This window comes from Diceros bicornis, chromosome 32 (assembly GCF_020826845.1).
Source record: "Diceros bicornis minor isolate mBicDic1 chromosome 32, mDicBic1.mat.cur, whole genome shotgun sequence".
Lineage (NCBI taxonomy): Eukaryota > Metazoa > Chordata > Mammalia > Perissodactyla > Rhinocerotidae > Diceros > Diceros bicornis.
Window position 1 is genome coordinate 33,003,094 of NC_080771.1, and position 71,263 is coordinate 33,074,356.

General features: G+C 49.8%; 1 protein-coding gene across 1 annotated transcript; it reads left to right on the forward strand.

Annotated features, from left to right (window-relative positions):
- Nucleotides 1-32,684: 32,684 nt before the first annotated feature.
- Nucleotides 32,685-49,227, forward strand: MLYCD (malonyl-CoA decarboxylase). The gene is made up of 5 exons (XM_058528364.1): nucleotides 32,685-33,221; nucleotides 41,300-41,412; nucleotides 42,398-42,554; nucleotides 45,471-45,620; nucleotides 47,992-49,227. Exons 1-5 carry the CDS (start codon nucleotides 32,685-32,687, stop codon nucleotides 48,523-48,525), a joined length of 1,491 nt encoding a protein of 496 aa, XP_058384347.1. The 3' UTR covers nucleotides 48,526-49,227.
- Nucleotides 49,228-71,263: the final 22,036 nt, after the last annotated feature.

Below are 71,263 nucleotides of genomic sequence, written 5' to 3' on the forward strand. Positions count from 1 at the left end.
TTATTCAGGGATAGGAAATCGATAACAGGCCAATTATCAATAGAACACATTACTAATCAGAACAAAAGAATTACACAAGGGCTCTAGGAGAATGATTGCTGTGTTCCTTAGAGCAATGGCCATACAATTCCAGCTTTCAATTCCCTCTAACACATTCACCAAGATTTATGGGGCTTTTGTAATATCTAATTGGGATTATAACAAGACCCTTGCTTTCACGCTCTGGAATGTTTTAATCGTTCATCAAATCTAGACGAAAAGGAAAGAAGACATAAAATCACACCCAATCTTAGAAATTATCGGGAAGGGACCTCAGAGTAACTGAAGGCCTACCTTCTATTACATATAAATTATCTCCCTTAATCCTCACATATTGTTATCTCCACCTCACAAGTGGTGGAACTGAGGCTCAGAAAGGTGAACTAAGTTGACCAGTGTCACTCAGCTAAACAGTGGTGGAATGGAGATTCAAAAGGACAGCTGGTTAGCAAGGCCACCCCTTCCACTGGGCTTTATCTCAGGTTCTCTCAAAGCCACGGTATTTTGGTGGCGTCAATGAGATGCCCATAGAGTGGGAGGGGAGGGTATGGGGATTCAGCCACAGTAATAGTATTAGCATGATTTGCAAGTCAAGAGTAACTGCCTCTCTGGAGGGACCACTCCCTCCCTGCATCTGGACCCAATACCTTTTTTCATGTAACCAATGGGTTGCATTTGTTTTATGGCCATCACATCCCATTGCTGGTCTGGAGGTACCTAAACCCCCAGGGAGTTTTCATACAAACTTCTCTTAAGCTAGATCTCTGTCCTATATTGTGGGGATTGGGAAAGACTAGTTCTTAGCATTCGCCCTCATTTGATTTACTCTAGGGGTTCTCCAACCATCCTTTCAACCTGTTAAGATTTTTCAAATCTTAATTCTATCATCCAGTGTAAGAGCCATCTTTTTGTTCTCATCTCCAAATCTGAAAAATACGTCTTCTATTTCATCCGAGATGGGCAGAGAGACGAGCGCACACATGAGAATGAATTGTCAGGAGCACCTTCCACGCGATGCACCAACACTCAGCCAAGAAGTGCGAAGTCCCGCCAAAGTTCTAGCACTCCTTCCAGCACATTCTAACCAGTTGTGGGGCAAAGCTCCCCTCAATCTAAATATCAAAGACCCTCCCTACAGCCCACGTTATAATTCTGGACGGGAAGCCCCATGAAGGCAGGGACCCGTGTCAGGTTTTGCTCCCCCCGGGTCCCCAACACCCAGCCTGAGCAAGTACACACACAAATAAGTGCTGGATCAATGAAAAGATGAAGGGATGACACCACGCTGTCACCCTCCAGTCTCCACCCACGCTGTGCGTCCCAGCAGCTTAGTCTCTTTGGATGTAGCCAATTCTGTTGGGTTTCTAGAGTGGTGGCTCTTGAGTGGGGGAGTTGGGGGTGCTCTGGAAGTTTCCGGTTGTCACAATGCCTGGCATGGACAGTGGCCTTCAGAGGGATGCTAGACATCCTGCAATGCATGGGACGGTCAATCAAGAAAAGGTCCCTGTTCTTCAGGAACTTCTGTTGTCTCAGTGGGCATTCATGGAGGTGGACACATCTGCTTACGAGTTAACACAGCCATCTTTCACTCAGTTTAAAATACATAGAATATACTAGTTTACATTCTTATTGGATGAGTACAAAGGTGAGCAATAAAGATGCAGCTGAGGCCTTCAAGGAACTTTCCGTCTGGTTAAGGAACTGAATGTGTAATGAGAGTGCATAAGAGGAACTCTGACCTCTCCCAGTGGAGAGGAAGTGCTGATGGAACAAAGAAGGATGAATAGGAGTTACCCAGGTGAGGGGGAAAGACAGAGTGAGCCAGGCAGAGGACACAGCATGTGTAAATGCCCTGTGGCAAGTAGGACAAGACATTTAAGAGAGGTCACTATTTTTTTTCCATTCTGCCTTATATCCTTACTAATTTCTTTTCATGTCTGACCCTCACATTGGATTGGAAGTCTCTTAAGGCTGAGATCACGTCTTACCCATCACTCTATCATCCCAGCACCTTCCAAGTAACCAAAGCCCAGTACACACGCAGAAAATGTTAGTTTCATTGATGCGAAGTCAGGAGATGCTATAAAGACCAGTCTATACTTTGGGAGAGGGGCAGCAATCGAGGTTCCTGGTCCCCTCCCATAACCTACCTCTTCTTCAGTTTGGTGAATCATCTCCTTCCTTTGGGCCTCAGTTTCCTCTTCTATAAAATGCAAGCGTTAGGTCAGCTGGTGGGAAGGCCCTTCCCGAAATGGCAAATAGACCCTCATTGCCTAGAGTTTTCTGAAACTCGCAAATCTGTGCCCTGATGTGAGCAACCACAACTTTTAATGACACTGGTTTTAATACAAAGTAGATGACTGGACATCAGACACAGCACTCTATTTTGAAGTGGCCCTGACCATTTGAGAGACAGAGAGAGGAGCTATAACCAGCTGCTATGGCCACTCTGTTCATGGTTAGCTTTGGGGCTTCAGAGGAGAAGGAGAGGGTCTTCATCCTCTGTCTGTTATTCCCTCTATGGAAACTGAAGGGCTTTCTCAGACTCAGAAAAAATTGCTCAAGGATCAGGAAATTGTTCTAGGGGTTCATTGTGCCACCCCACAGGCTTTCAGATGCTCACCATGACAGACCTAGTCATAACGAGAATCCTTTCTGGAGATCTCTGCATTAATTACCATCACTGAGAGACATTATATTTACATAATAGCTTCCCAGGTTTTGCGGTTTCCCAGTCAAGCTAACAAATTTGTAGCTATTAAGGAACACAAATTGCTCTGGTATGTTTTAAATTCTGCAGATGGAAAACTTTGTCTGTTTAGAGAGGTGGCTAGAACCCAGAGCAATTAGTGTCTAATAATTCGTTAATGTTGGAGATGCACAAAGATATGGTTTAAAATGTCTGCCTTAATGTCTTAAGTGAAAAAAGAAAGGCATTGAAGAAACCATAATCAGGTTAGGCATATTAATATAATAGCGCGTTTTTGCAAAATGTAAAAGGCTCCTGTTATGCCTGTAAAAGGGGCAACTGAAGCTGCGTCCTTATTTTCACTGCTTAGTTGCCCTGTCCTGGATACTAATGAGCAGCTGATTACCATTTAATTGTGGATGGATAGGGTTGGGAAGGCTGGCCGGATTGGGAGGGAGGAGTCAAGGGTTGAAAGATAGTAGCTGGGGATGCTCCTGGGGAAGACTGATCATCAGGCCACCCACCCCGTGCCCCGGTCCTAGTGACGTCATCACACTCCGTGGTCTGAGCTCGGGGATGTAATTTTACCGAAATATCGAGAGAACTCACACTAACTCGCTTCAGAGAGGCTGGTGTGGTGATGGATAACCATTTACTGTTTTCTGCCCAAACCCTTCTCCTCCTCTAGAAAGAGCAGCTCCCCCTTCATAGAGAGCATCGCTTCTCCACTGAGCCCACTGTCAGCCTCACGTGGAGGCTCCTGCAACCGGATTCTAATGCAGCCCCTGTGAGGCCGCCAGGGATTCCTGACAAGTTCCCGTCGATGCCGCTGCTGTTCCAGGGACCACACTTTGAGGACCAGTGATGTGGGGGATTGCTTCCCTGAGACCTAAGATGGGCTTTCCCACTGATGGTTCTCCAGTCTAAATAAAAGACGCCACCTCTCCCTTGCTCATGGAAGAATGCGAGTCCGGGAGCTGGGTCCACGGACGGAGCTGCGATGAGAGTGAAGGCAGTGTGCAGCGAGGGCAGGCAGGGAGAGAGGGAGGATTGGGGTTCCAATCCCAGAGGTTTGACAACATCAGCTAATGAGGGGCCTAACTAGCTTACGTTGGATTTCTGTCACCTGTAATCAAGAAAATTCGGACCACTACCAGGATGCCAATTTATGAATGGACACTGAGGCTGTACCTGACGTGGTGGTGTGGGCAGTGTGGTCTCGCCCTGTGCGAGGCGGTGGGACAGTGAAGTGGAAGGGGTGAGCGAGCAGGAGTGGCTGCCGGATGAAACCCAGGGTGCACAGCTACAGGGAACTTCAGGTGAGAATGATGTTTTAGGATTAGTATGTTCCGAATATTGCGTGAGACATACTTATCCTAAAGAAACCTGTTGTTCATCTGAAATTCAGATTCAATTACTCTTCTTGGATCTTTATTTACTCAATCTGGCAAGCTGAGCACAGGGGCGGGGCAGACCTGGGTTTGCCTCTCAGCTCCATCACGGAGCGGGTGACGCGGGCAGTACCGTACCTGACTTCCAGGCTCCTGGGCAAGCTGGTCTGGGCAGTGGAGGCACTGGCTGTGACTGGAGGCCGGGAGGACGGGAGAAGCCAGAGTGTTCCTGGACCCATCTCCAGCACTGGCTGCCTTCTCCAGGGTCCCAGCTTCCCCTGGACAGCCCGCATGGATCCAGCCCTGCAAAGGCCCGTGTCCTGACTTGCACACCCAGGTCAGTTTGTCTCTCTAGGACTCCCTGCCACTGAAGTGCACTTTTGCACTTTTGGGGCCTGGCCTGTCTCACTCAGCATGATGCTTTTGAGAGTCATCCATGTCGTGTTTATCAGGAGTTCATTCCTTTTTTTTGAGATATAATTGACCTATAACATTGTGTAATTTTAAGATGTACAACGTATTGATTTAATACTTACATATTGCAAAATGATCACCACCTTAGAGTTAGGTGCACCTGCACCACGTCACATAATTACCACTTCTTTTTTTTGTGATGAGAACATTTAAGATCTACTTTCTCAGCAACTTTCAGTATATAATACAGTATTATTAACTATAAACACCATGCTGTACATTAGATCTCCAGAACTTATTCATCTTATAGCTAGAAGTTTGTACTCTTTGACCAACATCTCCCCTTTTCCCCTACCCCCTAGACCCTGGTACCCACCATTCTAGGCTCTGTGTCTATGAGTTTGGCTTTTTTAGATTCCACATATAAGTGATATCATATAGTATTTTTCTTTCTTCATCTGACTTATTTCACTTGCATAATGCCCTCGAGGTCCGTCCGTGTTGTCCCAAAGGGCAGGATTTCCTTCTTTCTCATGCTGAGTAGTGTTCCATTTTATGTATATATACACACCACACCTTCTTTGTCCATTCATCTGTAGATTGACACTTAGGGTTCCGTGTATTGGCTGTTGTGACTAACGCTGCAGTGAACATGGGGGTGCAGATATCTCTTCAAGATCCTGATTTCATTTCCTTTGGTTGTATATCAAGAAGTGGGATTGCTGGATTATACGGTAGTTCTATTTTTAACTTTTGGGAGAAGCTCCATACTGTTTTCCATAGTGGCTGCACCAATTTACATTCCCACCAACAGTGCACAAGTGTTCCCTTTTCTCCACTTCCTTGCCAACATTTATTATCTCTTGTCTTTTTGATAATATATAATTCTAACAGGCGTGAGGTGATATCTCATTGTGGTTTTGATTTTCATTTCCCTGATGATTAGTGATGTTGAGCACCTTTTCATGTACCTGTTGGCCATTCATATGTCTTCTTTGGAAAAATGTCTTTTCAGTTCCTCTGCCCATTTTTTAATTGGGTTGTTTGTTTAGTGGTTCATTCCTTTTAATTGCTGAGGGGTATTCCATTGTCTGAATGTACCACTTTTTTTTTCCCTAAATTCATTCTCCTGTTGATAGACATTCAGGTTGTTTCCGTGTGGGACTATTATGAATAAAGCTATGGAGAACATTGTGTACACGTCTTTGTGTAAACACATGTTTTCCTTTCTCTTTAGTAAAAATCTAGGAATGGAATTGTTTGGTTGTAGGGTAGGTGAATATTTAGTTTTAAAAGAAGCTTCCAGACCTTTTTCTAAAGAGTTTTGCCATGAAACCATACATGAGGGTTGAATTTCTGATAGGATGACACAAGTCCTCTGATTATGATGCTACAAATCAGAATGTCTGAGATCCTTTCAAGTCTGGGCTCTGTGCGTCTCTTGTAACACCTGCATCACCATCTCCTGACACAAAATCCTGCCGGTAATTAGGTACACACAAGGTTGCTGAGTTGGCAAATCCTCTCTTTTTCTGAACATCTGTAAAGATCAGAAATAAGAGGCCAGTACTCTCACCACAGCGTTCTATTTTTTCAGCTTTATTAAGGTATAATTGACAATTAGAAATTGTGTACATGTAAGGTACACAATTTGATGTTTTGATATCATATACATTGTGAAATGATCACCACAATCAACGTAATTAACGTATCCATCACCTCACGTACTCACCATTTTCTTTCTTTGTGTGTGTGGTGAGAACGCAAGATCTGCCTTCTTTGCAGATTTCCAACATGCAATCCAGTGTTGTTAACTATTGATGTATTGAATTAGCATAGTTTGAGAGGTGGGCAGGAAGCTGGTGAACTCCTGGTTGGTGCTGTCAGCTTGAGCTCAGCGAGTCGACTGTGAGAAGGACCTTTCCATCCAGGCTGTCTGGAAGCCTGCCCAGCAGAGACAACCCAAGAGAAAGCCTGAGATGATGCAGTCACTCTGCTGTGTGCTTTCACTGGGGACCTTTATCAACAGGAAAACAGCCTTCAAGGCAAAGAACAGGGTGTAGTGGTTCCTCAGTTTTCTTTAGTTTGAAAATGGCTGTGAACATCCCAAATAGCCATAAGCAAAAAAGGGGGCATTTTGGGGTTCACACAAAAGGTTAGGCAAGGCTGAAGGAGGAATCAACCTACACCATCAGGCCTCCTGTGTTTAGGCAGACTGTCTTCCTGGTGGTCCAGGCTTACATCCTCATGTTTAGCAACTGCAGTGGAAAGGGAGATTCTCTTTCCTAATATTTCAACAAAACCCCAGAATTGAGTCTCATTGGCCTGGCCTGGGTCATGCCCATCTGTGAGCCAATCAGGGCAAAGTGGATGGAAGAGGCTGGTTGGCTGGGCCTGGCTCATGTGCTCACCTCTGGATCACCTGGGCTGGTGTCAGTTGTACAAAAATGCCATGTGCTGAGAGTAAAAGGGGGTGATTACTCCAAATCAAATCAAGTTGCCGATGAGGGAAGGAGGAGTGGACGTTGGGTCAGCACAGCACACCCCTCTCTCAGCCTACCTGATGGTACCCCAGGAGATATTAGCTCACGAGAATCAAGGCTGTCATGATTAACAAGACCTTGAAAAACTACACGTTCAGGACATGAAGACAAACCCCCACAATTTTTTTTCAGTAATATATAAAATCAGACAATACTCAGTCTAGTACTTTATAAAATTTTACTGGATATAACAATAAATATACAAAAGTCTCTTTTGAGATTTCTTAGTAAAAGGCAAAAGAGACATATGCCATTGGGGAAATGCTTGTTCTTTCTGCTGCAGGAAAAATGGGTAAGATAATATATAGAAAAACGGAAAAAGTGAAATTCATCTCTTTGTCAGCATTGTCATTGGAAAAGGCATAGAAACACTGAAGATTTGAACAAACTAGAATTAGAAGGAAGTATCTTGGGTGGGACGTTTTTCTATACAACTGGATGAGAGCACAGTTTTTAAAAAAAAAACATGTCATAGCAAATGGTATTTGCTAGATTTTGTTTCAATAAAGAAATACACAAAAGACCACTTTTGTGGGCCATTAAATGAAAGATGTACTAGGGAATACATATTCTCAATAGTATATTACCTCTTTAATAAGAATGTTTTATGGAAAACCCGTGTAAGTATGACTAGTGATGGCATAGAAGAGTTCAGACCTCCGTGTGTGTGTGTACATAGTAATTTAATATACAATAAAGGTAGCACTGAAGCCAGGTACCTGGGGGTTACTGTAAATATCCCATAAGAACATGGTTATCCTTCGACCTTGTTCCCAACACTGCTACCAATGAAAAGAAATTACGACCCACGAAAATCCTAAATAAATAACCTCAATCCCCAGTAGATGTATTTGTTGAGCCCAAATGCCTGCTTCCCAGCCCATGCAGAATTATAGCTTGCTAATATGCTGTTTTCTTGTGTAACCAGAGGGGCGACTCAATGGTCACAAGGATTTATGAGCTTGTTTTGCAGAAGAAAAAGAATGCCTTTAAGGAAGTTACGACCACCAGATGACCCGACCCCAGCTGCCAAGGACGCCACGAAGTGTAGTTGCTCAAGGTCTTATCTGAAGTGAAAGAAACACAGACTTCCCCTTTGTTTCCCTGAAACTCTACCTCCCAAGCCACTCAGTCCTGTAAGACCCCCTACTTTCTTCTTCTGTTAAGGCGGATCTGAGAGAACCTGCTCTCCCACCTCTCGTTTTGGCCAATTCAGATAAAACTTTCTCTATCTCCAAGCACCAGTGTCTCAGTGATTGGTTTATAGTGCGTATCAGGCATGGACCTAAGATAAAAGGTTCAGTATCAGCACCACAAATTAGTGGATAAAAGGTAATAGATGGTAATAGGAAAAGTAACTCACTAAGACAAGACCCCCATGTTACAACGTATATAAAAGTGGCCTCCAGTGAATTAAAGAGTTAAAAGTGAAAGATGAAACTATAAAGCTAATAGGAGAAACTTTGTAAAAAACATCTTTGTGAGCCAGAACAGAGGAATAAATTCCCAAAACACATTTCAAAGCATAAGCCATAAGGCAAAAAATCAATGAATTTGACTACATGAAAATTAGGGGTTTTTCAAAAATGAAGGATACCATGAATAAAGTTAATAAAAAGGGGACAGAATGGGAGATGACATTAACAATGTCTAAAACAGACAAAGGCTTAATATCTAGCCCAGCATTTTCACTAGAAATATAATGCAAGCCACTTATGTAATTTTAAATTTTCTAGTGGCCACATTTAAAAACATAAAAATAAAACAAGTTAATTTTGGTAATATATTTTATTTAACCTGATATATCCAGAATATTATCATTTCAATGTGCAATTAATATAAAAAAATTACTAATGAGAATTTTGATTTCTCTTTTTCATACTGAGCCTTCAAAATTCTAAGTGTATTTAACACTATTCAGCACATCTCAATTTGGACCAGCCACGTTTCAAGCACTCAGTAGCCACATGTGGTTAGTAGCCACCATACTGGATGGCAGAATTATAGACTATTCACAGAATTCCTTAAAATGAATAAGAACAAGAGAGTAATCCCAATAGGAAAATGGGCAAAAGACATCAACGGACAACTTATAAAAGAGAAAACCCCAAAAAGCTCACATGCATCTGAAAAGATGCTCAGATTCATTAGTAACCACGAAAATTGAAACAATGAGATAGCATTTTACACCTATTAGAATGACAACAAGTAGAAAACTGAATAATGCCAAGTGTCGGCAAGGATGTGAGTAGGTGGGACCCTCCTGTCCCGTGGGCAGGAGAATGGAATGAGAATGGAATGCCATAGCTCTTCTGGGGAGGAGAAAACCAGCACTAGTCAAATAGAAGCAGCGCACATGCCCAGGAGCCCAGCAATGCTGTTCTCAGGTATATATTTCAAAGAAGGGCTCAGACAGATTCATAAAGGGACAAGGGTGTCCAATGTATTCTTTCTTGTGGCAGCAAAGGGTCAGACAAGCTGGATGTCCATCCCTGGGAGAGAAAGAAAGAAAATGCAGGGTTGCATACTATGGCAAAGAGTTTAAAGGACCAGTTTAGATGCACACCCAGCAATGTGAGTAGATTTAAAACAGACGCTCAGTGGAAAAAGTAGTGAGATATAACGCAATCCCATTTACATACATTAAAAATACATCACACAAAACAACAATATATATCTTGCAAGGACACATACCCCAAAAACCCCTCATTAAATAGCTGAGAAGAGTTGCTTGGCGGACTAGAGAAATGGGAATGACCTACGGGGATGCAAGAGAGTAAACTTTTTTTTTAATGAGAGATCTTGTGTGGACCAATGATGATGGTGTCTAATGAACTGAAGAGTATGCTTAACCCAGTCACCTCTACCCAAGGTCAAAAAAAGAGAAGAAGAGGAGGAGGAGGAAAAATAAGAGGCGAGGGAAAGAGAGGAAAAGAAATTGGAGGCGTCAGAAGCGCCCGGGCATCAATGCCACTGGATGCCACTGGTGCAGTTAACTCTGCGAAATCCAGAGCTCATAGGAGATGGGAAGAAACCTCACAGACATGTTGGGTACCTCATGGCAGAGGCCATAGAAGAGTCATTGAATTTAAAGATATTACACTTTTTTAAAATAAAACGACAAATGTTTAAATTTGCTGACATTTTCCATAATGACAAGTAGCTCTGAGGAATATATAACCCAGCAAATAATTTCAAAAGAATAAACGTATCAATCTGTCGTATAAAGATTCCATTTATAAAACAAATGAGAAGGAAATTGCTTCTCTTGAGAAACTCCTGCTATGGAGAAGGCATTTGGGGGAAGTTTTTCATTATTATGTCAATTTTTCCCCCCCAAAAAACACCACTTTTAAATGTATCATCTATAAAACTGCTCATAGCTGCAGGCCTAAAATCTTGCAAATAAACCATTCTATTTACAAAATCTCTCAAATAAAAAATTTTAGTAGGAGACGTTTTAATAGAAGTTTAGTAGCAAAACTTTTAGTAGGTTTTGAATCCACTTGTTAAAAGTATCAAAAGAAGTACATTCCAATTAGTTTGCAAGAACATCAAGATCAGGAAATGTGGAAATTTACTAGCCAGATGTCAACAAAAATCTCTGCATAATTGGTGGTTGGGATTGAAAAATGAGTGTCATTAGCTTCTTGCACATAGAGCCACAAATCTTTGTGAGGAATATGTTTCAGTTATGATAGTCTTTCAAACCAAGCGTTAAAACCTACTGAAATTTAGAATCAGATCCTTAAATTGTGGTATCACAAAGTGTTAGAGTTTAAAATATAATAAAGCATATTCAATCCTCCATTCTGAATAAAAATATTAATATTATAGTACAAATAATTTTAATGATAACCAAAAGGGTTTTGTACTGTTCTGTTAATACATTTAAACTCAAAAATGTATTTTAAAGTACTTCTTATGTTCTCTTTATTTATCCTTTTTAATTTTTATGTTTTTGTATGCTTTATAATATACATGATACATCTCTGTGCAGTGCAAACTTTTTTTACTGGTGGGTATTATGATCAAAAATGTTTGGAGACTATATCAGTTTCCTATGGCTGCTGTAACAAATTACCATAACCTTAGTGGTTTACAACAATACAAAGTTACTGTTGTACAATTCTAGAGGTCAGAAGTCCAAAATGGTCTCACTGGGCTAAAATCAAGGTGTCAGCAGGGCTGTGTTCCTTCTAGAGGCTCCAGGGGAGAATCACTTCCTGGCCTTTTCCAGCTTCTAGAGGTGCCTGCATCCCTTGGCTCCTGACCCATTGTCACATCACCTTCTCTGCCTCTGACCTTCCCACTTCCCTTTTACAACGACCTTGTGATGACATTGGACCCACCCAGATAATCCAGGATCATCTCCCATCTCAAGGTCCTTAACCACATCTGCAGAGTCCCTTTTTCTATGTAAGGAGACATATCCACAGATTCTGGGGATTAGCGTGTGGACATCTGTAGGGGCATCATACTGCTTGCTACAAAGACCTTGAGCAGAAACTATAAGATTGACCCAAGGAAGAAAGAAATTGTGATGGTCAGGGTCAGATTGCGTGTGAAAACTCCCCAGCAGGTGAGCCTCCACCAGCTTACTTTGAAGGGCACTGGACTTCATCTTCAGCTAATGCACGTGGTATTTCTTCTGTCACATTTCAGTCCTTTTGGCTAAAAGTAATAACCCTCCTCTTGTTTAGGTAACAAGAGGTTGGGATGATTACTTCTTTTGATTTCTACTGAGTCAGCTAGACTGAGGTTCAGACCTTGATTCAGGCCCTTCCTCCCTCTCTGAATGATCTGGGCAATTTTCCTAGCCCCTCTGATCCTGAGCTACCCTCCCCAGGGCAGGACTAAAGGCTACAATGTATAAATTGCTCCCACAAGGCAGCTGCTGAAGAAATGTTAGTTTCTCTCCCTCTTCAAGTTAGACTTTCCATCCTTGCAATTTTGCATGCAGGGAACAAGCCTCATCCTTAAAGATGCAGAAACATGAGAGTAAATTGAGTTCAATCCAAGAGTGAACGCCACTTTGCAATGATTTCTCGTTTCATCCAGGTATTAAGAAACATACAGCTTCATTCATGGCTTCCTCAAAACAGTGCCAAGCATGACAATGAAAGTCAACCAACTTAGAATGAAACGTACACTTGACATGGCAATGGGTGTCAAAATAATTTCCGTAAAAAGAAAGGTCCAACTAATTTAACAGATTTGCACTTTGATGGCTTCCCAAATTCTCGGAACATGAACAAAATCAGCCAGTGTTTGTTCTACAGAGTGCCTAGATTCTCTTCTGAGATCTCTAAGAGGGTGGGTGGTGGAGAAACCCTTTCACAGGTAGACATCCTCTCAAAAGAAACATCTTCGTTTTGCTGCTCTGGAAAATCGGGCTTGTCAAATCTCATTTTCCTGCCAAAGCCTTGTTCTTTCATGCAGTAACATCCCCCTCTGCTGGAACTTATAGATTTTGCCACAATATTTATTAAGAACAAATAAAAATTGAATACAGGATGCATTTTGCATCCAAACCAGTGGTTCTTAAGCTTTCGTGTAAGAATCTTCCAAGGTGCTATTTTTTGAAAAACGGAGACTTTTGTACCCCATGCCCATCTCCTAAGATGTAGGATGAGCAGGTCTGGAGTGGGACCCAGATCTACGTTTAAAGCCCCCTCTAACCCCACCCCTACCCCGCCTGTCCCATTGAGTCTGAGACACATGGACTACCCAGAGAATGTCACTGAATTCTAAATGAAGGAGGGCGACTGGTGGAGAAATGGAGGTGAGGCCATCCAAGTTCTCCTGCTAAGAAGATTCAGCAGGAAAAGGGGAGAGATTTTCAAGCTCAAGAAACCTATCTCTGCTCTTTTTTCAGCTTTGTTGAGGTGTAATTGATATATTAAAAATTGTACATATTTAATGCTTACAATTTGATGAATTTGGACATATACATAGACCCGTGAAACCATCACCACAATCAAGGTAATAAACATATCTGTCACCCCCAAACATTTCCTTGTGTCCTGTTTGTTTGTTTGTTTTGTTCTGTTTTTCATTGTTTTTTGTGGTAACAAAAAATCTTAACAAAAAGATCTTAACATAAGATCTACCCTCTTAACAAATATCTTAAGTGCGCAGCACAGTATTGTTAGCTATAGGTACTATGTTGTACAGCAGATCTCTAGAACTTACTAGTCTTGCATAACTGAAATTTTATATCAGCTGAACCACCACTTCCCATTTCCTCCTTCCCTCAGCCCCCAGAAACCATCAGCCTGTTCTCTGCTTCTGTGATTTTGATTTTAGATACCCCACATAAATGTAATCATGAAGTATTTGTCCTTCTGTGTCTGCCTTCATTTAACTTAGCATGATGTCTTCTAGGTCCATCCATGTTGTCACAAATAGCAGGTTTTCCTTCTTTTTTAAGGCTGAATAATATTCCATTGTGTGTATATACCAAATTTTCTTTATTCATTCATCTGTCAAAGGATATTCGGGTTGTTTCCATGCCTTGGCTGTTGTGAATAATGCTGCAATGAACATGGGAGTGCAGCTATCTCTTTGAGATCCTAATTTCAATTCTTTTAGAAATATACCCAGAAGTGAGATTGTTTGATCATATAGTAATTCTATTTTTAATATTTTGAGGAACTTCCATACTGTTTTCTATAGTAGCTGCATTCCCACCAAGAGTGCAAAAGTGTTCCAATTTCTCCACATCTTCACCAACACTTGTTGGCTCTTGTCTTTTTGATGATAGCCATCCTAACTGGTGTGCGGTGATACTTCAATGTGGTTTTGATTTGCATTTCCCTGATGATTAGTGATGGTGAGCACCTTTTCACATATCTGTGGGGCATTTGTATCTCTTCTTTGGAGACATGTCTATTCAAGTCCTTTGACCTTTTTTTTTTTTTTTTTTTTTGTGAGGAGAACCAGCCCTGAGCTAACATCCAATGCCAATCCTTCTCTTTTTTGCTGAGGAAGACTGGCCCTGGGCTAACATCCGTACCCATCTTCCTCCACTTTATATGGGATGCCGCCACAGCATGGCTTGCCAAGCAGTGCGTCAGTGCGTGCCGGTGATCCAAACCGGGGAACCCTGGGCCGTCGCAGCGGAGCACGTGCACTTAACCACTTGTGCCACTGGGCCGGCCCCCCCTTTGACCATTTTTAAATCAGGTTACTTGGGGTTTTTTTCCCTGAGTTGTAGGAGTTTCTTACATATTTTGGATAACCCCTTATAGAATATATGATTTACAAATATTTCCTCCCGTTTCTTAGGTTGCTTTTTCACTCTGTTCTTTGTTTCCTTTGCTGTGCAGAAGCTTTTTCGTTTGATGTAGTCCCACTTGTCTATTTTCCCTTTTGTTGTCTGTGCTTTTGGTGTCATATCCAAGAAATCATTGCCAAGAGCAACGTCGTGAAGCTTTTCCCCATGTTTTCTTCCAGGAGTATTTCAATGTCCGGTCTTACATTCAAGTCTTTAATCCATTTTGCGTTGATTTTTGTGTATGGATATCTACTTGAAGGCAGACAGAAAAAAGGGAAGGAAGAGATACGGAAAGTGATAACAGCAATAATTGTATTCGTTTCCTATGGCTGCTGTAACAAACTACCACAAACTTAATGGTTTAAAACGACAGAAATCTATTCTCTTACAGTCCTGGAAGTCATACACCACAGGGAGTGTTTGGGAAGCTGAAAGCAATGGAGTTGTGGGGGTGAGAAGGGGCCAGAGCATCAAGGGCTTTCTGTGAAGAGCCACCGTTTTCTCTAGGTCAAGGGTTCCAACTGTTTAACAGAGGGATGGACGATATTCCCAGTCAGTACAACCACGGTGGACACTCCACTTTTGTGCAAATTCCAAACGCACTAACTCGAGCTTCACCCCTTCTCCTCACCCCTCAAAAGTTTCTCGGAATGCAGATGAGAATGATGTGATGATTAACACGTGGATAACTTCAAACCCACTGTTTCTATGGGGCTATACTGCCCAAATCTTAAGGGGACAATTCTATGGTTTTTACATAGATATCTGTCTGTGTAATCCACCCAGACAAAAATGCACAACTTTTCTGATACCCAAGAAGGCTCCCTTCTCGGTGAATAGCCCCCCATTATTCTGACTTTTGTCACCAAAGATTAGTTTTCCCTGGCCTTTCATTTGATATAAATGAAACACACATTGCACAGTCATTGTATCTGCTTCCTCTTGCTTGTTATTACATTTATGAGATTCATCCATGCTGTTATGTGTATCAGTAACTTGTTCTTTTTTAGTGCTGAGTAGTATTCCATTGTATGAATATTCCACAATTTATTTATCATTGTCCTGTTGATGGACATCTGGGTTATTTACAGTTGGTGCTATTATAAACATTCTTATCTATATATCTTTCAGAAATTTCCAATTAAAAAATTTTTAAGTCATCTGCAAACAGCTATATCTTAATAGTAACAAATTATCTGGGACATAACTCACAACTGCTCCAAACTCAACATGCCACAGCTTTGAACCGCTGCTGAAAAATCTGTTCTGGGTGACCGAGGGTCCTGACAAGCTATGAGCAGGAGAGTGATGTGGTTGTTTAGAATTTCAGAACCGTCCCTCTGGTGGCCGAACACCACTGTTTCTTTGACTGAACGGATGCCCTTGTTGAGGGCGGCCCTAGGCTTGACGTTGAACACGCAGAGAGCGAACTCACAAGAAGAGAATGCCCACTGCTCTTAGTCTGCTTGTTTTGCCTTTTCTCCTGCCGTTTCTCCTTCCCTCTTAGAAAAGCCTACCGCTGGAATTGAACTTTCAGCTCAAGGAGCAGATCTGTGTCTCTTTGCCCTGCATTTGTCAGAAATGATATTGATTCATCCAACCAGTGTCCCCTCCCAGGGTGACAGCACTTCCCTTCCATATCCGCAGCCAGGCAGTGGGGAGAGCATGGAGCAGAGGGCTCCTGCTGCCTGCAGCCTGTGCAAATGACTTGGGGATCAGCCACTTGTTGCTGCCTCCTGGGAAGAGAAGACACACAACAATGTTGGTTTTACCAAAGAAACTCAAGGTGAAAGGGTAGGCAAGGAGTTGTCTTAGGCTTGGAGGATGAAGAAATGTGTAGTGGGAACTTTGGGAGATGTCACTGGAGCCATTTCTATATCTACTCCCACTGCCTTCAGAAGGAACTGCCTCAGAGCTTGGCTCCTCTGCCATCAGGGCTACACGTTTGCTTTAGAATCTGGACACAGGGTTCAGAGATGCTTCTCAGCCTCTGCTGGTCCCTCTCTCACAGGGCATATGAACTGGGAGATGTAAGAGGGCCATGTGCTGCTGCTCACCCAACAAATACCATGGGGCAGGCGCTGCTGTACACCCTGCGATATGACAGAGAGCAAGGCTCGTGTCGTCCCTGCCTTCACGGAGCTTATGTCTTAGTGGAGAGGAGAGAAACAAAAATCAAATCAAAAATCAATAAAATAATTATATATTTGTGATAAGTGCTGTGATGGAAACAAGCAGCTTCAACAGAGGGAAGAAGGAACGAGCGATGGTAAGGGTAAGGGAGATGGTTTGGGTAAGAATCGACCTCTCAGAGGTAACAATGTGACAGAGCCACCAGCTGAAGGATGAGGAGAACATGTGTTCCAGGCAGAGCAAACACAGGTGCAAATGCCCAGGGGCCGGAAAGAGCCTGGCACACCAGAGGCACTGAGCCATGCCAAGTGTGACTGGGGCCTCAGAGAGAGCAGGGAGGGGCAGGAGATGAATTTGTGGGACTGGATGGATCAGAACACAAAGGGTCATGGAGGCCACGGTTTGGAGCCCAAATTTATTTTGAATGCAGTGGGAAAATATCATCTAGCATCAAGCTGGGGAAGAATTATGTGTCTCATGAAGATTTGGTAGAACTGAGTTCAAGGTGCTTTTGGGGGGAGCAGGGAGGAGGGAATGGTTGTAGCTCTTTTACTGTCACTTCAGTGGCATCTATGGCTATTCAGGTTTTCCACTTCTTCTTGGGTCAATTTTTTAAAACTTTTGATGTATAACATATGTACAGAGAAGTGAACCTATCATGATGAGTTTTCCGTAAGTGAACACACCCCTGTAACCAGCATCTAGATGAACAGAACATTACTACTCCCCCAAAGCCCCCTCATATCTCATCCCCCACCACCAGGAACCACCATCCTGACTTCTAACAGCAGAGGTTGGTTTTGACAATTATTGAACTTTACGTAATGGAATCACCCAGCATGTACTCTTTTGTGTCTGGCTTCTTTCACTTCATACTGTGTTTGGAGATTTGTCCATGTCGTTGCATGAGGTTGAGACTGCTCATTCTCGTTGCTGTGAAGTATTCCACTGTGTGACACTCCACACTTTATTTATCCATTCTACTGTCGATGGATGTGGTGGACAGACTCTAAGGTGGTCCCCTGTGATGTGTCCTCCTGGTGTTCATGCCCCATTGTGGTCCCCTCCCCTTGATAGTGGGCAGGGTATGTGACCTGATTCTAGCCAATAGAACACAACAAGGGTGATGGAATTCAGTTCCATGATTATATTACATAGGATTGCAACCTCCATCTTGCAAAGAGACTCTCCCTTGCTGGCTTTGATGAAGCAAGAGGCATTTGGGGAGGTCTATGTGGCAAGGAACTGAGGGCAGCCTCTAGGAGCTGAGCAAGAAACTGAAGCCCTTGGTTTTCCAGCCACAAAGATCTAAATTCTGTCAACAACCACATGAGCTTGGATGCACACTCTTCCCCAGTCGAGCCTTGAAATGAGACCACTGCCCGGCAAACACCTGGACTGCAGCTTTGTAAGATTCTAAAGCAAAGTCCATGCCCAAATTCTTGACTCACAGAAATTGTGAAATAAAAAGTGGGTATTGTTTTAAGCCACTAATTTTGTGGCAATTTGTTATGCAGCAATAGAAAATGAATACAATGTACATTTGGGTAGTATCCAGGTCTGGGCTTTTAAAACCCTGGGCTGCTGTGAACATTCTGATACTTGTCTTTTGGTGAACATATGTAAGCATGTCTGTTTGGTATACACCTAGGAGGGAACTGCGGGGTCATGTGGAATGCATATGTTCAGCAGTAGTAGATTCTGTGAACAGTTTTACCACCAAGTTACATTTACCTTGGTAAAGATGGGGTTCAAACCCAGGTATGCCCAGCTCAAAAATCTTTGTGTTTTCAACTACCATATTTACTTCCTAAGCTAGATGACAAGGGATACTTACAACAAGAAAACAAATGCTTCTTCTTAGTTATTTTAAATGAGCAAAGCTTCCATGTGTAAAGCACTTTAAGGCAACAACACTCTCTCATACAAATCTCACTGAATTCCCTGAATGACCCATTAAGGGAAGTCTTATTATTATTATTCCCCATTTACATACAAGAAAACTGAGCCCAGCAAAGATTAAGGATTTCTCTTGAGACCAGATAATCCACAAGTGTCTGAAGTCACACACTCCCGGACCCAGAACTTTCCACTACATCACGACTTTTCTTTTTCTTTTCTCTTCCTTTCTTTTTGTCTCTTCCTTTTCAAAGATACCATAGCCTGCGTCAGGATTTGGGCTGGGCCAAGGAGACACACAGACAACTTTTCTTTCCTTAGTATCAGTTGCATTCATCTTTATAGCTATATAGACATTGGTCATGATAGTCGTTTCTGCTTATTTTGCATTAGGGGTTTCATAATTTTGAGTCTCATAGCCTCATTATTTTAATCCCAGGTTTCAGAAGCACCCTCTGTTTCTCTAATCAACAAATGTTTGGAGAGTGTCTTAGAATGGATCCTCATCACAATTTAATTAGAAAGAAAATGTTTTCAACTGCTACACATGTATTCCTAGGCAACTCAGAACTAGTCCATATTTATAGTCTTATTGAACATGCAAAGCAGTAGCAAACATGTATTGAAGACCTACTATGTGCCAAGCTCTCAGGCAGCAGCAAAGATGCTGAAGTGTCACGAGAAGTGGCAGGCCGCAGGCTCACATTCCTCTGCCCACCAGGTGCTTGCACAAGCTACCTGCTGCTGCGTAACAAATCAGTCCAGACTTTGTGACTGGAAACAACCAACAACAGTTTCCTCTCGCTGTCTCAGTGGGTCAGGAGTTACGGAAGGGCTCAGCTGGATGGTTCTGGCTTAGGGTCTCTCGTGTGGCTTCAGTCCAGTGATGGCTGGAACTAGACAGCAGGGGATTGGAGTAAGTGGTGGCTGACCAGGCATATCCCTCTACCCAGCTCTTTCGCTCTCTCCTTCTCCCCCCTTTCATGTAGTTTTAGGGCCTCTCTCTCTGTGGGCTATTTTGGGCTTCCTCACAAAATGATGGCCTCAGGGAAGTTGACCTGCTTACATGGCAGCTGAAGGCTTCAAGAGCAAGCATTCAAGTGAATAATGCCTCGCCTTTTATGCCCCAGCCTTGGAAGTCATGCAGCAACGCTTTCACCACATTCTCTTGGTTATAAGACAGCAATAGGCTGTGTCAGATGAGTCTCCCGGGAAGCAGACCCTGAGGCAGAGTTAGGAGTACAAGAGGTTTATTGGGAGTAATGTGGGAGATAGAGCACGGGGAGGAAGCAGAATGGGGCAGGAAAAGCCTTCAGACCACAGAGTGGATCTGATACCTGTGAAAGGAAAAGGGGGCAGTGGGGGTTGCAGGATGGGGCAGGGAGAGCCTCAGATGGCAGCGCAGGTCGAACAGGTGTGGCCGACCCAACCTCACGCTCTGGAGCAAAGACTGTCCGCTAGAGGGCGCCCATGTTGGTCAGAGGTGGCCAGGCCCTGGACCCCTGCCCTGAGTCATTGGCGGGGCTGCCCGGGGAAGAGCGTGGCCCTGGCTTGAAAGCTGAGGTGCACGCTGCAGGCGCTGACGGTTGCAGACATCAGCTAGCTGCATTCCCTGCAGCCAAACACTACGTTCTTCTTGAAGGGAGATCTGAGCAGCGAACTCCATGGCTGCTACACAAGCCCACTCAGAGTCAAGGGGAGGAGAACTAGGCTCCACCCCTTGATGAGGAAGATTCTAGAACAAGGAGGACAGGAATTATTATCACAGCCATCTTTGGAACATACAATCTGCTGCAGCCCATGAAACATTGTGCACACGAGAAAGTGGTACAGCACAGAGATTAACATTTCATGCCTTGGAATCAGCCTGAAATGGGTTCAAATCCTGGCACTTCACTTACTAGCTGTGTGACCTTGGGTGAATTATCTAACCTGTCTGAGCCTCAGTTTTCTGCTCTGTAAAATGGGGAAATAACAAAGCCCCTTCTTCATAGAGTTTTCTGAGAATTAAATGAGATCAAACATGTGGAAGGCTTAGCACTTTTCCTAGCAGATACTCAGTGCTCAGAGGATATGAATATCATCATCATTATTATTACTGAGCAGCAAGAACATTCCCAACAGTCTAAGACCGGTCTGAGTACTCCTTAGTCTGAGGAGTCCATGACCCCATGTGCTGCAGGAGCCCCTAGGAACATGACGAAGTGCATGTCAGAAATCGCTCATTTAAGCCCCACAAAGTACCTCGCAATAACTTGGGAACCCTGAGTTATCAAGAGGGGACTAAATTGTATTTAATATAGTCATGACGGCAGAAAACGCGAGATGCTTGCGAACACCAGGAGCGATGGCTTGGGCTTTCTGAGCTCTCTGGAAGCAGGAGCCGTGCCTCCTTCACCCTGTCACGCCAGTGCCCAGGGCTGGCACAGAGGAGATGGTGCCAAAGGTTCATGACAGCAGATCGCATCCAATAAAGGATGAGATGGAGCTTTCTGGAAGATGCACAAATTATGAAGATAGATAAATAGGTTCTTTTTTCCATCCAAAATGGAAATGGGGAAAATATGGCTTTTTCTTATTATTAAAAATCACGTGTGTTCATTGCAATAAAAAAATTCAGGCAACTCAAAAATATATTTAAAAGGTAGTTTAAAAAAAATGGCGTCACCCCAAAATAGCTACTATTAACATTTCGGTGAACTTTTTTTCAGAATTTTTTTTTTTTTAATAAAAATAGAATCATGGGGGGGCGGGCCCAGTGGCCCAAGCGGTTAAGTGTGCACGCTCCGTTGCGGTGGCCCAGGGTTTGCCGTTTCAGATCCCGGGTGCGCACTGACGCACTGCTTGGCAAGCCATGCTGTGATGGCATCCCATATAAAGTGGAGGAAGATGGGCACAGATGTTAGCCCGGGGCCAGCCTTCCTCAGCAAAAAGAGGAGGATTGGCAGATGTTGGCTCAGGGCCAATCTTCCTCACCCTCCAAAAAAAAATAGAATCATGGTACAATAGAGTTTTGTAACCGGATATTTTTCACATGGCAACATAGGATCACCAGATGGGCGAGGGCTGCCGTATGCACCCGCAGGAAGAGAAAGCCGGGGAGCTGGGACAGAGAGGAGACCTGAGTGGCCGCTCTTCTCTCACCCTTTGCACGACCACCACTGGTCCTTGGAGGGACCTTGGAAGCCGCGGAAGGCCCTTGCAGGCGTGGCCGAAGTTTCAGCTGTCCACCCTCTGTCTTTGGAAATGCCTGGTTCTCTGGCCCCGTGCCCGCCCCTGTCCCGTTCAGCCCTTCCCTCTGGGTCCCTGTTCAGTAAGCAAGTGGTGGCTCTGGGATTTGAACCCAGGAGCTAAGACTCAGCGTCCTCTCTTAACCACTTACCTACCATCCTGCGTTGTAGAACCAGGGAGGGGCAAGAGTGGAAATAGACTTATTGAGTGCTTTCTCATACTTTTCCTCATGTCACTGAAATGCCAACTCTTTAAGGTAAAGTGGTGTTGTTTTGTTTTGTTATTTTTCTGGCGAGGAAACTAAAGCTCAGAGAGGTTAAGTAACTTGCCTGGAGTCTCACAGCTAATAAGCCACAGAACCGTCATTTCAGCCCTCACCTGCCCGATGCAGAAGCTTGCTTGCTCCACAATAACACAGGCTTGCCCCTCACAACACCTATCTAGAGGGGCTGTGGTCTTGCCAGAAACAAACTGACCTTTTGAATAACCAGTTGCAAGCACGGCAGTGTGTTGTGTGGACTCTGGAGCCAGACTGCCTGGGCGACCTTGAACAAGTTACTTAACCTCTCTGTGCCTCAGTTTACGTAATAAGGAAAAATGCAGATAAAAGTAGAACCTACTTATCAGACTTGTTGTGAGGGTTAAATGAATGAGTTTGTGTGGAGCACGTAGGATGCTATCTGGCACCTAACGCATTCACTACCAGCGTTAGCTATTCTTACTGTTAACAGAGGCCAGAGTCTGATACAAAACATGATTTTCCTATCGCGAACAAAGCAAACCTAGGGAGGCATGTGAGTTTCCCGTGGCTGCTGTAACAAATGACCACAAACACAGTGGCTTCAAAAGGCAAGGATTTATTTGCTTATAGTCTGGAAGTCCAAAGTCCAATCCGAGTCTCACGGGGCTAAAATCAAGGTATGGGCAGGGCTGGTTCCTTCAGGAGGCTCCAGGGGAGATCTGTTTCCTGGCCTTTTCCAGCTTCTAGAGGCCGCCGGCATTCCTTGGCCTGTGGCCCCCTCCTCCGTCCTCCTCAGCAGCATGGCAGCTTCAAGTCTTGCTGATTCTCATTCTTCTGCCTCCTCTTCCACCAGATGACTCAGGATAATCTCTCCATCTCAAGATCAGCTGATCCGCAACCTTAAGTCCCCTTTGCCATGTAACCCAACATATTCACAGGTTCCAGGATTAGGACATGGAAATATTTTGGGGGACGTCATTCTGCGGACCACAGGATGGTACCCAGGAGTCCCTTCACCTCCACCTCCATTCAACCTCTCTTTGCTCCAGCCTCCCCATCACAGCCCTGATTCCTTCCTACCAGCACCCTGGAGCCCCTCATTCCTGGAACCCCCTTCAGACAGCAAGGAGGTCCCTTGCGGCCATCTCAGTCCTCAGAGTCTTCAGAATGAAGCATCTATAAGTCCTCACACTTGCTGATATTTACCACCTTTCATAGCTTGACCCTGAGGAGTGTGTTAAGGACCCCATAGGGGGCTGACCCGCATCTCCAGTCACTATAATTCTGCTTCCCTCTCTGTTGGCTCCATCAACTAGGCATTTTTAAATTGCAGCAAAATTATAACCCACTTCCAATCATTCAACAACAAATACACACTAAGCAGCTACTACGTGGCAGCTACTGGGTTAGGCAACAGGAATCTAAAGATAAATGAGACACAGACTCTGCCTTCCTGGAATTCAGTGATGGAGGCCCGGATGCCGGGAGGAAGGCAGACAGGTGTAAAAGAAAAAGCGGTTGGAAAACAGTTTGTCATTATTTAGTAATGTGGAGGCCTGCAGCAATTCTGCTCATAGGCATTTGCCCCAGTGGTTTCCAATGTGACTGTACACTAGACTCACCTAAGGCTTCACTTTTAAAAATCCCAATGCCCAGGCCCCACTCCAGACCAACAAAATCAGAACCTCTGGGTGCATTGCCCCAGCATCAGTGTTTTTTAAAGCTCCCAGGTGATTCCAGTGTGCAGGCAACGCAAGAACCAGTGTGTGTGCCACAGGGGTTCTGATTTAATTGGACTGGGGTGCAGTCTAGGCATGGAATATTTTTAAAGCTCCCCCACGTGGTTCTAAAGTGCAGCAAAGTTTGAGAACCACTAGTCTAGAGCGGTGGTTCTCAACTGTGGGAGGGCAGTTTTGTCCCCCAGGGGACACTGGCAATGTGCAGTGACATTTTTGTTTGTTGCAACTGGGGTGTGCTACTGGCATGTAGTGGGTAGAGGCCAGGGACGCTGTGAACATCCTGTGATGCACAAGACGGCCCCGCATCACAAAGAACGATCCATCCCCAAATGTCTGTCGTGTCAAGGTCGAGAAACTAGAGAGAGTCTTGCACACACACTGCAGGCCTGGGAGACACGTCTAAGGATGTTCATAGTAGTGCTGTGACAGCAAAAACAAACCAACCTGGACATAACCGAAATAAGAAGAGAAATCTCCATTAGCATATCCATAGCACAGGCAACTTCAGTGAGCTGTTGGCGGGGAGAGAGGCATACACCCACCAGGGTGAGAGAACAGAGGCTTCCCTGGGGGACAGGGGTCTCCAGGAATTGTGGCTGCATTCCCAGCTAGCCCCAGTGAGTTTACCAGTCTCTTTTCTTTCTAGGCTCCTTGGTTAGTTTGACATTTCACGGGAAATTTTATCCTATTTGGTCTTTTTAAGTAATTTGGGCAACTCCAGTAAAGAAAAAAATCAGTATGCATGAAAGTATTTCCTGCAGTATGATATATATATAATAGCGGAAAAAAGAAAAAAATTAGAAACCATGTAAATATCCAGAAATGGCAAAGTGATTAAGAGATTATGGTACATCAACTCAATTGAATGTTATGCAGCCATTAAAAAGGATAATTATGAAGGTGATTTAGAAACATGGGAAATGTTTGTGATGTGATGGAAAGTGAAAAGAACAGGAAATAAATAGCACAAACACAGTGATTACAACTTGAAAAATATGTTGGCCTGTAGACAAATACTGGAAGGATTTGCAGAGATAAAAACTGTCATAATTAAGATGTCAGAATGATGGGTGATTTATTTTTTTTCCCCAAGATTTTCTTTAATGCTATTTTTTTTAATACTTAAAGTAGACATCTTTTGGGACAACTGTCCAGCCTATACTCCTCTCCTCTGAACACCATGTCCCCACCCAAAAGGGGAATCCTCCTCAGCATCACTTGGGCCATGTGACCCTGTGTCCCAGTCTGGTCACCTGATCCAAGGTGGACCAATCAGATTCTCTCTACTGAAATTGGCTAGAGAGATGCTAACTCCTCTGGGGTAGTCTTTTTTTTTTTAGATAAAATTCACATAACATAAAATTCATCATTTTAACCATTTTAAATTGTGCAATTCAGTGGCTTTTAGTATACTCACAATGTTGTGCATTCATCACCATTAATTCCAGAACATTTTCATCACTCAAAAAGAAACTCCATACCCATTAGCAGTCACTCCCAAATCTCTCCTCCCTCAGCCCTAGGCAACCATTAATCTAATTTCTGTCTCTAGATTTGCCTATTCCAGATATTTCATATAAATGAAATCATATAATATGTGGTCTTCTGTATCTGGCTTCTTTCATTTGGCACAATGTTTTCAAGCTTTATCCATATTGTAGCACATATCACTATTTCATTCCTTTTTATGGCTGAATAACATTCCATTGTATAGGTATGCTACATTTGGTTTATCCCATTCAGCTGTTAATGGACATTTGGGTTTCTATTTTTTGGCTATTATGAATAATGCTGCTATGAACATTCATACACAAGTTTTAATGTGAACATATGTTTGCCTTTCTCTTTAGTACCTAGGAGTGGAATTGCTGGGCCATATGGTAACTCTGTGTTTAACTTTGTGAGGTACTGCCAAAAAGACTTCCACAATGGCTGCACCATTTTACATTCCCACCAACAGTGTATGAGGGTTCCAGTTTCTCAACATCCTTACCAACACTTCTTTCCCATTATTATTATTATTATTATTATTATTGCCATCCTCCTGGATTTGAAGTGATATCTCATCGTGGCTTTGATTTGCATTTCCCTAATGACTAATGATGTTGAGCATCTTTTCATGTGCTTATTGGCCATTTGTATGTCTTCTTTGGAGAAATGTTTATTCAAATCCTTTGCCCACTTTTTAGTTGGGTAATTTGTCTTTTGATTGTTGAGTTGTAGGAATTCTTTATATATTATGGATACTAGATCCTTATCAGATATATGATTTGCAAATATTTCTCCCATTCTGTGGGTTATCTTTTCACTTTCTTGACAGTATCCTTTGATGAATAAAAGTTTTAAATTTTGATGAAGTCCAGTTTGTCTATTTTTCTTTTTGTGCTTTTGGTGTCATACTTAAGAAACCATCACCTAATCCAAAGTCATGAAGATTTACACCTATGTTCTCTTCTAAGAGGATTAAGGTTTTAGCTCTTACATTTAGATCTTTGATCCATTTTGAGTTAATTTGTGTATATGGTGTGAGGTAGGGGTCCAAATTCATTCTTTTGCATGTGGATATCCAGTTGGTCCAGCACCATTTGTTGAAAAGTCTATTCTGTCCCCCATTGAATGGTCTTAGAACCCTTGTCAAAAATCACTTGACCAGAGATGTATGGGTTTATTTTGGGACTCCCAATTTTATTCCATTGATCTATATATCTATCTTTTTGCCAGTGACACATTGTTTTGATTACTGTAGCTTTGTCATAAGTTTTGAAATCAGAAAGTGTGAGTCTTCCAAGTCTGTTTTTCTTTTTAAAGATTGTTTTGGCTATTCAGGGCCCCTTGCATTTCCATACAAATTTTAGGTTTAGCTTTTCCATTTCCTCAAATTGGAATTTTGGTAGAGACTGCATTGAATCTGTAGATTAATTTGGGGAGTATTGCCATCTTCCAATCCATGAACATGGGATGGCTTTCCATTTATTTATATCTTTAATTTTAATCCTCTGTAGTTTTCAGTATGCAAGACTTAAATTTCCTTGGTTGAATTTATTCCTAAATATTTTTTTCATTTTTATGCTCTTGTAAATGGAATTGTTTTCTTAATTTCTTTTTCAGATTAGGGCTGTCTTTTGAACCAAGGCATGAGCAGAGAGAAGAAGAGAATGGCAGTTGACACTTAGAGAAGAACAAGTATGAACACAGAAAAAAGCAGAAACAAGAAATTATATAAAGTGAAGAGAGCTGGGAGAGAGATTGAGAACTGCATTTTAAGCAAATGCTTAAGCAAAGTAGAAGATTTAGAGACAAGGTTCCTGCAGCAAGGCAGGAGTATCCCAGGACAGATGAGAGCACGTGGGACACGGCAAATGTGGACAAGCAGCAGAGGAGCCCATCTAGACCAGACTGACTCCCTTAGCCAGCCGGGATGAGGGTTCACTTCTTCAGTAAAGAGGAACTGGAGCATGCTCAGAAGCCACTGCCAGGCCTTCAGAATGCTTTGTGTGTCTATGTCTTTGCAGAACAAGCCAAATGTAGTTTCCGCATGCCCTATAAGATCAGACATGCCCAACAAAGGTTGTCCTCACAAAGAACTACGTCCCAGTATTTTTACACTGCAAATAATTGGATCAGAGGGTTCTACCTATAGAAATTCTGGCCCCTAGAGATAGTCAACAATGTACACAGCCCCTTCATCCTTGAACCTAAGATACCATATTTCCATCTGAGTGGAACAAAGTCCCGCCATATGTTCCTAGTGCCTCCTGCAGTTTTCCTGTGTGGGAGACCTGGTCGGTGTGTGATATTCTGTTCCATAGTGTAGTGGATTGGGGAAAAGGGGAAGAAGGAGAAAATGGAGGGGCATTCAGAGGCTGACTTCCTAGAAGATAAAACAAACTCCCTTGAAAACTGTAACTATTTGAAAATCATTTCAAAAGAAAAATCTCTTTTAGTCATTCTGGCCCTTGCTCAAGGATATGGCTTTCCATCAGCTCCCCTCCCTCCCTCTCTCCCTCTCTCCCTCTCTCTCCCCAACCTCTTTTCTCATCCACAGCTCCCTCTACTCTTATCTATTTCAGAATTCCAGGAAGAAGCTGTGCATGAATCACAGTGTCTCAGAGTTATGGGGAAGTAATCCTGCCCTGGCTCATCGCTTTGGACACATGCGAATATATACCTACCCCCAAATATCTCCATTTTATTACACTTTATTAATTTAGTTAAAATGTTATGGAGTCTTCACTACTGGCCACGTAATTGACTTGAACTGTTTCGTTTAATCCTCCCAAGGCTGTGAGACAGATATTACCATCACCTACATCTCGTGGATGTGGAAACAGCCTCTAAAGGGTGACCAAACTCAAGATCACTGAACTGGCAAGTGGCAGGTCCAGGATGCACACCCAGGGCCTTCTGCTGACTTCGGAGCCGATGATTTTTATTAGTATGTTATCCTGCCTCGCTGTGCTTGCCTCTGCAGATGTAGCTGCTCCACCCAACCGCCACACACACACACACACACACACACACACACACACACACACATACACTTTTCTGTCTTTTGTTGGCCGAGAGACTCTGGAGGAGAATTTTTGTAACTGAGTTCTGGTCGTCACCAGAGATAGCTGTTCCACTCTCACTGGCATCTCCTTAAAGGGCCCCTGCTGTTGTCCTGGTCTCCATGCCTGTCTCCGGTCCTGCTGATTGAGTGTCCTAGGTCTGATCCAACCTGTCATTAACCCAGTCAGCAGACGGAGTACTTATTTGGAAAACTTACTGGGACAATTTGTAATGTTGACAGATATGGCAAAGATACCCTCCACAGGGGTTGTACCAATTTACACTCCCACTAGCAATGTAAGAGGGGTCTGTTTCCCCACAGGCTCATGGGCACAGGGTATTACCCAATTTTTGAGCATTACAATCCAATAAGTGAAAACAGGTAGCTCACTGGAGTTTTAATTTGCATTTTCATATGAGTGAAGTTGAGCACTTTTCCTATTTTTAAGAGCTGTTCTAATTTCCTTTTCTAAGAACTCTCTGGTCATATCCTTTCTCCATTTTTCTGATGGGTTGACAGTCTTTTCCCCATCAGAAAAATGCTTTGTAGTGCTTTATATATTACAGAAATTAGCCATTTGTATGTGCTATAACTTGCAAATATTTCTCCAAGGTAGTGTTTGCCTTTTGACTTTGTTTTTAACCATAAAAAACTTTAAAAAAATTTTTATGTACTTAATCAATCTTTTATGGATTCTGGGTTTGTGTCATATTTCAAAAGGCCTTTCTTGTTCTAAGATTATTTTCTTCTAATACTTTTGTTTCATTTTGTAAAAATGTAAACCCTTCCGCCATCTGGAATTCATCTTGCTCAGTCTGAGGTTAGGACCCAAATTTGCTCTTTTTCCCAAGAACCTCTCAGTTAACTGTTACTTCCCCCTGAGACGTGGAATGTGACCAGTCTCACATACTGAATACCCAAGTGCCTCTGGGTCTCTCTCTGGACCTTCTGTTGGGTTTCACAGATGTTTGTCTATTTATTCCATTTTAATTACTAGATTTTAAATTTTAATTCATAAATTTTAGTATCTACTAGGGCTGCCCCCCCTCTAAGTTTTACCGCCCAATAATAAAATCATAGCTGTCACTTCCCTGCTGGTTCCCATCATCACTGGGATTGAATTGGGGAGCAGATGGATGATTCCTATGGCCTCCAAGGAAGGCCTTAGAAGACCTTTCTAGAAACCTGACTCAGGAGAGCAGAAAAACCTGACGCAGGAGAGCTGTGCGGTTGGCGGACGGGGTCCAACCTGAGCTTTGTCTCTCACTAACAGGATGACCTTGGTAGGTGACATGACCTCATCCAGCCTCAGCCTCATCCGTAGTTGGGGACAACTACCTGACAGAGTTGACATTAGGATTAAGTGCAGTAAACCATATGCCGTGTGGGAGGAATTTGGTATTTACGAGATTCTCGTCTCTTCGCTATTTTCCTCAACATTTCAGCACAAAAACAAACTCAACTCTAAATAAGGCAGAAATGCTCCTCTGAGCAGAGGCAGGATCCGGGGGCGGAAAGAGCACAGACATTGGAGTGAGACCAGCCTGGGGCCAAAGAGTCCTTCCCCACTCCAGCCTCAGGGAGATCTAGGAACCACGGCTCCCTTAACCAGCTGTGAGCCCTGGGGCAAGTCCCTGCATCAATCTGTGCCTCCGTTTCCACCTTCAGAAAATGGGAACAATGGTTCTTGCCCCACAGGGCAATTGTGAGGATTAAACGAGATAATGCACTCTCCTGGCAGGCACGTTAGAGGGACTTAAGTGGGACGTGGGTTGCCACCGTGTGATTAAGAAAGGAAGAGTCCACCCTCCAGTACCCACCGCCGGTTCCCTGTCCATCCCCTGCCCCAGAGACCCCTTGCTCAGCTCTTCGTGTCCACCATCTGCTCTCAGCAGGCTTTTTGCTACTCTCCTTCATCCTTTGTGCCTAGATGAAGCTTCTCTTTTCAAAGAGCACAGTGGGATCCTGGCTGGGTTTTCTTTTGGACTCCACTAAATTTGGCATCAAGCCCTGCAGACTCCCTCCAGTCTCTCACTAACCACGGCAGAAATCTCACTCCCATGGGGAGAGAGTGTCTGATACGGGCAAGTGTTTACAGGCTATACATTGAGTCCATTCCAACCACCATCAGCACCAACACCACCACCGACAGCCACCTCTCCCACCTCTAGCCCTGCATCAGTCCTCCCAGGGCTGCTTTTTTTTTTTTTTTGTAAGGAAGATTGGCTCTGACCTAACATCTGTGCCCATCCTCCTCTATTTTGTATATGGGACGCCACCACAGCACGGCTTGATGAGCAGTGCATGGGTCCGCGCCAGGGATCCGAACCTGGGAATTCTGGGCTGCCAAAGCAGAGCGTGAGAACTTAACCACTGCGCCACCAGGCCAGACCCCTCCCAGGGTTTTAAAAACTGATCCCAAAGTCTAAAAGTCTGGGAGCCACCAGGCCATGGAGTGAAGGACATAAGGTGGGAAGAGACAGACGAGGGGGCTAGAGAGGGGAGCAGGGGCCATTGGTGCAGGCTCTGGCTCTCAAGCTCAAGTATTTGGTTGTTGAGCAAGTGAATGGCACGGTTAGCTGGATAATTCAGAAAGTTCGCTCAGCAGCTGATGCAGAGAATCGATGAGAGGGATCAAGCCTGGAAGCAGAGGTTGCTGCAGTGGCCGTGGTGACAAGTGGCACAGGGTATAGGAGCAGTGGGCCAGAGAGAAGGGACGAATTCAGGAGTCCTTTTAAAGTAGAAATCAATAAAACTTAGATGTTCGGATGAGGGCAGGGCAGAGGTTATAAAAAACTGTGCTTGTGAACTTGGAAGAATGGATAGGTCAACTTTTCCCCGCCTCCCCCCCCAACCCTTAACTAGCTTCTTGCCTCAGCTTAAATGTCACCTCCTCGTGGAGGCCTACCCTGATGACCCTGTCCACAGGAAGAAGTCCATCCCAGCCCCACTATATTATATCACTCCACCTGTTTATTTCCATACAGTACTTATCACAATTTGTAGTTAGGTTATTGTGGGGGATCAGAATTGGCCATCCCAAAATGTGTCTCTTTGCCTTGATTTTTTTTTTTTTTTGGTGAGGAAGATTGGCTCTGAGCTAACATCTGTGCCCATCCTCCTCTATTTCTTTGTATGTGGGATGCTGCCACAGCATAGCTTGATGAGCGGGGTGTCAGTGCACACCTGGGCATTCAAACCTGCAAACCCCAGGCCACGGAAGCAGAGCACCCAAACTTAACCACTATGCCACTGGGCCAGCCCTGCCTTGATTATTTTTAAGAAAAAAAGACTCTGAAAGAAACTCTGACCTTCCCCCTAACTGCCTAAAAGAATTTAAGATTTCTATCTTAGAAGGTCTGTTCCAGGACAGAGCTAATACCACAAGATAACACTGTCTATATGCAGCCCAGCCAACGCTTGTTTACTAAACACTTGCTTTCCCATCGCCATGTGAACTGTCTTCCTCCCCTTTGAAGTCCAAAACCGGTACCCCCAACATCCTCCTTTGTCTTTAGCTGAAGATGGTACTTAAGGTGGCAGCTTCAGCCGTTCTGCGGAGTTACTCAGTCTTCCTGGGTTTCTCCCATGTATATGTGTTATTATACTTTGATTTTCTCCTGTTATTCTGTCTCGTGTCGATTTAATTCTTAGACCAGCCAGAAGGACCTAGAGGGTACAGGAATTGCCTTCCTCCCCTACATTATCGTCTGTCTCCTTCATTAGACTGTAAACTCTGCGGGGCACCATCAGGTCTGTCTGGGTCATTAGTCTATCCCCGTGCCTAGTACTGGACCTGGCACATACCAGGCGGTTAATAAACACTGTTGACTGAATAAATGAATGAATGAATGAATGAGGATCAAGGAAGGAGGGACAGGTTGGGGAACAAGCTGCTTAGGCGAGCCCCGTTTGCCGCATTCATGAAAAGCTCTCCAGCAGGCAGCTGGAAGTCTGGGTGCCGAGCTCAGGAGAGACCAGGGCTGCAGCTTTGGGAGTCAGCTGTATAGTAAGACTGACAACGAATTCAGAGGGCCCAGGCGGGGTCAAGTCAAAGGCTACCTTGCCAGAGAATCACCACCACGAACGCTTCCTAAGCACGCAGCTTCCTCGGCTCCTCCCCAGACACTGGATCGGAATCTGGGAAGCAGGGCCCAGGAATCTGCATGCGTGACACGTCCCCCAGGCGCCTGATGCACCCGAAGGTTGGAGAGCTCCGCCCTGGTGGAGAGGAGACGCCGACGCGGTGCGGGAAGAGAAATGGCTGAGACAGCCACTTCACATGGCCAGCTGACAGGGCGCTGGACGGCGCCCTGAAACCGCCGTCCGCTTTGCTGCCGCTGCAGGCGTCCGCGGGGACCTTTGGCCACACTTGGCCTCGGGCCGCACTCCGCCCCGCCTCCGCCGCTCCGCCCCGCCCTCCGATTGGCCGCCGCCCCGCCCGTCCCCCGGCCTCGGCCAATGGGGCCGGCGCGCGCCGGAAGCCGGAATCGCGGTGGCGGCGGCGTCCCCTAGGCAGCTGTCGCCCGGCGCCATGAGAGGCCTCCAGCCAGGGCTGACGGCGCGACGCCTCCTCCCGCTGCGGCTACCCCCGCGGCCGCGGCCGTGCGGACCCCGGCTGTCGAGCGGGCCGGCGGTGGCGGGCGCGCTGGAGCGGGCCATGGACGAGCTGCTGCGCCGCGCCGTGCCCGCGACGCCGGTCTACGAGCTGCGCGAGAAGACGCCGGCGCCCGCCGAGGGCCAGTGCGCGGACTTCGTGAGCTTCTACGGCGGCCTGGCCGCGGCGGCCGAGCGCGCCGAGCTGCTGGGCCGCCTGGCGCGGGGCTTCGGCGTGGACCACGGCCAGGTGGCCGAGCAGAGCGCCGGCGTGCTCCAGCTGCGCCAGCAGCCGCGGGAGGCGGCCGTGCTGCTGCAGGCCGAGGACCGGCTGCGCTACGCGCTGGTGCCGCGCTACCGCGGCCTCTTCCACCACATCAGCAAGCTGGACGGCGGCGTGCGCTTCCTGGTGCGGCTGCGCGCCGACCTGCTCGAGGCGCAGGCCCTCAAGCTGGTGGAGGGGCCGCACGTCCGGGTAAGGCCCCGCCCGGGCCGCCCCCAGCCCCCTGGCAGCGCGGACAGCCCCGGCCGCGCCCCCGCCTCGCGCACCCAGGTCCGCGGGCTCTTGCGGTCCTCCCCGTGTAGTCCTCACCTGCCCCTCAAGCCCCAGACGCTGCGCCTTGCCCTGCCTGAAGCCGTGCACACTTCGCCCCGAGTTACAACCCCCTGAACCCAGTCCTTTTCCTTCCCACGCTTTCTGAATCCTTGCCTCCCTGTAGTCTTGCCTCGCTCCGGTCCTTGCTGTGTAGTGCCTACCTCTAAGGTGACTGTCACACATCGTACCTGATTAGCGTGCTCCATAAAGTCTCTTCTTTGTTATTTTAGCTGAGAGGTTTCATCTCTGGTGTACTTGAGCCAGTACCGAACTGAGCATCAGGCAGCCTTCTGAAAACCTGGATGGAGTCAGCAAAAGTTAATTGCACACCCACGATGTGTAAGCTATTGCCCTAAGAAGTCCTGTGAATGCACATAAATGACTAGAACTCGAGGTCAGCACTGTCTAGGAGTCTGAGTGCCTTCTGGTCTCTCTGTGGCATAAATTCGGGCGAGGCGTCTTACCTTCCTGTGTTCATCCCTGAAATATGAGGATTCTAAGGTGACTTCTTGAAGAATCAGGTGCTTAGCACAGTGAGCTCATGTTAGATGCAAATACATACTCTAAGCTTTAAATAATGATGACTTGAAAGACTGCTGGTAGTTGAATATAGTCCTTTTATACCGTTGGTATTAAATATGAAGGGACTGCTAACTTGCCCTTTTAGTGAACATAAAATGATGTAAATGTTTCAGGAAGTTTCTGACATTCAGAACATTTTTAGGTGCAGCTGGCTTTAAAAAATTGAATGGTTGAACGATTATGTCCTAATTCATTTTAAGAACTCTAACACTGGCATAATAGTTTTCATGTGCATTGCCTCATTCTTAGGTGAGTGATGCGCATGTTCCCTTTTACAGTAAAGGAAATAGACACTGAGGTCGTGTGACTTGACCGAGAACTCAGAGCAAATAGGTATGTCTCCCATCACCCACCCAAATCCAAGCCCAGGGTTCTTTGCACCACGCTTTATAACCCCATCATGCTATGTGAGTTATGGTGTTTATCAGAGACTTTCTTATCTTTCCTGACCACTTAGCCTTAGATGCATAAACAATGGGTATAGTTAAGGATGGGATTAATCTCAGTGATAATAGTGCTACGATTTGATTGCTCATGATAGCTGGTTAATTTACAGTGCTAAGGGTTACCTAGGGTCGCAGTCTGAACTCACCACATTTCTGGCTCAAGCCCCATCAGAATGGCTGAGAGGTCATGTTCCACACACCGCGTGCTTCCCCACCTGATTCCTCTTGGGGGAGGCTTGGGTTTAGTCTGCAATCTAAGCAGGCTTTTTCTTCTTGAAGCAAGGACCAGTGCTCCATGGTGGTCCTTCTGGAACTTGATTCTTATTGCACAGGAGGCTGGAGAATTAGGTAGAATGTCACCTGTCCCAGAATGCAATCATCCACCCTTCCATCCATCCAACAAGTGGCCACTGGGTGTTTCTCTTGTACCAGACGTGCTCTAGGCCCCAAGGTCTCTTGGTCCAGGAGCCTCTAGTCTAGCATGGGAAAAGTTAGTAGCAGGCATGATGGGTGGTAAGTGCTTTTCACACATTTGTTCATTTCATCCTCAGCAAGCCACAGGGAACAGTTTTACAGATGAGGTGATTAACTGGTCGAGGTCAAGTGCAGTGCCCAGAGTCCAGGGCTGGTGAGAGCCGCAGTGTGTAATTCGTCACTACACACTGTCTCGGAGTCGACAATTTAACTAAATCTAAAATGGGTTTGTTTTCTTAGAATTTGCCTTTTTCTATAAAATCAAGGGCAAGATAAAACAACCCAGTTAATTGAGGGGTTTGTTTTATGTACTGTCACCACATCAGGAGTTTAATATTCTCTAGTTGTGACTGTCCTCTTTCCACGATTTGTACGAGCTTCTGTTTTATCAGCAGTCTCAGTGCCCATCTTTCTCTGAAACCACAAGTCAGTCTTTACTCCCCTGCTGAAAATCATCAAGCCTCATGTGGCCTAAGGGATCGCATTTAGTGTCTTTCCCTTCAGCATTTTTGGTGCATACCAAGCCGTCCTGGATGACATTTCCAGCTTCACCGTCCATTACCTGCTCCCCTCCATAGGCCCTGCTCTCCAGTCAGGCCAGCTCTTGGATGGAAAGTTCCTGAACCCCTGTCACTGTGATTCCTGCTGGGGAGGCCTATTAGAATAAGAGCTGTTCCACCCCCAGCTCGTTCACTCAGCTCTTACAATCACTCCATCTCAGGGTGTCTCACCCAGTTTTGAACTTGATAGCATATGTTATTATCTGTACCCCTCACTTGGATTTTATGACTAACCACAGAATTTAGTGTTTGAAATGTATTATCCACCCCCCCCCCCAACTAGATGATCAGCTCCTTGTCTTCAGTTTCTTGCATAGCAAAATGATGAATGAAGCGTGAGATAGACTCCGGGTGGCCTGCCGTGAGACAGCCGGCACACTGATCATTCCCATTTGTCCTGACGTCAGACTGCTCCACTCCGCGTTCTGAGCCTGGGAGGGAGCCCAGAAAGGCTTGGAAGGTTTCTGCACAGCTGAGAGAGACACATCGGACGTCCGCACCGCCCTGGGCAGGTTTCAGCGGGCGCTGGTCCTGGGTGATTTCTAATGTCCCGTTCAGTTCTAAATCCTCCAACTCTGTGACACGTTCCTTAATTCGTCCCCTTGCCCTGCCCCCACAAGAAAACTCTTGGCTGTCGCGTAGTCAGGAACATCGTGGCAGCTGAAAGCTGTGACGTTGAGACTTGTCGGGAGAGAGGAGCTGGCCCGGGGAAATTTGGAGCTGCCAGCACTGCCAGGTCCTCAGATGTTAGGGCTCCCTTGTTTTTTTAGCCAACGCTGTGCACACGCGTAAGGGAAAAAACACTGTGTACCGACAGGCAAAAAGTCACCAGTAATAGATGTCTTGAACAGAGGATGAATAAGGATAGCCTGACCTGTGCCTCTGTGCATGGTCTGGACATGTTGGGTGCAGAAGCCTTTTCTCGCTGCTCGATCATGCCTCCTCCACTTCTCCACCAGAACTCTCGTCAGATCTTATATTGAGTGCATCTAACTGTTAGTGGCTGAATCTGTTGATTCCCTTCTGCTTTGCTCTATTGAGTTACATAAAAATTTTTAAAATCCCTATCATTGAAATCAGTCAGAGAATAGTCACTGGGACCTGATATTGTAACCTCTCACCAGAATCACTTAAGGTTTGCAGTTCACTTGGATTCCGTTTCTTCTGCCTCGTTCTGGATTTTGCATCCAAGTTAAAGGAGCAATTCAGCTAGGACTTTTGCTTTTAGGAATTCAGTGTTAGAAACCACTGGCAGTTTGGCACGCGAAGCTTTAGAGCAGGAGTCCCAGACCCCCATGGGCCTGTGATGCCCTTTGTTACTGGGGGAGCAGGGCTCAGCACCCTACTGTGTGTACACAGCACCCATCACACAGGTGTGCTACTTCCCAGCCCCTGCTGACTGTGGACTTGCTGGGTGAAGTCAAGTGCATGTGCGCTGGTTTCCAGCAGAGCTGCTGTGTACTTGGGGCTGAGCATTTCCCCGGAATGGATTCGGTCCCCTGCATGCTGTCACAGGTTCCTGTTCACTGAATCCTGTAGGCTGCAAAGGCACTTCTAGAATAACCGGCAAATGGGAGGCCACGAAAGGATGCTGAGTCAGTATCTTTTGCAGGACAGTGGCTATAGTGGAAGAAGCACGGGTGAGGAGTGGAGGGCCTGGGTCCCGGTCCTGTCTTTGCCATCCACTCGTTAGAGGCATGATTTTAGGTGATTTTAGCCAAGTCGTGTAACTCACCTGGACCCATTGGCTCTGCTCTGAGGTGAGAGATTCGGCTGGTGGTCCATATGCTCAACTCAAAGTCAGCCTGCTTCTCTTGTAAGGCCCTGAGGGATACTGTGGAGTAAAAATACGGTTTACAAATGAGGGCACAGTTCGTCAAGACCTCGGTCTCTGACCAAGAGTTGTGGTTATTGGAAATGTGGGAAGAACCCGGAAGACTGGCCTTTCCATTTCGAGTGTAGCCGGCATGAAGACCAAAGGCATGAGGCCAGGGTGGGTGTATCTCTTTCCTTGGATATTTTAGATCAGGTTTCTTTTCTCTCCCGTGGAGATTCTTAATCTTTTTTGATATGAATTTAGAGTCAGTTTCAAGTCTCCTTGATGGGAAGGTACAAGTGCTACATTGAAAATTTTGACAACGTGGCAAAGGTCAGATGTCTGTGTTGTGTTTTTTGAGATAGCAGATCTGATAGGCAGATGCCTCCTGAACAAGATGGCCTGTGAAGTTGTAGGGTGTGTGTGTGTGTGTGTGTGTGTGTGTGTGTGTGTGTGTGTGTAGGTGTGCTCTGCTTATGGGGTGTGGGGTGGGGGACAGTTCTGTGTGTCTGTGGTTTATCAGAGACATTTCCAAAGACCCATTTGGGTTGAAGAGTTGAGTTTTTTACAGATAAAATCCCCCATGAAACCAAGTTGAATCCCCCTCATAGCAGCAGGTCTGAGCACTGTTCGGCGATTTGTGGGCACTAGAGAGAAGTTGGCATTTAGAAAACGGAAGGGTTTCTTGATGGGCGATTTGAACATAGAAATTCCGGTGACATGGCGGGTATGGAAGCCGTAACAGAAGCCTGGCGGGAACATAAGAGAAGGGACTAACCTCACATCAGACACGGCCAGCGCGCCCAGCGGTGCAGTGCCCAGCCGGGCTAGACAGTTGCTGTGCAGCCTCTTTTGGTGGCTTATCCTGCTTTTAGTTAATATAGTAGAGTCCTTGTTGGTTCTACTAAATTCTGTGCTTAGCTAGCTGAAGGAGAACTTATTTGTAGGTAGAAACGTGTGCCCCGGTCACCTGGGGGGTAGCAGCTTATATGACTTGGAATTGTACCTAAAACATCGTAGCTCCAGCTCTGTGACCTTCTCCAATTGCTTTTAGCTCCCTTCCCCGGCTCCGGGCTTCTGAGCAGTGAAAAGTAGCTTTTTTTCACATACCCAAAATGGGGACATCTTAAGAGCCAAGAGCTTCAGAAAAGAGCGTTGGAGACAGCTTTTTCTCTGCTGAAAGGGGCTGTTGGCTGGTCTTCTAAATTGGCATTAGCAGTGCAGAAAGAACTGAGACCTCCCACTGACTTGGGCGTCGCCGCAATATCCCCAGCAGTTGTGTGTCTGAGGCTTGGATTATTGCTCAGTGATTACTGAGTTCATGAGCATAAAGCGTACGGGCTTTCTTTCCCTCCTGCTCTTGGTGATCCTGGCACCTTGCTCCGTGCCATGGTTAATTCCAGCTCAGCAGCTGACCTCATCAGAACTAAGCAGTGGAGGCTGGTGACCTTTACCCTAGATTCCTGGTTCTCGTGCACCAGTGTCACATTTTATAGCTGTCAAAGCCCAAAATAGAAGGAAGAGACTTTTAGAGGAGGAGCTTTCATCAGCCAAACCTTTTCTTTCATAATTAATAGTGAACTAATACTAGAGTAGATATTTCTGGCTTTTTCTGATTATGAATGTGGTAGAGATGCCAGTACATCTTACATGGGATTTGGCTAATCTATTCCTAAGCATTCAGTGCAGAGGTTCCTGACCTGGGGGCCGTGAACCCCTGGGGATGATCCATAGATGAGCTTCAAAGGGGTCCATGAACCCTAGGAAATTGTAACAGAATTGCATCAGTGTGTGTGCGTTTTTCTGGGGAGAGGGTCCCTGGTTTTTAGCATGTACTCGAGAGTGTGTGAGGGCCCCAGGAAGATGAGGAGCCGTGTGGGCAAGTGCAGCAAGTGCAGTTCTGTAAAGAGTCGTTCTGTATCGCCAGCAACCCTCTCACCCTCCCTTCCTGCCGCTTCCTGATCACCATCCTCCTGATTTTTCTCCTCTTTTTCATTTGTATCAATCTGTGAACCATTTTCCACGTGGAAGTCCCTACTGAATGCTTTGGGCACTAGAGGAATGAATCAGAGATGACCTCTGCCCTTACCGAGTTTAGAGCTGAGTAAAGCAAACGAGGTTATGGAATCGGGAGTTAAAAGGAGTTGCAAAGGTCATCTGGTCCAGCCGCCTAGCCGGCCTAGCCGATGCTTAAATCCTTTTTAAAACGGCTCCACCCAGTTCTTGTCCCTGTGTGCGGTCACACGGGGTGGGGGTGGGGGGTCCCTGGCCCAGGAGCACATCTGTGGACAGCCCTAGCTGTTCAGAGTTCTTCTTTACATCAGTTCAGTGCAAGTCTGACGGTCTGTGACTTCCCCTGGTTGGTCCTAGATCCACCCCCCTCTCCTCGCCCCCGTGGGGTCACACAGGACAAATCTGTGGCCTCTTCTCTCCCCCAGATCTTAAATGTTTAAAGATGGATCTCACTTCATTCTGAAACCTTCTCTGAGCCACCAAATCTATACCTGCAACTTATCCTCAGGGGACAAAGTTCTGAGTCCTCTGACCTTTTGCCAGGGATTAAAATGGGAAATGGCCCTGTAACATTTTTAAAGCTTTTGTAATACTACTCTTTACGGGTGTTATCATCACGGTCTTTGTAATTCTTATACAAAGATTCAAAAGGTCAATCCTGTACCAGATGTGCCAAGATGTTGACTATTATTCAGTAATAATATTCAGTGTATCTGTTAGTATGTAGTTCATCTCTGAGTAACAGAGACCCAAAATAATAGTGGTTTGAATAATAGAGAAGGTTGTCTCTCATGTAACAGTCCGGAGGTAAGCAGCCCAGGGCTGATTCTGCTCTGTGATGCCCTCAGTTGAGCCAGACTCCTGTCTTATTGCTCTCCCCTGAAAAACCTTCATCCCCAAAGTTACCTCATGGCCCAAGATGGCTGCTGCAGCTCTAGCCATCACATCACCTGCCAGCCTACAGTGAGAAGGACAAAGAAAAAGATAGGCAAAGGGCATGCTCCTACCATCTTTTAAGATTCTCAAAAGCTGCTGCAGAACACCTCTGCTTGCATCTGATTGGCCAGAATTTAGTCACGTGACTGCCCCTGGCTGCAATGCTATCTTTATTTTGGACAGCCATGTGCCTAGCTAAAAAATGAGGCTTCTATTTATTTGGAAGAATGGGAAAACAGCTATTGAGGAGCAACATGCTGTGTCTACTGCCCTGGGCGTCCTCCCCACTCTGGCTGTCAGAAAGCTTTCTGCCGTTACCTGTTTAGCGCTGGTCAGGGTCTGCTAAACCGAGACGGTTCTGCTCCTGCGCCCTGTCCTTTCCCTGCCCACCTCCTGTTCCGTTCTTTCTTGAAAGGATTCAGTGCAAACGTGCCTTGGATGGTAAAGTCGACTCAAATCATTTTTGGAAGTAGATTAGATGTTAATGAGTGAAGTGAAATTAGAATAATTCCATCAAATCTAAATGCATTCATTGACAGATACGCTAGTATTTTCTGTCTCACTAAGGCAGAAACAAATGCTCCCATTAAACTGTGACCCCCGTCCTCGGAAAGATGCAGCCTGACTTCAGAGGCGTCACAACACGACAGCGCGCATCTCAGAGCTGAGGAAGTGCGGTCCCGGACCCAGCACTTGTTCCTCTTAGGAGCCAAGGCTGCTGTTCTGACGTATCAAAGACTGTTCCCGAGAGCGTGAGGACTTGCGCGCTGTGCTGCCGTGCCAGCATTTCCCGCGTGGCGCACTGTTCCCTGTTGCCTTAGCTTTACATCTGCAGTGCGGTCACGACGGGAGTGAATGGGCACGTGTTTGATTTGGGGAACTGAGTGCAGATTGAATACGCCCACTCGGGTGTCTGACAGATTGAAGTAGTCAAGTCTAGACAGAGAGCGGAGCTCAGTCTCCCTGGTTTGAGATAAGAGTTCACTAGAAACCTCTCAGAAGAGGCCTTCTGGAGAGCCGTTTTGCACATCTCTTGTTGCGCGTTTGGTGTTTTCATTCCCTGTGCTGCCGACGCTGCAGAGGCGGCGTCTCTCTCCCTCGGAAGGCCGACACTTTCTCTTCTCCTCTCAGGAGATGAACGGAGTGCTGAAAGGCATGCTCTCAGAGTGGTTCTCTTCGGGGTTCCTGAACCTGGAGCGGGTCACCTGGCACTCGCCGTGTGAGGTGCTTCAGAAGATCAGTGAGTGAGTATCCCTTCTCAATTTTCTTACGTTTTAGCGGAAAACCAGTCTCCCTTCACGTGTTCTAAGCCTAATAAAACCCAAACGCAGTGTGCACAAATGTGGCTGGCCTGGCCGGCGATGTCCGGATCGCGGAGGAGGAAAGGGAGCAGAGGGAACCTGATCGGTCTGCTGGTAAACCTGCGTGTGCGGTCTCGTTTGCATCCTCGTGTTTAAAGCACACAGGCCCGCTTTCTCCCGAGACCGCGTTACCAGAGCTATACGCATTCCCCGGCCAAGTGTTTACATTAGCAATCCAAGCAGCAACTGTTTGCTGTAGTGGTTAAAATTTCTCCCTTGGATAAAATCTAAGTTAACTATATCGTGCATAATTTACAGTGTCCAGGACACAGTAATGACAGGCTAGCATGTCATGGTTGTCCTCACGAGGCAGGAGAACCTCTTTCCCCCTCAGGATCTTCACCTTCTGTGTTGTTTTATGGAATCTAAGGTTTGAGAAACATCGTACAATTTGAAGTGTGACGAATTCAAGGGGCTAAGAGTGCCTGCTGCCGCGTCGCAGGCTGACAACAAAATCATGGTTTTCAGCATGAGTTTGCTGGACAAATGGAGCGAAAGATGTGTCTTGGCAGCATTGGCTTCAAAACTGCAGAGAGCCAAAGGGAAGAAAAGACAGGATGTTCAACGATTAAGCGTCTGAGTAGGTTTCTGAGTTAAAATCTGCTGCGTCGGTGCTTCCCAAGGGCCTCGCAGACTAGCCTTCAGACTAGGTATGAAGAATGAGAGCACAGTTTTTTGTGTAAAATGGTCATTAATTGGAGTTCCTCTCAATCAGGGCTGTTTCACATTAAAATGATTGTCTTTGAATTTCTGGAAGAGTCAATTAAAGCCGTATTTAAAGGATTTATTTGACTTTAGTGAATAATATGAACAGGAATGGTTATTTACCTTGTGCATTTCTCTTATTTCTTTATAATTTTCTCGTCAGGGCTGAGGCTGTGCATCCTGTGAAAAATTGGATGGACATGAAACGGCGTGTGGGCCCTTACAGAAGGTGTTACTTCTTCTCCCACTGCTCGACCCCCGGGGAGCCCCTGGTCGTTTTGCACCTGGCCCTGACCAGCGAGATCTCCAGCAGCATCCAGGTGCCTGTGCCGGCCAACTCCGGACAAGACGGGCGTCCCGCACAGTCCCTCAAGCTTTTGTTACTTGGTTTTATCCCTTTTCAAATAGATTGCTTTAGGCTTTTGTGGGTTTTTGAACTGGCTACATAAAATCTCTAAGTTTGTAGCGGCAGAGTGCAGACACGCCACGTGTGGACAGCAGGGCCCGAGGAGAGCATCCCTCCGGGGTGACTGGGGCGGAGGCACTGCGGACGCTCCCTGCAGAGGGGTCTTGTGAGGCGGACGGGAGCTGTGAGGGGCAGAGGTGGAGGGCGCGTGGGTCCACCTTCCGGCGTTTGTTAGTGGCCTGTGGGGAGCTTTCAAAGACGTGTGATTGAGAAATTGACGAAAAGACTCGGTGCTGTGTGCCCAGTGGGTGGAGGAGATGGGAGCCACATCGGACAGGCCCTGCGTGCGGCAAGCACGGCTTCTCCTTAAGGAGTTGGTGAGAACGTCTGAGACGTTCCTGCCCACACACGGGGACAGAAGGGCCAGTGCAGGGCCTGGAAATAGGGGAGCAGATCTCGAGGAGGGTAGAGACAAGGCGGGGAGCAGACGGCCCTGGGGCACAGCGGGTTTGCTCAGACCACGAGGCCATGGTGGGCAAGGGCTGTGGGACCGGAGTAGCCCGTGAGGCGACGGGAGAGATGCTGACAGGGCACGGGAGGGGCACGCTGCCTCGTATCAGAAGGTAGAGAAACCGAGGAGGACAAATGGGCAGACGTTCTTGGTCCCCAGGGAGAAGTCCCCTTAGGTTGTTGTGTCTGAGGGAGCCAGCCCTCTGACGCACTAGAAATTATTACAGCCTCTCTGAGGACAATTTGGCAATATCTATGAAAATATAAATGTGCCTTCCTTGACACCTAAAATTCCGCTCTGAGGAATGTATCCTGGGGAGATAACTACCCAGACCTCGTGTGCAGGATTGTATTGCAGCCTTGTCTATGGTTTTGGAAGGCTGGAAATGATAACCTGCCTGTCCCTCAGTCGAGGATGTGCTAGATAAATGATGGCACATACGTCTGGTATGTCCTCACGGATACTGGGTTCCTACGCCTGTATCTACGTGTTGATGTAGTTGTATGTTTTTCACATGGAAAGCCAACGTTGACTTACTATTGAGTGAAAATTCAGGTTCCAGAAGAGCATGGATAGTGTGATCTTGTTTATAACATTGATTGAGCATTCACCCTGTGCCCGTCAGCCTGCCAAGCACATTCCGTGTGTTACTACTCACAGCGCACTGTGAATAGGTACTTTTAGTAGTAGTGTCCTGGTTTTAGACAGGAGAAAATGGAGGCTTAGTGGAACTGGAGTGATTTGCCCACGATGATGGAGCAAATACGGATGGAACCGGGATTCAAACCCAGCCCACCTGCTGGCCTTGAGGACAGGCACCTTCTGTGAGTGGAGAATCGGGCCTCTGGGCGTGTGCGAGGTTTGTGTGTACACGGTTCTGTGTGTACACAGTTTTGTGTGTATGCATGTTTAAGTGTACACACAGAGCCAAGGAGACAGCCCTGGAGAGGCATTCATCCGAGGTCTGCAGCAGGATTGGGTGAGATCTTGGAGTAATGTGTGATTTCCTCTTTGTGCGTTTATTTTTTGCCTCTTTGACATCATGCATATCGCATTTGTATAACCAAAGAAAGAGTCATTTTTACTTTGAAAACTTTAAAAAAAGATTTCCTGGAAATTTTTAAATAAGGAACCACAAGATAACCTATAGATTTCTTGAAAAACAAAGGAGATAATTCAACAAGATGAAGACCAGGGAGGAGGGAACGCAGAGTTCTTGCGCAGAGTCGGGGTGCGAGAGAGAGGGCCTGCGTGGGCCCAGGAGGTGTGGCTGCCTCCGTTTCAGCAGCTGCCCCGCTTTCCTTACGGCAGCGGTTCTCATCTTTTCGGGGGTCACGGAAAAGACCCTTGGAGCAGCCGAAGGGGATGAAAGCTGAAGCAGTTTTCCCCAGGGGGATATGCGCAGCCCCGCACCTTCCACACACAGTTCCAGAAAGTCTGTGGACCCCCGGACCTCATCCTGGGCTCTGGGCCAAACTCGACTTCAAACATCAGTGTAGCTGGTGGGAGTGAGAGAAGTTTAAGTGTTTTCAGAAGCAGGCTGTGTACCTGCATCAAAGCAAACTAGAGGTGCCCTCCTGCTATAGCGCTCCCGTCAGGTGACCTGCAGGTACCCGGGTTCAAACCCCGAAGTCAAAACTCAGAGCTAATCATATTGGATGTGGCCACGGGACTTCCGAGTGCTCGTCATTTCTAAGATTGCTTCTCAAATGTGTCTGTGCAAATGTTGTTTTCACTGAGAAAAAACAAGGATGTGGCCCAAAATCAAAAGGTACATAGAAGAGTCATAAAAGGCAACTTTCTTAAAAGAAAAATTATATAGGACTGCGCTGGCCTGTTGAGAAGCCTAAAGAACTAGAGTTCAGAGGAAGGGAGGACAGTACCTAAAGGGTAGCACGAGCAGCCTTCTCAGGAAAGCTGCGGAAGGCGGAGCCGTTTGCCCGGACGAGGATGAGGGTCGGCGGGGTGTCCCCGGGTGAGGGGAGCAGCTGCATCAGGTTTCAGTTTGCACAAAGGCCTGAAAAAGACAAAAGGGACATAGTTGCCGTTGAGCAAGGTTTGCACGAGAATTTCAAAGTGACAGAAACGATACAGCACGGAGCGCATAGCCCGGGGCAGTCGCGCAGCCGCGGCCTCCAGAGAGATTTCAGCGCAGGCCAGGCCGCCTTCAGTCCTCAGAGCGCAGACCTGGAATAGACGGGCCCGAGCTCCCCTCTGGTGCCCACCCTCTGCGGGTTTTCTCATGGCCCGAAGTGCAAGGTGGGATGCGGGCTGTGGGTGCGCCCAAGCCCAGCCGTCACTGTGGTTTGTGTTTTCCAGGCGATAGTGAAGGAGTGTCCTCCGTCGGAGACGGAGGAGAAGAACAGGATCGCCGCTGCCATCTTCTACTCCATCAGCCTGACGCAGCAGGGCCTGCAGGGCGTGGAGCTGGGCACCTTCCTCATAAAGCGAGTGGTGAAGGAGCTGCAGGTGAGCGAGGCCGTTGGTGTCAGGGCCTGGGTCCCACCCTGTTCCAGCGCCCCTGTGTGCCTGGGATGAGGATGGGAGCTGGAGGGAGGGAGGGGGGTGGAAAAGTGCCAGGTGCCCCTCAGCACTTCCTGGGAGCCCAGAGACTGCTTGAGAGAAGGACCCAGTGCTGAGAAAAAGGCATCCGGAAGCCAGCTTCCCAGTGGCCACAGCTGCAGACGTGTCCTGAGGGCACCAGCTGCCCCACGGGCTCCTGGTGTGTGCCCGGCCCCGCTGAGGTGCACGTGTTGTCCCCGCACAGTCGTGAGCAGGGCATCCCCCACCCCACGCGTCCCAGTCTGGAGGGAGCATCTGATAGTCACCCTGGCCATGCCTGGCCGCCCCCACCCACCCTCGCCCGCACTCCCCGGGCTCCTGGCCCCTGACTTTACCAGCTGGGCGCTCTCGGGCACTGGGGGAGGGTGTCGAGGTGAGACCAGGCAGCCTGAAGGTGGATACACTGGCTTCTTTTTCTTATAACTTTTCTTTGTTGCCCTGAGAAGGACACTTCAGCGCCCTACGACACAAGTGTGCAGTCCACTCTCGGTCCAGGCTTTTTTTGTGTGTGTGTGTGTGAGGAAGATCAGCCCTGAGCTAACATCTGCCAATCCTCCTCTTTTTGCTGAGGAAGACTGGCCCTGGGCTAACATCCGTGCCCATCTTCCTCCATTATATGGGACGCCGCCACCGCATGGCTTGACAAGCGGTGCGTCGGTGCGTGCCCGGGATCCTAACCAGCGAACCCCGGACCACCACAGTGGAGCACGCGCACTTAACCGCTTGCGCCACCAGGCCGGCCCCTCGGTCTAGGCTTTTTAAAACTATCTCCTAAGGGGCTTGGGGGAACTGTAATGAGTAAGGTCTAATTATTAGGTGAAATAATGAGATAGTTAATAACTGGCTCTGAGCCCGGTGTCCTCTGCTTCCGGGGCTTTCCACACAGCGGCAGCAGGCGCTCCTCCTCAGAGAATGACAGAGTGGAATTCAGATATTGACGTGCTTTGTATTAAATTCATAACCAATTTTGAATCTGAGAACTGAGATTCATTGAGTATCAGCTTCATTAGGATCACTCTCCACCACTTTTTCCCCAAATGCGATGAGAAGCCACATCTAATTAATACCGGTCTCTTCTCATCCCTTCTTTGCTGCAGGTGTTGATGAATGGGGCGGGATCGGGGGCTGTGTGAGGGTAGGTAGAAGGATCGGGGGTTCTGGGTAATCTGCCACGGGCTCCGTCTCTGAGTCAATCGGAGCCGCCCCTGAGCCCCACAGCCATCCTGAGGGTCAGCCACCATCCAGCTCTCGGCCAAGAGCCAGAAAGTTGTCAGAGAGAATCCGTGGTCCTCTTGTGCACGGAGTGACCACGGGGCTTTCTGAGAGCAAACACGTGAGAGCTACCTCAGGTGCCCAGTGAAAGGAACACGGTTAGGAAAATCATGTGATAGTCTTATCTCTTAATGTTATTCTGTTAAAATTATGTTTTTGAATTTTAATGATAATGAGAAAAGGCTCATGCTGTAAGTTCATAAAGCAGGATATGAAATAAATGTCTCACTCATGGAAAAATTGCCTAGAGAATGACCAGAAGGAATTATACTTTATCAAACTATTGAGAGTAGTTATCTCAGGGTAGTAGAGTATCGTGGTTTTCTTTATTTTTGTCATACATTTTTAAACAATTTTCTATAGTGAGCATATATTACATTTATAATCAGAAAATACTGGATTTTTTTTAAATGATTATTGAGATCTTTATGTAATTTGAACAGTAATGATTGAACCATATCATCTGATGTGGAGAAATACCCATTGCCTCCCCTCTGTCCCATCCTCTGAATCCACTGTGGTATAGCTGGGCAATCAATTATTCATTCAACAAACAGCCATTGAGTACTTGTGTGCCAAGCACCAAACCGGGTTCTGTGGCCACAGAGAAGTCCATGGGAGGGGCTTGGTCTGCTAGAAAGACAAGGTCTATAGTCAGAAGACGGCATACCAAGTCCCACTTCACAGCAGCCCAGCTCTGATGTCAGTCAGGTCCCTCGAACCAGCATGAACGGTGGTGCAGATGGAGACACCATGGTAAAGGCTTGCCCTGGGGACACAAGATGCCTCCAGGGCCTGGCACACACCAGATTCTTAATAAACGTTCCTTGAAAGAAGAAAATTAATGCGTATCAGATATCACTCTGTAGACTCTACAGAGGCACACAGAGGTTAATGACACATAAATGATAAACGGGGAGGAGTTTCTGTATCGGTGACGCAGCTGCTGAATTGTGTGTGTGTGTTTTCTCCACCTTCCTTCCCCCACCCCAACCCTGCCGTACAGAAAGAGTTTCCTCACCTCGGGACATTTTCAAGTCTGTCTCCTATACCCGGATTCACCAAATGGCTTCTGGGGCTCCTGAACTCGCAAGCAAAGGATCACGGGAGGAATGAACTGTTTACAGATTCTGAAAGTAAAGAAATCTCTGAGATCATCGGTGGTCCCGTTAATGAGACCCTCAAGGGCTTTCTCAGCAGCAATGAGTGGGTGAGGTCTGAAAAGCTGGTGCGGGCGCTGCAGGCGCCCCTGATGAGGCTCTGTGCCTGGTACCTGTATGGGGAGAAGCACCGGGGCTACGCGCTGAACCCCGTGGCGAACTTCCACCTGCAGAATGGGGCCGTGCTGTGGCGCATCAACTGGATGGCCGACGTGAGCCTCAAGGGCCTCTCGGGCTCGTGCGGCCTGATGGTCAACTACCGCTACCACCTGGAGGAGACGGCCGCCAACAGCACCGCCTACCTCAGCTCGAAGAACATCAAAGCTTCCGAGCAGGTCCTCAGCCTGGTGGCCCAGTTTCAGAAGAACAGCAAACTTTAGACCTCTCCTAAAGCAAGGCGTCCCCGACTCGGAAAAGGGTCATTTTCTGGGTAGGTCAGGGGGGTCATGTAGCAGAAGAGCTTTTTCAGTAAAGCAAGTGAAACTGGGCTCTCTGGCCCTAGCAGGGTCACCCTGTGAGGCCGTGCCCTAGCCGTCACTGCACGAGGAAAGGTGCAATTCCTGGTGCAAGAGGCGGGGGGCACAGGTGGACACAGACGGTGGGGACGCTGTGCTCTCTCTGGGAGACTCTGTCGTTGCCTGCGGCCTGGCTCCCTGCCCAGGCTCGGTGCTGTGGCCCCTCCTCTTCCGAAAGCTCTGGAGCTTCTGCCGGCTCTCGTCCCGGGGTGGATGGGTCAGCCTCGCAGGGACCTGGGCGGACGGCCCAGGTGAGAACAGATTTCCCTTCACGCTTAGAACATAATTCAGCCACGGGTGCTTTACCCATTTCTCACCACTCGTTGCAAAGGGATAGAGGACTCTGCTATGTATTACTAGGTAAATTTTGGAGATCACGAACGTATGAAAAGTTTCATGACTTTCGTGACACAAAGTTTTTAAGTTAAATCACTGAGCACCAGAGGTGTTGCTTGGGGCTTAAATTGGATTATAGACTCTACAAGTACAGTGATTCAAGTTCATAATGAACCTCACAGTAAAGAACAAGTTTGTTCTGTGCAGCATTAAACACGTGGTTATGTAAGATGGTGTGGTGGTCCTCTTTGAGATCCGAGACCTCGTAAGCTGGAATCAGCTCTGGGATGTCTCTGTGCCCTTGGGCCCCAGCCAGCCAGTGGCATGGTGGGTGCCCTAGGAAGAGGGTCTGCAGCATGTGGCACGAGGACAAGCCTGAAGGGGCCGGCGGTCGCCGTGGTGGTAGGAGGAAGGAGGGGGGTGGGTGTCTGCGAGGCTGTGTTCTCAGACAGGTGTGTTGCCTTGCTTCCATGCTCCTCATCTTCCAGACCCATCCCCTGGTCTTTCTCTGTCTTCGGCATGTGACTTGTTGCCTGATAACAAACGCATGACAGTGGTCACTTTTCCTGAATCCCGGTGGAAGCTGTCTCGTGCTTTTCTGCCTTGCTCTGAGCTACTCCTGAGAGCCCTCGAGCTCTGGAGTTACTTGCAGGCTTAGGAAGAGTTCACGCATCAGCTGCTTCTCTACAGCGGGGGGCCCTGGGACAACAGCTCCTGATGCCCACGTTTCATGCCTTAGCTCTATTTAACCTCTGATTGTGGAAATTTTCAAACAAAATACACAGAAGTGGAGAAAACAGTGTAATGATCCTGTGTGCTCATCACCCAGCTTCCACGGTCGTCAGTAATTTTCCATTTTTGTCAGACGTTGTCGTATTATTTCCCTCAATGCCTTACATATAGCAGGTGCTCCATGAAGACTGGATGGGTGGATGGGCAGATGGGTGGCTAGGGATGGTGCTATGGTCTGAATGTTGGTGTCCCCCCAGAATTCATATGTTGAAATCCTAACCCCCAAGGTGATGGTGTTAGGAGGTGGGGCCTCTGGGAGGTGATTAGGTCATGAGGGTGAAGCCTTCGTGAATGGAGGTAGTGCCTGTTTAAAAGAGACCCACAGAGCTCCCTAGCCCCTTCCACCATGTGGGGATATAAGAAATGTGTGACCAGGAGAGGCCCTCACCCAGCCAAGCTTGCACCCTGATGTCAGACTTCCAGCCTCCAGAATTGTGAGCAATGAATTGCTGCTGTTTCTAAGCCACCCGGTCTCTGGTATTCAGTTACAGCAGCCCCAACAGACTGAGAGGGATGGGTTTGGATGGACGGATAAGGCTGGAGGGTGTCCCTCTCCATTCCTCAGTCCAGGTCACCGAAGGGAGAGAGCTGATGACGCCTCGGTCATACTGCATTGAGCCGCAATTCCCCTCACTTCGTGTGTGTTACAGGAAAGCCCTCATTGTTGACTTCCGGCACTTACCTACAACCCCTGGAAGGGCAGACGGTGCCAAAACGGCCTGGCTCCCCACCTCCTCTGAGGGATGATCAGACTGCCCAGGTGTACGTTTGTCGTCCTTGCAACGGCAGCAGTCAAACCAGACGGCAGCTGGGTCTGGAGGCGAGAGAAGCTTACTCACCAGCTCCCAGCGTGAATTTACATCCTACAAGAGAGCGCTACCCTCTGCCAGGTGGCATCACCGCACAAGGGGGGCACAGTAGCTATGGCCATAGTCGCTGACTCCCCAACCTGGTTTCCATCCCACTTGCTCTCAGGGGATCCTGGCAACCACTCTGACCACAGTATCTTTCTCTGCAAAGTATCTTTCTCTGTAAAGGCTCACAGCAGATGCTCAATTGTTACTAGTAGTCAATTTCCATAACGCCCCAGGTTCAAGGCTGAAGCCACACTCCGCCCTCCCCGCCGTGGAGCCTGCTCCTCCTCAGCGCTCCACACACCACCACCGCCGCCCACCGCAGATCCCAGCTCAGAGCAGCCCTGCTCCCACAGGGCTCTCCTCGCACTGCTGTGGGACCTGTGGTTCAGACAGACCCCAGCTCTCTCCATCCCATCCGAAAGGGTTTCAGTGGGGGCTCAGACCTGGGCTCTGCTGGAGTTCCGATTAATTCTGATTCACAGGGCGCTAATGGGCTTGGGCCAACCTGCTCTGACTTGTTCACAGGCCCCTTTTCTGCAAGGCAGTGTGTGGCAAAATGGTTGAGGCCACCGGCTTTGGCTGTGGCCGGTGCCCAGTTCAAATCCTGGCCCGCCACTTGCCAGCTAGGTGGCCTGGAGCAAGCCACCTGCCCTCCCTCGCTCTGCCTCAGTTTTCCCATCTTTAAACAGGGACAACGGCGGCACCTACCTCAGGGCTGCCGAGAAGCTCAAAGGAGGCGATGTACGTAAAGCATTTAAAGTTCACCAGTTACTGTCTTTAATGTGAATGTTCACACATCTGGACCTTGAGTACCATCGTCATCCTCACCTGAATATGGGTTCTGGAATCTATCATCCCCTTATCTGGAAATTAGAGTTTTGGTGGTTTTCTGGCTTCTGTTCAGTTTCTACAAGGTGACTGAGTGGAGTAATTCATTCCCTAGGAGGAGAGCGGGCAGGAGCTTCTGCCCTGTGCACTGCACGGCTGCTCGAGGTGTCCTCAGCACCTCCTGGTGACCAAGTGGTGCCCACCTTCAGATGAGGAGCCCCACTCCCAGCTGGTACCTTGTCCAACAAGCCCCAAACTAGCTTTGCCTCGATGGCTGGAGTCACTCTGGTGCCTGCCTCTCTCTCTCTCTTTCAGCCTCTCTCTCCCCACCCCACCATCCCGTGTCTTTCTCCCCTCCCCTCCCTTCCTCTTCCCTTCTCTCCCCCCCGCCCCCCATCCCCTCCAGAGCTGGACCTTCACTGCCCTCCAGGTCAAGAGCAACTAAGGGTTGCGTAGCTGTGCCCTCTCTTGGTCATCTGGGGGCATAACACTCCCGCAAAGGGGGCTGCTTTCCCCTTGTTCTGTATGTGGCATAAAAGGGGTGAAAAATCTCTTAACATTTTTGCAAGCCTCAGCTTATTCTGGACTTTGTTTGAAATTAAGCATAAGGCAAATTTAAGATTTAAATGGAGTGAGCATCTCTTTCTGATTTTTAATTGGATTCTCAGGTGTTCGTTGGCACATGAAGTCCATTCTGATCTGTTCTTAGAAACAAAGGCCACCCCGTGGGTTCTATTCACCACAGAAAGTTTCTGCATTATTTGCAATTGAGCAGAATCGATAGAGGGGACCCCGAGTCTCTTTCTGGCCTTTGTTTTTCGTGTTTTCCAAGTTGCGTCTGTGTTTCGTGACTGGCTAACTCGAGACCATCAAGGAAAGGGGAAGGAAGCCGCATTTATCTGCGCTGGGCCAGCTGTTCCTCGCACCTCCCAACCTGAAGCCCGAGGGAGTGTTTCTTATTTACATATGAGGAAACTGAGGCTCAGAGAGGGCTGAGCAGCTGGCGAGAGTGGAGCCGTGTCCTGACCAGCGCCAGGGTCTGTGCTTCCCCCCCACCCCCGACCCGCCTCCCGGCCAGACACCCCGAGCAAAGCCTCAGAGAGCAGGGGGCCAGGGACCTGGCAGGAGTCATGGGGGTAATCGGAAAGGCAGCCACCCAGGGCCAGGTGACCAGGGACGGGGTATGTCATGACACTAATATTCTGGTAAGGGGGAGGGGTCCTGGGAAGGACAGTTCCAAGGTTTAAATCAAACATCGTCTCTCAGATCCGAGCAGTCAGTGTTTGCCTGTGGGTCAGGTCAGACTCCCAGCTCCAGCTAGTTCAGGGCAAACAGGGAAGTCAGCTCCGAAAGTCCACGGAGGGGTAGACGAGCCGGGCACACAGTCGGAGCCAGCGTGGAGCAGCCGAGCCGGAGCAGCGGAGGAAGGCCAGCTGCCACCCAGGGCCCCGGCTCCCTGCTGGTCCTCTGCAGCCTCAGCCACTTATGGAGACTCACCTCTGCCCCAGGGCACAAAGCAGGGCTGCCTACAGCTCTGCCACCCCAGAGACCACCTCTGGGTCCCCCAGCTAGTTATCCCCGACTCAACCCTGGCCTGGGTGGAGCGATGATGGATGATCGGCACAGTTTGGAGATGGGGAAACCGGCCCTATGATTGGTCCAGCTGGAAGCCCACTTTATCTCTGGACCCGTCGAGTGGAGCAGTTTTCGTGGTGGGGAGAGAGATGAACAGCCAGAGGCAGTTCCTAGGAGAAGGAAGAGAGGGGAGCGGCCGTGCCCACCTACCACAAAGCCTTGTAGGTCTCTGTGAGGAAGGCCGGAACCCCGGGCTTGTCCATTTCAAGTGCGTTGCCTTGAATCTGTGACGCCTGGCACGCAGTTGGGGCTCAGTCCTCACTCCTGCTCATTAGACAGCACATCCAGCGCATAATTTAGTCCCTTCTTGATAACTTTGGCAGGGAAGGAGGGAGACCAGAGAGCTGCCTCCAATATCCAGATGCTATTTTTATGGACGAGGGATTAGCCTTATGTGCTGCTCCAGAGAGAACTGGCCATCTGCACTGGCTCCATCTCCTCCCCTCCGCTGGAGTCCTCCCCAGTGGGCTCACAAAGCCACCACTCCTCGACAGCTGTGCCGAGGCCCACGTGCCCTCGAAGGGGCTAACTCCAGCAGGTGCCCTGTGGGCAGTGGCCAGGACTGTGGACCACTCTGAGCCCCAGACACTCTTGGTGCCCTGATAGATACGTTCTCTCCCAGCGCGTCCTCGGCGCCCCCCACCCTGACAGATCTCCCTTCAAGGCCCGGTCCCAGGAGTCCCCTCTTTCCCCTAGAGGATCTCATCTCCAGCCACTGCACAGCGATGACAAGAGGGACCACCGTCCCTGCTTGTGTGGGGAAGTCCCTGTCTGAGGTGCCATTGTCCTGGCATCATTGCTAAGAGAGTGTCCCTTCACTCTTGGAAGGGTCCCGGTCTAGACAGTCAATTCTGTGGTCTCTCCACCGACGACACTCCCGTGTGTGGACAACGCAACTCTCCAGCCTCAAGTGTGCACCTCGACGTCTCGCGTCTCTCACCCGTAGCTCAGGTTCCGCGTAGCCAAGGCGGCCGGCTGACGCCCTCCCTCCAAAACCAGCTCTTCCAGTCGTCCTTCCCAGTGAGGCCACCCCCGCCATCCAGCTGTGTCACCCAGAGACCCAGGGGTCATCCTGGGTGCCTCACTCCCCTCATCCCCACATCCCACCCGCCCCCAGGCCCCTGGACAAGCCGCTTTCCGTCTCACCACCATCTCCCTAGCTCAGGCCATGTCCTCTCTCGCCTGATCTCATGAAAGAAATAGTCTCCCAACTGGTCTGCCCACATGTCTACACCGAACAGTTCCAGATCCCTCTCCAGGCCAGCAAGCAGAGTTGTCATCCTGAAATGCAATCAGAACCTCTGTCCCCTCATCTTCCCCCACACACCCAGGCTTCTGGAACCTCCAGAGCCCACCCTCCACTCTGGTTTTCTGGGACTGTCCCAGGCACTCTCCTCTCTGTCCAGCCGCTGTTCCCTCCCCGTGAAATGCTCTTCCCCACCCTTCCCAGGGAATGCCTACTCATCCTCCGAGCTTCACACGCAGCCCCTTCCTCAGGAAGCTTCCCTGACTCCCTGACCTTCAGGCTCCCCATTTCTTGCTCTCCTAGCGCTGCGGGCGTGTCCTTCCGAGAGCCTTTGCAGTGAGACGGTTTTACCTTTGTGTGAGTGAGTGTGTGTGTGTGTGTGTGTGTGTCTCCCCCTGAGGGCAGGGGCCTTGCTTGGTTTTTTCACCACATGGCACAGCTGGCATGAGTCCTGGGGCCTCCTCCATCCAGACACCTGCTTTCACCAGAGGGACCCTGGCTTTGACCTCACTCACTCTGATAGGCTCCATGCCCCAAGTCTCGCTGCCCCTGACAGGCAGAGTCTTCCTGACCAGGCTTGGCCCTTGGCCCTGGGTCTCCTCAGAATCCTGTCCCCCTGGGAGTGCTGTGTGGGAACAGGACACGAGCCCCCCCCCCGGCACCCACAAGACCCCACTTCCCCCAAATCCAGTCCCCGCCCAGGAACCATTGTCCCCACTGCCCTTGATGGAGCGTGGCTCCACGCCTGCGGGATCTGGGCGTGGACTTGCATTGGCTCGGGACGACCCGTGGCAGCCTGTGAAGGAGCGCCATTGTCCCCACTTGACAGCTGAAGACACTGAGGCCCAGAGGGACTGGCTCAGGGCCTCCTGCTCTTACAGCACTGCTGTGTGACCAAGACCTCTCAGGGGAAGTTCCCCTTAAACACAAAAAGGGAAACTGAAAAGACACACTTCCCTCCTCCGCAGTCCCACTTCCACCTCTCCCAAGCTAGACAGTGTCCCCAAATCGCCCCCCAGATGTTACGTGGGGCTGCCCGCCTGGCTGTGACCGTGGAATGCTGATGTCAGTGGCCCCTCCTTAGAGGCAGGTCTGGAGTCCCGCGTGGAGCCTGCCACACAGCAAGCTCTTAGATGTGGCTCCTTGGGCGGTGGCAGTGCCGTGGCTGGAAAGGCAAGGAGCCGCGCATCCCTGTTCTGTCCTGGGCCACTGTCACTCAGGGTCAGAGATGTGCTCTGATGCTAGCCATGGTTTTGAGCCTGGAATAGCTGGGTCTGAATCAGCTGTCATCCTAGGCGCTGCCCACCACATTAGCCACCAGATGGCGGTGTTGCCTCTTCCTTTCCTGAGCTTGGAGCCTAACCTAAGTTCTTAGCAGGTAACAGACCTGGGCATTAAACCTGGACCCAGATCCCACCAGCAGGCTCCCCATTCTCTCTCAGGGGCTAAGTAGCAATACTCCGAGCCCTGCAGTGACCCGGGGCGGCTTTCACGAAGCTTCCCCCACAGGTGGTCACTTACAGTGGAGAGGGTGGCGTCATTTGCAAATGTCCCTGGGGACTCCTTCTCCAGTCCTTAGTGGGGTCTCCACTCGGGCTGACTGATGACTTTCTAACTTTCTGATTCACGCCTGGAGCCCAGATCACAAATCCCTCTAACTTGAGGGGTCATGGCCTCAAACCTCAGTCATTCGGTGACCACCGTCACAATTTTTTATATCACTGCTATAAATACTCAATATTTCTTGTCAATACATAGAAGTTAAAAGTAAAAATAATATCATAAAAACAAAATAGTAGTATTAAATTCTAGTTAGATATGGCTGCCTTCTCTCTCTCCCTCTCATTCTCTCTCTCTGTCAAAAAAGAGAGAGGGATAAATGTGAGGCAGTGTTAAAGATACACTAAGTAAACAGACTTACAGACGTTCTCCCTGAGGACTCAAAAAGTCCTCTACAGACTGTTGAAAGAACAAGAACTAGAAAAGGATTCAGTGAGATGACTGCTTTGTCCAAGAGCCTCCGGTTTAGCACGTCTGACACTTGGGGAAACGCTCTGAAGGACCCCGCCTCTGGACACACAACGTGGCCTTTTCCCTGGGCCTTATCAAAGGCAGGGTCTTCAGATGTGCGCTCAAGAGCCCGGCAATCAGAACTCAGAGGCCGGAGTCCCAGCCAGAGGAGCTGCGCTCCGGGGTCAGGAGGTGGCGGCTCCCCAGTGCGACCTGGCGACAGCTTGGCGCGGTGATGTTGGGGGACTGGCCAGGCTCCACAGGCCTTCAGAGCTCCATGAATGCTTTATTAAGCTCTCACTTAAAAATCGTATTTCTAACTATTTTTAACTGCAGCAAAAACAGCCTATTCATAAATATGATGTATCAAATATTAGCACATTGGAGCCACTGACCCGTCAGCTTGTGGTACAGGTGATCTCAGCCTCATTAAGCCCTCAGATACCCAGGCTTCTCCCCAAATCTGTTGAGTTGCAGCACCCACGGAGAACCATGTAAACCTCGGATATTTGCAGTGTTTTGTCTGCGTGACTCAGAGCTCTCTCTCAGTACTGTGCAGCCACACACACAGTCGGCTTGTCGAAACAAGCACCGGACATCCCAAGCCCCAAAATTCCAATTTTTGCAATTCTCCAAACAGCCTTGTTGCTGGAAGTTACGATTTTTACCCGAGACCTCAGGATCCTGCAGCCACCACCCTCCAATGAAGCAGCTGGTCGCTTAAGTTCTCCTGAAGAGGAGTGTGATGTATTAAAAACAACATTAATAACGGTACCAGCCTTGGACCCAGGAAGGAGGGGTCTGCCATTGTGGAGGGCCTTACACAGCGCAAACACATGAGAGAAACGCATTAACGAACACATGGCCCCTCTGTCCCCCCAGACTCAACCTCCACTCGCGCCCCGACACCAGAGGGGCCCCAGAGAAACGCTCTCCAGGCCTCTTGCTTTACACCCTTACATCAAAAGCCCGGTGCGCCCCAACGCCGGGAGGTTGGTGGGTTGTGCTGATGCCAGACACGGATGCGGATTCAGAGCAGGGGGAGGACTTGAGCAGAGGGTGGAAGAGATTAGGGGAGAGGGAAGGACATCCGTCCAATTGTCAGGTCCCTCCTTTCCGCCAGCACAAATCCAAGAGAGTCTCGCCTGGCAAAGCGTAGCCCCCGTGGTGCTGGCACAGCCTATGGGTTATATATGCCTGCACCTCATCACCCGTGCAGACTCACCAGCCGTCCACGCGCCCCGGACATGACCGTGTTCCGTCATCTTTGTTACAGGATGACCTTCGGACACAGAGACACCGTGGTAGCTCTACACAGTTGTTGTTGTTGCCAGTTTTGTCATTGCAGATGACTGTGAGGATAGAGGCTAGGACGTATATTATTTGAATAGGTCCTAATCCCGGCCTCATCACTTATGAGCTGCGTGGCCATTACTGAATTTACAAGTAAATGTATCCTTTTTAATTTATAAAACAGATGAAGCCACTGAAATTATTTTTTTAATTTAGAATTTTTCGTATTGTTCCAGGTGAGATTCTTTTTGTTTATCAAAAGCCTCTTGGCTGCTGGCAAGAGTTTAGAAACGTTGGACGAGATGATTTGCAGGCCCTTCCGAGTGACAGTGGTGACCCCGGAGTCTGGGCAGCCTCCCCCTCCGCCCGTCCACTCTCACTTCTGCCTTTGGGGCAGCCGTTTGGGTGGTGGCCCTGCTTCCGGGCTCTGCTGGCTCCAGCCGCCTGCTTTTGGAATGAGCTGTGATCTTGCTTCTCCTTTTGCAGCTCCGTCCAGAAAGCTCCAGAAAATAGAGGACACCTGCCCTGTCCCGAGTGGAGGGCCGCCTGTCTGAGACGCCCAGGATGCCCACAGGCCTGGCACCCTGGGCCCGCTCCCACGCCACAGGCGAGGAGACTGAGTCCTGCAGCAGTTCGGCCCTTGGCCCCAGGCCACGCCTCGAGCAGGTGGTGCTGCCCGTTTTCAAGGTGCCACCACTGAGGCTGCAGATGCTCTGGTGGAGCCCTGCAGAGAGAGGGAGCTGGGCCTGGCCGGGCCCCTCGGGCAGAGCGTCTCCGAGACTTCCCCCAACTGACAGGCGCCCCGGGCCAGCCCAGGGCAGGACTTTGTGATGCGACAAACAGGCCAGCCTGGCCTCTGGTCCCCCGCCTCTCCTGCTGCCACATCTACATTAGGGGGGGTCCCCCGGGGGAGGGCCAGCTCCACTGTGCCTGCTCCTCTGCGGCCAGTGCTGGTCGCCTGTCAGCCCCGCAGCCGCCAGCCTGTTCGTCATCAGGTAGGGAGGGGCCCGCAGCGGGGAGCGAGAGGGTCTGGTGTGGGCCTGGCCTGGCAGAGAGGAGGAGGGGGCCCCAGAGAGGTGGTGGCCAGGCCCTCTGGCCCTGGAGTGAGGAGGGTTACGCCTGTGGGCTGCGGAGTCATGTGGCCTGGGTGGGGGCCCCAGCCCCCGCTTGCCGTCATGGGGTCTCAGGAAAGTGCCGGGACCCCTGAGCCTCAGTCTCCCCAGCAGTAAAATGGGCTAACGCTGGTCCCTGCCGCACAGGGCTGCTGGGAGGGTGAAGGGAGCTCCTCCAGAGGAGCCCTAGCACACGACCCAAGTATGGAAGGTGCTCAAAACACGTCTCGGCCGTCGTCACCAGGCCCCAATGTGGGGGCTCTCCTCAGGGTGCCCCTCGCTGACTGCCACCACCACCTCCTCAAAGAGCGGCCCTGGCCTGCTGCCCCACCCACCTGGCACGCAGGGGAGGGGGAGAGGACAGCCGGGGCAGCCCTCCCCCACCTCTGTCCTTCTGGACCTGTGGCCCTCACCTTGGCACCATGTCAGGCTGACCTGGGCGCCGCGGGCCACAGACAGCCTGAGGTTTTGTGACTCGGAGTCTCTGGGATGGGGCCAGAGCCTGACACCCGGTGAATGAGCCCGCAGCAGTCCCTGTGCTCCGCGGCGTGGGCCTCCCTCCGGTCCTGCGGAGGAGCTCCAGACCCCACAGGGAGGCCCGCGGCCCGTCCACCCCCACGGCGGGGGGACACTGCCGCCTCGCGGGGCTCCTTCCAGTTCTCAGACGTTCGCGCCTGTGCCCCCCACCTGCGTTTCTCTGTCCAGCTCCCGTCAGTGAGGGCTCGGCCAGGGCCCCGCCTCCTCCATCCAGAGGGAGGGGGGCTGGGGTCTGCCTCAGATCTGCCCGGATCCACCACATCCTCCGTTCCCTGAGAAGCACCAGGGAGCTTCGAACAATGCTGCATCCCAGCCCCCGCCCCGACCCGAATCAGGTCCCTGGGCAGGGGTCCAGTCCTGCGCGTCCTTGTCACCCCAGTTCTAGCACAGACAGCGCACAGCTGGGCCAGGCGGTGTCCAGGCCCCGTTTGCCCTTGTCCTTGACTGGTTGTCCAGCCCTGCTCCCCTGACCCTTGGCCTCTGCCCCCCGGACCCTTGGCCTCTGCTCCCCCCTTACGCCTTCTCAGCTGCTCAGCCAAGATTGGGGTCCTCTGCATTCTGACCCCAGCCCTGCCACTTACTGTGGGAGTGACCTTGGGAAGGTCGTGTTGCCTCAGTTTCTCGTCTGTAACGCGCCTCTAATTGCAGCTCCCTGGTGGGGATGCTGAGAGGCCCCCTGATGTAATGCAGGTGAAATGCTGAGCTCCGTGGGGGGGGTGAGTGGTGTGTAAATGGTGCCCCCCTTCCCATCCCTGGCCTCTCGGTGTCCTCCCACCCGCCTTCCTGGGGAGCAGCACCCCTCCGTGTGCGCTCGGATTCACTCGGGGGCCCCTCGCCCGTGACTGGTAGAACATCACTTCCTTGCAATCTGTCTTCCCGCTTTAAACGGCCTCCCAGGTTGACAGCAGAGCTGCTGGGGCTTCACGGCCACAGTGTGGGCAGACGAGGCCAGGCAGAGCCAGGCTGCCCCTCCTGCTGCCCTTCGTTCCCTGCCCTCGTGCGACTCCACCCTGGGCAAACTCGAAGCCCAGGATGTTTTCCCGAAGGGATCAGGTGCCCGGCTCCAGGAAGAGGCGCTGACCGCCACACCCCTGAGCCGCCGGCCCTGCCTCCGTGCGCCGCGCCTCCCAGCTGCCAGGCCGGGAGCAGGGTGCACAGCTGGGCGGAGCTGGGCTTAAAGCCCAAACCGAAACTGGGAAGAAAGATAATCCTCAGCGAATCACCTCTCAGCCAGGTTTCAATCCCCTGCGATCCTTCCTGGGTGAGTGTCCTGGGGCTGCTGTGACAAATGACCACAAACTAGGGCCTAAAACAACAGAAATGCATTCTCTCACAGTCCTGGAGGCCGGAAGTCCAAAATCGAGGTGTCAGCAGGGCCAGGCTCCCTCCACAGGCTCTAGGGGAGGATCCTTCCTGCCCCTTCCTGCTCCTGGGGGCCCCAAGAGTTCCTGGGCTGTGACTGCAGCCCCCAGTGTCTGCCCGAGGCCCCATGGCCTTCCCTGTGTCTGTCAGATCTGCCTCTTCTAAGGACCCCTGTCCTTGAATTTAGGACCGGCGCTAAATCCAGGATGCTCTCGTCTCAAGATCCTTAACTTGATTACGTCTGCAAAGACCCTTTTTCCCAGTAAGGCCGCCTTCACAGGTTCCTGGGGTTACGACTTGGACATATCTTTTGGGGGGCCCCATTCAGCCCAGCACCCCTGTTCCTCTCTCTCCAGGATGGGATGCTGTCTCAACATCCACTTGGCGACGCGGGGCGTTTGCATTGTAAGGGTTCACTCTCTTGACCGGCAACCCTGTGACATACTCCCCCCGCTCCCCAAGCCACTTAGTGTTAGCACGGGGGAGAGTGGAATCAGAGGAGCAGACATCGAGAGTATGAGCTGTGAGGTCCCGCGGAGAGCCCAGGCCCACCCCTCACTTACAGATGGGGGACCTGAAGCCCAGGCTGTGCTTCCAAACCAAACTCAGTGAAGCCCACTGCTCACCCATCACCACCGGCATCTCTCGTCTGACCGTTCGCCTGACCGTGGCAACAGCCTTTATCGCGTCACCCGGCCCCTAGGCTCGCCCTCCGCCAGGCCCTTCTCCATTCTAAAATCCTCCCGGGGCCTGCCCTGCCCCAGGACCCCTCCATGACTGGCCTCCCGGCAGCCGCCCCCTCTGCTCCTGCACCTCGACCTCAGCCCCTGGAGGCCGTCTCCCTCTCTCCCAGCTTCCTCTGGCTAACGCCTTCCCGTCTTGACTCTGACTCTTGCAAAAAATCTCCCAACTCTGCTAGACTGTGAGAGGCGTCCTCTGTGCCCGCCCCCCAGCGGGACATTGGTTTTGCATTTTCCTTTCGCTCACTCCCCCGCTGTCCCCTCCTCTGTCTGTGAGCTCCACTGGGAATCAGCACCATGATCCGTCCCTGTGCTCCCAGCCCATGCCTGCACAGAGCACCAGCCCCGTGCTGGCCGAATGAATGAGATGTGACCTGCCACAATCCCCTGGCCAGAAAGAAGCCCAGCTCCAGCCTCCTGGCTCCACTCAATTCACAGAGTGGTATTTATTGAGCACCTACTGTGTGCCAAGACCTATACTAGGCTTGAGATCCACCAGAAAACAGAACAGAAAACACCCTGCCCTCCAGGAACTTGCATTCCAGTGTGGGGATTCAGACAAACAAATGAACAAGTAAGTGTGAAGCATGTAAAGTAGTGGTGAGGGCCCAGTAGAGAAACACAGCTGAGTAGGGAAGGTTGGAGTTAGTATTTTACATGGGGTGCTCTGGCCTTACTGAGCAGACATTTGAGCAGAGACTGAATGAATTGAGGAAATGAGTCACATGGACATCTGAGAGAAGAGCATTCTAGGCCCTAGGAACAGCATATGCAAAGGCCCTGTAGTGGGAGTGTGCTGAGAGCAGCATGGGGCCCAGAGGTGGAGGTGGGAAGCAGAGGAGGCCAGACAGGCAACCCCAGGTCAGAAAGGACTGGTTTATTCCCTGGTGAGGGGGCAGTCATCGGAGGGCTAGGGACGCCACCCGGCTCTGTTTGGTGTGGTTATCCTGCTGCCGTGTGGAGAATGGGTGTGGTCAGAGCAAGCCTGGGTGAGGGCGCCCCCTTCCTTGAGGAGGCTTTGCAGCGATCCAGGGCAGAGATGTGGCGGCGGCGGGGTGGAGTGGCATGGTCAGACTCCAGGTGTGTTTGCAGGTGGAGTTGGTGGGACCTGCTGATGGTTTGGGGTGTGGAGGAGCGAGGACGAAGCTTGGCTCTGAGCAGCTGGAGGGAGGGAAGAGCGATCCTAGGAGCGGCTGCGGCATCCAGGCAGGGCGGCGTCCTGGTCAGGGAGCCATCCGAGCCCCACAGGGACCTCCTGCCCCCAGTCTCTCATCTCCACCGGGCTGCGCCTTCCCCCTGCCCTTCGCTGCCTGCCCCGGGCTGGAGGGCCACACGCAGCCCTGGCGGGGCCTTGCCAGAGCCAGGAGGGACACCGTCTCCCCCTGCTCCTGGGACACCCCTCCCCCCGCTGCCCTCTGAGCCCCAGCACGGCCCCTGGGGCCCCACAGCCATCGCCACGCCTCCCAGGGGCCACTCGCCAGCTCCTTCCCATTTGGAGCAGGAGGCAGCGGGCCTGCTGGGGCAGCCACAGCCCGCAGGGGTGGGCAGGCACGCCAAGCCCTCCTCCCGGGGATGCGGTCACGGTCTCAGAGACACAGAGGCTCCCAGTTAGGGGCCTGAACAGCATCCAGACCCGAGGCCTCTGCCAGCTGCAGACTCTTCCAAATCGGGGTGTGTGTGCAGGGAGAGGCGGGAGGGAGCGGTCGGGATGGAAAAGACCCAGAACCGCGGGCCTGGCTTCCAGGTCTGGTTCCTAGGTCTGACTCTGTCTCCTGGGCTCCTCTGTTAACGATAATAATAATAATAGTGGCAGCTAGCTCTTCTGCTGGGCTTACCTTGTGCCAGGCCCAGCTCCCAGTGCTGTGCGTGGTTGCTGTTTTTATCCTCATTTTACCCATGAGGAAACTGAGGCCCAGAGTGGTTAAGTCTCTTGCCCCAGGTCCCCCAGCTGGGAAGGGGACGCTGAGGCAAGTTCCTCTCAGGGCCGGGAGTGGTTGGCCCTCTGCCCACCTCTCAACATCCCCGATTCCTCACCCCCGGAGTCCAATACCCTCGGTCCCACTGCTGCCCTCGCACACACCGAGCTTCCCAGCCCCAGGGCCTTTGCCCGTGCTGCCCTCTCTGCCTGGAATGCTCTTCCTGGGGCTGGCTCCCCATCCATTCTTTGGATCTCAGTAGAGATGTCACTTCTTCAGAGAGGCCTTGCCTGACCACCCATCTTCCCCCCAAATCCAGGTCTCTTCTTGCTCTTCTGAGACCTCGTGTGTTCTGTAAAGCCCGCCTGGGCCTGGGAATCCAGCAGTGAGTGAGGAGAGCAGGGGCCCTCATGGCGTCCTGACCTCCGGGGACACAGCCCTGCTGCCAGCACCCGCCAGCACGCCCGTCCTGCCCCTTTTCCTCGCTCCCCCACCTCTAAATACACGTGAACTCCTTGAATTGTGCCCTAGACTAGCTGGTGTCCCCACGTGACCCTGGAGAATCGTCGGTCGTCGTTAAATGAATGAACCCTTGCTGCCCCCCGGGCCCCTCTCAACCTCGGTTCTCCCCACTTCCCATCCGCAAGCCTTACCCTCACTGAGTGTCTCCTCGGAGCTCCTCAGCAGTAAGACGGAGAAACCGAGTGGCTTCAAGGACGAGCCCTGAATCAAAAGAGCTGAGGGCAGGCGTGACAAATGACGAGCCCTGAACCTGCTTCCGCTGCCCTGAGGAACGCCTGTGTGTTTGTGGAGTTCTCCAGGAGAACAGGCCCGGGGTCAGCCCCTCAAGACCCAATCTTGAGTCTTCTCGCCACAGGCATTCCTCTTTTCTGAACATTTTCCAGTTTTCAGGTGTTTCTCTTAAGACGTAGGACTCGGAAGCAAATATTGCTAATCAGCGCCACATCAAGCAGGACCATCACCCCCCACAGTCTGTAGACGATGCCCTTATTAATGTGACCCAAGATTAGAGAAGGACCGTGCTCTTGCCCCTCCCGCTGTGTGGTTCTCAACCCTGGCTGCACATGGGAAGCACCTAGGCAATTTTTTAAAACCCCGGTGCCTGGGCCACACCCCACGCCAGTTAAACCAACACATCTGGAGAAGGCGCCTGAGGATTACCGAGGGTGACCAGGACTGAGAGCTGAAGCTGCTGGTGTCTGTGGCCTCCCAGGCCTCTGAGCCACAACCATTGTCCCTGACTCTCTGAGTCCGTAGTCTCCAGGCCATTAAGGGTGACCATGGTTATTTAGGCAAACTTCTAACCAAGGGTTCCCAAATTGGGTTCCGGGGCACACTAGTTCTGCAAGTGCCCCATGAAGAAAGGGTGTGTGGTCGATGAGTTGGGGAAATGCTGCTCTGAAGCCATCCCCCTACACTAGGTCACCAGATAAGTCAGGGAGAAACCCCCTTCCCCAGAGGGGAGGGCAGGAACACCTGAAACCAAGCTTCTGTAGAACTAACCGGAAGGCCCGTTCCCACCGAGAGCAGCTGGATCCTGGTCCAGGGGTTTTGCCAGCACACCACCCCCCGACCACTCTCTCCTCTTGCCCTCTGACCTCCTGCCACTGTCTCCCATTGAGCAAACACAACCGGAAGCCAGCTGGCCAGGGTGCCAGCCTCCTGGGGCTCAGAGCAGGACAGAGAAGGTAGAGAACAGATCTGGAGGAGCCAATGGAAAGTCACCGGCAGGCCAGGGCCCCACTCTTGGGGGGACACAGATGCCTTGTGATCCACGTCCCCTCCATGCAGGCACACCCCGTCCAAATGCTCACCAGCGCCAACCCGGGCGGCCAGCTGGGAACTAGCCAGTCCACCGAGGAGGCTCAGGCCGGCGCTCTGATTACATATCAGACCACGTCAGCCTGCGTACCAGACCCTTTGCGTGTTTTAGAATAATGATAACATCCTTCTACTCAAAGAAAGCGATGTTCCCATTACGATAGATTCATCGCCAACACATTCACGTGCTTGGAGTCAGTGGTCCTCGCACTTGAGCTGCCTCAGAGCCCCTGGGGGCTTTGTGGGAACACAGATTGCCCGGCCCCACCCCCTGAGTTTCTGGATCAGAGAGTGTGATATTGTGATAGAATAAGAAATACAGATTTTGGTCCTTGTCCCTGGCTCCTGGCCAGAGCTTCTAAAACCTTTGTAATTTCCTAAATGATAAAGGTGCTGGGAGCATCTTTTATTTGAACAGTTGATCTTTGACCCCAGTGCCTGACACAGAGCTCCTAATTCCCTTAGAATTTCCTGGGTGACAGGGGCATCTCTTGCTCTAATGAGATGACCCTGGGTGGGCCCCCCGGACAGCTTCAGGATGGGGGCTGGCCACCAGGAAGACGGTGATTGGGAGTGCGGAACTTTCATCCTCCGGGGCAGGGAGAGGGCTGGAGACTGAGTTAATGATCCATCAAGCCTACCGATGAAGCTCCATGAAAATCCCTCAAGTATGGGGTTTGGAGAGCTGCCAGGATGGTGAGCGTGTTCACATGCCAGGAGGGTGACGCACCCCAACTCCATGGGGACAGAAGCTCCTGCACTCCGGACTCTTCCAGACCTCACCTATGTGTCTCTTCATCTGGCTGTTCTTGTGTATCCGTTAAAATAGCCTTTGTAATAAATCAGCAATAGCAATAAACTGCTTTCCTGGGTCTGTAAGCTGCTCTACAAATCAGCGAGCCCAAGAAGGGGGTTGTGGGGACCTCTGATTTGTAGCCAAGTGGGACAGAAGTGTGGGTGACCTGGGGACCCAATACTTGTGGCTGGCATCTGAAGTCAGTGGAGGGAGGGGAGTCTTGTGGGACGGAGCCCTCAACCTGCAGGGTCTGCACCATCTCTGGTTGGTGTCAGAATTGAAGCGTAGGGCACCAGCTGCTGTCTGAGGATAGGTTGGTGTGGGAACACACCCACACCTCTGGTGTCGGAAGTGCTGTGAGTGTGAAAGGAAGGGAAAGAAGCAGTGCGTTCTTCCTGGGCGGTTAGTCCGGGGGCCCGAGAACCTGCATTTCTAAGTTCCTAGGTGGTGCCGATGCTGTGGGTCTGGGGACCCCGCTTTGAGAATTCACAGCGTGGAGTGGGCTGACCCGTGAGACCCTCTACAGATATAGAGTGTCTCACTGTATTATCACACCAACACGCCCAGGGGCATGCCAGGTGGACCGAGGTGACACGTGCGGACCAGACTTTGCAGTGACTGAAAGGCCAGGTTACAAAGAGGGGACGCAGCGAGGCCAGGAAACAGGGAGGCCCAGACAGAGAGCTTGGGAATCCTCTGTGAGCAGGATGGGGCAGGGCCCAGTGCGGGTCCCCTGAATTTCAAGGATAACTTGCTGATAGTAGAAGGAAGAGGCTGAGGACGGAAACGAGACGTGGGAAGAGAAATCTTGGGAGAGAGAGGGAACCGATCACATAGGGCTGCCCAAGGCGCCGGCTCTCAAGGCTGAGGGACTCAGGCGCAGGGCATCTACCTCTCAGAGCGGGAGTCAGGACCGAGCAAAGGGAGGCAGACACAGAGAGAACATTCTGTGTGATTCCTTTCATGTCAAAGAAGAGGCAACACCAATCCATGGGGACAGAAGTCAGATGGAGAGCTGCACGTGTCCATGTCTTGACCTGGGTGTGGCCACACGGGCGTGCACTTCTGCAAAAGCTCGACGAGCTGCACACTTAGGATGTGCGTGCTATACCCCCCGATGGACCCCTCCGCGAGTGTCCGCCCAGACTCAGCCTCGTTGACGCATCTACTGCACGTTTACCAAGGCTCCCTGCGTGCCAGGCATCCTGCAGGCTGTGAGGACGTAGCTGGGAGAAACAGCTCCCCTTCCTGCCCTGCCAGGAGGCGTCTCCACAGCGATGCAAACCCAGTGTGCTTCGAGGAGGTGGGCGGGGCTGGGCCGAAGATGCTGCTCAGGGCCTGGGAGAGGTCAGCAGGTCACCAAGACGCTCTAGTGAGATCTTACACCGGGAGACCGAGGCTGGGAGGGCGATGGAGGGACGTGTGCTCCAGGCAGAAAGCACAGTGCGTGCAGGAGGGCAGAAATGACGTGCGTGCAGGGAAGTGCGGGCCTTTGATAAGGCTGGAATGTGAGATTCGAGGGGGAGAAAGGCAGAGATAAGCAGGGCTGGCAGCGGAGGGCCCTGTGGTGCCGCTGAATTTGAGCTTTTCCCCTACAGGCAGGGGCTGCCTTCAAAGCATCACAAGCAAAGGAGTGGCCTGGCCAGCTTCGGGTGGGGCGAGAGCGCGGGTGTCAGGAGGCTGGGAGGGGCCGGGAGGTGGGTGCAGACACTCCCCTGGAAGCCTGTGCAGTTTCTAATAAACTTCCACACTCGCCTTCCCTGTGACCCAGCAGTTCTAGCTCTAGGTGCTCACCCCAGATAAATGACAGCAGATGTCCTCACAAAGTCTTGCACAGAACAGTCGCAGCAAAACGCTGGACACAGCCAAGTGTCCAGTAAATGGATAAACCAGCCGTGGTCTATGCAGACGGTGCAACTCTGTTCGGTAATAAAAAGGAGGGAACCACTGACCCTCAATGTGGCGAATCCCAGAGCCATGATGTCGAGCAGAAGATCCAGACATGAGAGACATTCTGTGTGATTCCATTGATGTCAAGATCAAGAGCAGGCAACACTAATGAATGGGGACAAAAGGCAGAAGAGGGGGCCTTCCGGGGGGCAGGGCGTGTCCCACGTCTTGACCGGGGTGGTGGTCACACGGGCGTGCAGATCTGCAAACGTCAGAGGTGTGCGCCGTACTATGTGAGTTATACCTCACGGGGAGGTATAACGGGGAGTGAGGGACGTCTGATATCAGCAGGCATCATGGTCTGAAGCTCCCTGCGGGGTTGTAGGCCGGGCTGGGCCGGGCTTCGGGAGATGGGCCTGGTTCTCACCAGCCCAGGCCCTCGCCAGACACCCAGGTCTTTCTGCTCCCGTGGAGGAAGCCACACACACCAAGTCCAGAAGAAGGAAGAGGGAGCTTGTGGTGTGGCTGCTCGCCCAGCACAGGTCACATGGACTCGGGGCGGGGGAGAGCCCACTGGACAGCTCTGGACCCTCGGAAAGGAGAGACCACGCCCACATGCCCTGTGGCATTTATCCCCTCAGCAAGCTCCACCCACTGGAACTCTGACCTCTCTTGTCTGCCCCTCACACCCTCCAACACACACACACACTCGCTCAAACATATCTACACACATACATATACACACATACACATGTACACACAAACTACACACACACACAGCATCCTGGAATCTGGCCTGTCCCAAGTGGAGCTTCTTCCTGGCGACTTCCTGGAAGTGGCTGTGACCTTGATGCTTTCTTGAGACAGCTGCCACAGCCCCTGACCACGCTTCTCCTCAGCCTCCCCACAAGCCTTTCAAAATGCAGGTCTGATCCTGTCACTCTCCTCTGGGCTCCTCCCTTTGCTCTCGGGAGAAAGACCAAATTCCTTCCATGGCCACCAAGTCCTATGTGATCTGGCTCCTGTCACCTCTCCAGCCTCAACTGACGCCGTCTCTCAGACACATGCCCCCTTTCTGTTTCTCAAAAGACTCTTTCCGACCTCAGGGCCTTTGCACCTCCTGTTGGTCTCGCCTGGAAGGCCTTTCCTAGCCTGGTCAATCCTCATCCACCCTCCGTTCCCAGCCCCGTTGTCTCTCTCAGGGGGCTTTTCCCAACATTGCCAGACTGGGCGGTGAGTGACGGTAATGTATTCACATGCTTGTTTGCTCATCTCCCCGCTGGACCATCATCTCCTCAAGGGCAAGACCTGTGTCTTTTCCTCCACTTTCGTAAGCCCACCTCTCAGCACAGCTCCCAGCACATAAAGTCCTGCTGACTGAACCACTGAAGGGCAGGGACCCCTCCACAGAGGTCTCAGCCATTTGCAAGGGGAAGCAGCATGGAGCTGAATTCCACGGCACGCTCCTGCGTGACCCTGGATGACCCACTTCCCCTCTCTGGACCTCAGCGTCTGCCTGGGAAATGAGGCCTTGGGCCCGGGGGACAGCTCCCTCGGAGCAGAGACATCCTGTGCCCAGGATTCTGTGCCCAGGCTCCCATCCCAGAGGAAGATCCACTCCTGCCCCCAGGCTGCCCACCCCGATCACATGGAGGGTGGAGGGTGGGGTACCAGAAGGAGGAAGAAGGCCACGCTGGCCTGGAGTCAGGTCTGGAATCCTTGACGGCCAGAGGTGGACAAGCCCATCCTTGCACGGACGCGTGAGGAGAGCAGAACCAGGCCCAGCCTGATGGTATTTTAGCCTCGGATTCCAGCCCTCAAGCGTAACAGCCTGTAGGGCAGGAACTGTCCCGCGGTGAGGAAGGTGGGGGCCCCTGCTTGTGCAGCAGGCATCCCAGCAACTCTTCTCTTCAAGCCAGACACCAGGCTGCTCCTCCGCCGCCAGCCAGGCACCAAACACGCAGAGCCTCCAGGGCCCTGCCCGGACCTGACTGTGGGGAGGGAGAGCAGGGGTCACGTGGCAGGCCGCCCAGCATGCTGGCTCTCCATCAGTCCAAGGAGCCGGGAGCCTGTCAGGTCCTGCTGGACGCGGCCCTGGAGCAAGGCGGAGCTCTCTTCTATTGAGACAGGCATCCCCTGTTCCAGCCAGCTCCTTACCCCAGCACTCATCACAGTGCCTCTGTTCCGCCATTGCACTGCCCCTCTCTGAACATGTGCAAGTGGTACTTGGTCATGGCAGAAAACTTGGAAATACAGATAAGCAGCAATCCCATTATCCCACTATCCAGTGATGCTGCTGAGGAAGATGATGGTGATGATGAAGATGATAATGATGATGGCGATGAAGATGATGGCGATGAAGACAATGGTGATGAAGATGACGGCGATGATGAAGATGATAGCAGTGATGAAGATGATGGTGATGAAGACAAAGGTGATGAAAATTATGGTGGTGATGATGAATATGGCAATGGCAATGATGATGAAGATAACAGTGAAGAAGATGGTGGTGATGATGATGAAGATGAGGGGGATAATGATGAAGATGATGCCTACAACCAACAAGAAGCCAGCTGTAGTTCGGTTTGGTCTCAACTCAGGGTCATATCAACAGAGGCCAAGTAGGTCTCGTTTCCTCAGAAACCAAAGCCACTCACAAAGAAGGCTCTGTCTTGTGTTTGGGGAAGGAATTGGGTAAAATCAGGAAGACAGGCTGCAGGGGTGTGCCACAGTCACACTCCCCATCTCCGCCCCTCAATGTCCCTTGATTTGCTTCTCTGTGCATGTGGCTAATAATACTACCCGCCTCGGAGGCTGACGCAAAGATTACTTTTACAGAAAGCACTGAGCACTGGCCTGGCGTCTGGTTAGGATGTAATAAATCATAGCTTTTATGATTATCATTTTTTTTGTGTGAGGAAGACTGGCCCTGAACTAACATCCGCCAATCCTCCTCTTTTTCGCTGAGAAAGACTGGCCCTGGGCTAACATCCGTGCCCATCTTCCTCCACTTTATATGGGACGCCGCCACAGCATGGCTTGCCAAGCAGTGTGTCGGTGCGCGCCTGGGATCCGCACCGGCGAACCCCGGGCCACCTCAGTGGAGCGCGGGCACCCAACTTGCACCACCAGGCCGGCCCCTGATTATCATCTTTATCCCAGTCTTTCCATCTCTCCAGCTGGCCCCCTCTCTGCTGCTGGTGCTGCTTCTTCCTCCCTCGCCTGGGCTGTCCTGTCACTTTGGCCCCGAGCCAGTGGGGCCTCTAAGCTGCTTTGTAAGATCCTCACGGGATCTGCCTGCGGTCCAGGGGCCTCCAGAGTCACAACCAAAAGAGGGAAGTCACCAGCCCCGCTGAGCACTGCTGGGCTCCAACAAAGAGCAGGACTCCATCCTCATACGTCAGTGGGGGA

Coding starts and splice junctions, on each gene's coding strand:
- MLYCD (XM_058528364.1), top strand. CDS start 32,685: ATGAGAGGCCTCCAGCCAGGGCTGACGGCGCGACGCCTCCTCCCGCTG. Junction 33,222..41,299: donor TGGAGGGGCCGCACGTCCGG/GTAAGGCCCCGC, acceptor TTCTCCTCTCAG/GAGATGAACGGAGTGCTGAA. Junction 41,413..42,397: donor GTGCTTCAGAAGATCAGTGA/GTGAGTATCCCT, acceptor TTTTCTCGTCAG/GGCTGAGGCTGTGCATCCTG.